General features: G+C 32.6%; 6 protein-coding genes across 7 annotated transcripts in view; 3 read left to right on the forward strand and 3 right to left on the reverse strand.

Annotated features, from left to right (window-relative positions):
* The first annotated feature begins 18,252 nt into the window (after positions 1–18,252).
* LOC125839567 (transcription repressor OFP12-like) lies at positions 18,253–18,946 on the forward strand. Its single transcript, XM_049518555.1, has one exon. It carries the CDS (start codon positions 18,254–18,256, stop codon positions 18,914–18,916), a length of 663 nt encoding a protein of 220 aa, XP_049374512.1. The 5' UTR covers position 18,253; the 3' UTR covers positions 18,917–18,946.
* Positions 18,947–30,687: 11,741 nt separating this feature from the next.
* On the forward strand, positions 30,688–31,333 carry LOC125839551 (preprotein translocase subunit SECE1). Its single transcript, XM_049518539.1, has one exon. It carries the CDS (start codon positions 30,775–30,777, stop codon positions 31,312–31,314), a length of 540 nt encoding a protein of 179 aa, XP_049374496.1. The 5' UTR covers positions 30,688–30,774; the 3' UTR covers positions 31,315–31,333.
* A 469-nt stretch (positions 31,334–31,802) lies between these two features.
* Positions 31,803–36,961, reverse strand: LOC125839503 (cysteine synthase). 2 transcript variants are annotated; one of them, XM_049518478.1, is made up of 11 exons: positions 36,903–36,961; positions 36,230–36,286; positions 36,017–36,126; positions 35,806–35,863; positions 35,353–35,616; positions 35,142–35,279; positions 34,939–34,990; positions 33,566–33,645; positions 33,366–33,425; positions 33,086–33,166; positions 31,803–32,139 (listed from the first exon to the last, which is right to left on the reverse strand). In XM_049518478.1, exons 2-11 carry the CDS (start codon positions 36,269–36,271, stop codon positions 32,047–32,049), a joined length of 978 nt encoding a protein of 325 aa, XP_049374435.1. In that variant the 5' UTR covers positions 36,272–36,286; positions 36,903–36,961; the 3' UTR covers positions 31,803–32,046. The 2 variants fall into 2 exon arrangements, with proteins under 2 accessions (XP_049374435.1, XP_049374434.1); XM_049518477.1 differs by lacking the exon at positions 36,903–36,961 and adding an exon at positions 36,759–36,840.
* Positions 36,962–44,478: 7,517 nt separating this feature from the next.
* Positions 44,479–47,015, forward strand: LOC125839504 (histone-lysine N-methyltransferase, H3 lysine-9 specific SUVH1-like). Its single transcript, XM_049518479.1, has one exon. It carries the CDS (start codon positions 44,768–44,770, stop codon positions 46,781–46,783), a length of 2,016 nt encoding a protein of 671 aa, XP_049374436.1. The 5' UTR covers positions 44,479–44,767; the 3' UTR covers positions 46,784–47,015.
* Positions 47,016–57,189: 10,174 nt separating this feature from the next.
* On the reverse strand, positions 57,190–60,779 carry LOC125839684 (FRIGIDA-like protein 4a). Its single transcript, XM_049518676.1, is given in 4 exon segments — positions 57,190–57,899; positions 58,436–58,611; positions 59,800–60,319; positions 60,321–60,779. Coding segments are annotated over 4 exon segments (1,545 nt in total). The 5' UTR covers positions 60,705–60,779; the 3' UTR covers positions 57,190–57,434.
* Positions 60,780–71,228: 10,449 nt separating this feature from the next.
* The window catches only part of LOC125839506 (uncharacterized), an 8,488-nt gene continuing 7,627 nt past the window's right edge, over positions 71,229–72,089 (reverse strand). Inside the window, exon 3 of the mRNA XM_049518482.1 lies at positions 71,229–71,900. Within this exon, the coding sequence (XP_049374439.1) occupies positions 71,545–71,900 (356 nt within the window). The 3' untranslated portion in view covers positions 71,229–71,544. The remainder of the gene's footprint in view (positions 71,901–72,089) is intronic.

Here is a 72,089-nt window from a genome sequence, read left to right on the forward strand (position 1 = left end):
ACTGGGATGATTTGGACGAAATATCTTCCTTAAAGTTTTTTCTTCATTCCTAGTTTCAGATCAAAGATTTAGGCCTTGCTCATTATTTTCTTGGTTTGGAATTGATCAGAGAAGAACAGGGGTTAATTGTGACTCAAAGAAAATTCACCACTGATCTCCTTTCTGAGTTTGACTGTCTTGACAAGAAACCTGTTGTTTCTCCTTTGGAGCCTTCCACCAAGCTTCGTGCTGATGTTGGCGATATTCTTCTTGATCCACTTGTTTATCGAAGACTTGTCGGCAAGCTCAATTTTTTGACTCATACTCAACTGGATCTTTCTTTTGTCGTGCAACACCTTAGTCAATACATGCAATCTCCTCGCATGCCTCATTATCAGGTTGGTCTTCATTGTCTTCGTCATCTTCTTGGCAACCCTGGTCTTGGTCTTCTCATCAAATCTTCATTCGTGTTTGACCTTCAAGCCTATTGCAATTCTGATTGGGGTTCATGTCTGGAGACTCGTCGCTCTATCAGTGGTTATTTCATCAGTTTTGGAGGTACTCCAATTTCCTGGAAATCAAAGAAACAACCTTTGATTTCCCTTTCATCTGTTAAAGTTGAATATCAATCAATGCGCCGAGTTATTGTCGAAATCACCTAGCTTGTCCGATTGTTATCAGACCTCACTATTTCTCCATCACTTCTAGTCCCTCTCCATTCAGATAGTCAAGTTGCTATTCATATCACTAAAAATACAGTGTTCCATGAGCGAACCAAACACGTGAAACTTGATTGTCATTTCGTCAGGCAATAATTTCTTGCTGGTCTAATCTTTTTGCATTACCTTCCTTCCACGTCTCAACTGGCTGACATCTTCACTAAACCGCTTCACGATTTTCCCATCATCACTTACTTGGCAAGTTGGGGGTTTTTCCACACCCTTCCAACTTGAGGGGGGTGTTGAACATGATTCTTCATCCTCACCTGAGAAGAAGAAATCCAAAGATACATCATCTAATACATAATGTTTTAGGCCCAAGTTTATGGACATTCGTTTTTGAATTAATGATATGGGCCACATTCAGAATTTTCCTCCTTAGCCCATCTTATATTTTCTCTTATCCAGATTTTGTAAATATCTCTAGAGAATAAAAGTTTGTTATTATCACAGCCAATAGGAAAAAAGACAGCTGTGAATTAGTTAGGGTAGAACTTTCTTTTTGTTTCTTTTAGCTTGTATATAGATGGTTTGATGCAATGAGGAATGCAAGAGAAAAATTTCCCATATATTCTGCTCTCCTACAGATATTTGCTAATGTACAGGTTTCAATGCAGTGTAATTGGTCTTGGGTGGAAAAGCGTTGTTTGAGTGCTGTGGAAGATCAGGGAAATTGTCGTAAGTTTGATAAACTTAACACTTGCATTTCCCTTTAATATATTTTGTCCATGATCTTATAGTTTTTGTGTTTGTGTCATTCTTTTGCTCTTAAAAGCGACATGTTGGGCTTTTGTCACAGCGGAAGCCATCATCGCTTTATATTATATCAAGTTCAAGAAGATGAAACTTTTGTCAAAACAACATGTCATTGATGACTTGTTTACTGTAATCATGGAGCCAAAAGATGTCCAATACCATAAAGAGACAGGATGTTTCCCTTGTCATTACAATAAATACTTTCAATATGCAATTGTAGTAGGTGTTTATTCTGATAAGTCATATCCTTATCATGCCAAGAGGGGAGAATGTCCTGAGCTACCTAATGAGGTAACCAGATGATATTAGATTTATTGTTCTCTTTTTTGGTTCAATATATTTTGCAAGATATATACTACTATATAATAGTAATAGAAAAATGTATCTTAATAGATACATATGTTGGTTTGTGTTATATCTTCTAATTGGTGCAGGAAAAAACCAAAATTAAAGCGTATAAAAAGGTTAATGATTTTGGTTTGGATAAAAAAAGAATTGAAGAGCTAATCCAGAAGCAACTCATTTGTGGATCTGTAAAGTTGGCGAAGAATTTTCAGAAGCATAAAGGAAAGGTAAATTATGCTTCCCCTAATCAAGTTATTGTTTCTTATGCTTGTTTAATCCACATTTTTTAATTTTTAATTCATTTATTTTGATAGGAAATTTACTCTGAAGCAAGTAAAAACAATCAATCCAGAGGGCGCCATGCAGTGTTAATTATTGGTTTTGGCATTGAGAACGGCGTCGAGTATTATTTGATAAAAAATAGCTGGGGAGTAAATTAGGGATATTGGGGTTATGCTCGAGTTGAGAGAAGCTTAGTTACCAGCTTGTCTTTTCCAGTGCTTCATGAGTAAATAGTTCTTATTCACAACTTTGAAGTCCAACTATCTAAATAAACTTGTATTTCTTTAATGTTGTTTTTTCTACTGTTATTGTTATTTCTTTAAAACTTTGACTTTGCAATGATGAATTTGTTATCTTTATATATGTGTCATGTGTAAGCATCTCACATAGAGTTACAACATAGTTATTTTTTGAAAATTATGATTCTTAGTATGGTGCTAGGCATTACTTGATAATTTTCCAAACAAGTAAGTAATAGTATATTAATTGAACAATAGCTTGGCACTAGGATGGTGTTATGACAATACAAAGTTCAGGATCCTTATATATAAAAACAAAAAAAAGGAATTCCTTCTGTACAATTCTTCATCCTTGTACTACTCTATGAAATCTATGAAGCTGTTTTTATCTTTTACATCCTGTAGATTACATCAAGAAACTAATAATCATAAGCATCTAGCATCCCTATCCTGCCATAATACCCAACGAACACATGCAACTACCATTTTCCATATCTTACTTGCAGGTTTTGTTTTACCTCTCAGCACTCCACCCGATCAACAAATAGTGACCAAGCTCGCAGAGTAGGAACTTGGAAGAGATTGTTATGACGTTAAGAAATATGGTTTTCAAAAATCGATTCAACTTTAAGATATAAATCATTTTTTCAAATGGAGTCATCACTGAATTTTTTAAAGAAATTAAGAAAGCTTTACTTTAAAGACTTTAACAGAATTAAGCCTAAAAATTTAGAAAAAAAGGTACAAAGTTCTCATTTGCACTTCAAGAAATTTTTTATGGCATTTGAAGCATCCACTAATACACGGTTATTCTAGGACTTGAAGAATATTTGACTATTTTTTTGGAAAAATAGTTTATAAAGTGAATAAGACACTTGGAACTATTTGAAAAGAGATTAGCTTAAAATAATTTTGGGAAGAAAAAAAAGGTTTTTATCAAAAAGTGACTAAAATAAGATAAGTAACTAAGTAAAATCACTTTAAAAACCCAACACAAAAGGTTTCTCGATAAGAAATTTAATTGAATTTAAACCAAACAAATAAAGTTAGAGTCAAATAACAATGTATAACTTACATAAATGACTATAGTTTTAGGGTTATTAGATTGAAATAGCTATAAGTATCATATTTAAAAAAAATAGCTACAGTTCGAGTTAAAAAATAGCTAAATTCCATAAACATTTCGTTTTTTTTAAAATAAAAAATACATTCAAAATTAATTCCCACTAAATGAGGTCAGTTAATGTAACTGACAAGGCTATTTTTCAGCCCTTAAACCCACTAATTTGGCACTTTAAAAAATGTAATTGACATATACCTTATAGGATTCTGATCAGTTTAAAATAGAAAATATGTTCCTTCTTTTTTTTTCATTTCACGCCAAAAGCAAAAATACAATTCCATGGCAACTATCACAGTTTTCATTCGGGAATTTCGGAAAATGGAGCTAAGAGAATTGCTATGTAGAATATAGCATTGACGGGATAGTGTTGAAGGAATATGTTTTGTATTCTGATTTAGTTGATTTGTTTTCGGTACAATTGAACGTCGATCTTACTAAAAAGTGTATGAAAATCAAATACACTGTCGAAGGTAACGACACGGCTATGGAAATATGTAACGAAATAGGTGTGCGCGTGTCGCGTATATGTTCAGTTGAAAAAAATCAACACTCAATTTGGAGTATATCCCTTATGTGTAAGTATTTTCGATATTGATATAGTATATTCTGATTCTGGAGAAACTTCTTTTGAAGGTGATGTGTTGCAACTTGAATACAATCAAGAATGAATTGGTACAAATGATACATTACCAATTGTCCCAACGTTTGGCGATCAACCAGTAGATGCATTTGATGGTGGAAATGATTTAATAATTACGAACAGATCGCAAAAGGAGATAATGATGGATCAGATATACATGGATAAGTCGACATTGAAGGATGTGATGGAAAAGTATTCAATCGAAAAAAGATTTAAATTCTTGGTGGAGAGGTCAAACTCTATAAGGTAAATTGTTGTTAAATTTGTTTCATTTTAAGTGTATTGAGTTATGTTTGCAGATGCAAAGCAGAACTAACAAAACAATATAAATTGAATTCGCAGCTACACTCTTGTATGTCAATCTAAAGAATGCACATGGCTGATGAAATCGTCAAGTATTAACAAGTCGAAGATGTTCAGAATTAGAGTTTTTAACTCTGAACATACATGTCCTTTAAAGGATGTGGTGCATTCAGATTGTCGTGCAACAAGTGGATTGATCGGAGGAATAATCACACCTAAATTGAGAAATCACAAGAGGAAGTACACTCCAAATGATATCAGGGATGATGTTAGATTAGACTTGGGTATTGATATTAACTACATGTTGGCATGGCGAGCAAAAGAGAAGGCATTAGAATCGATAATGGGGCAACCAGCTGCGTCTTATGGGAAGCTACCTGGATACTTGTATACCTTGGATAAGACATACCATGGTTCATATATTCGAATGAAGAAAACACCTGAGAACGAATTTTTGTATGTGTTTATAGCATTGCATGCTTTTATAAAGGGATTTGATCATTGTAGGCCGATTGTTGTTGTAGATGCCAGCCACCTCAAATCAGCATATACTAGAGCATTTGTATCGGCTAGCACTTTGGATAAAGCAGGCATTTTAGATACATAAATACATTATAATTTTATTTATTTGTTATTCACCCTTTTTTATACATTATAATAGGGAATATATTACCTTTTGGCATATGGAGTTATTGATTCAGAAAATGATGCTGCTTGGACATGGTTCTTTGAACAATTCAAAAAAGCTTATGGTGAAAGAGAGAATATGTGTGTGGTATCTGACCGACATAATAGCATAATAAAGGTTGTATCTATTGTATACAACAATATCCAGCATTACGCCTGCATATGGCATTTGTGGGCTAATGTATGCAAGAATTTTCGAAAAGCAAATGAGCAATTAAGTGAAGTATTCTACACTATGGCAAAAGTGTATACTCAAACTGATTTTGATAAGCTAATGAAAATAGTTGAGCAGTTTGATGTAAGGGTGAAGAACTACTTGGAGTTGGTTGGATTTGAGAAGTGGGCAAGGTTGTATGCACCAGTTCCTCGTGGTTGGGTGATGACGTCGAATATTGCAGAGTACATCAATTCGACGTTGGTAGCAGCAAGAGAATTACTAATATTTGACTTTCTTGAACAAGTGCGCTTGATGTTTACTAGATGGAATTGCACAAATCGAAAAAATGCATCATGCACTTTCACACTACTTGGGAAGAAGTTTCAGGAAATGCTTGTGCTTAATGAATCAAAATTTGAGTGTATGACGGTATGTATGTTGAAGAAAGGTTAATAATTTATGAGAAAAATAATATTTGTCATATTCAGTTGATTATGTATTCATTTATTTAAGTATTTAAAGTGTATTTGCTTTCATATGGAGTGTAATTACGTATTGATTCTAGGTTGTCCCGTCAACTGATTACATTTATTCAGTAAGTGATGAAGGAAAGAGTTATATTGTATGCTTGAAAAAGAAGACTTATTGTTGCAACAGGTTTCAAGTTGACGAAATATTGTGCGCACATGCGTGGAGGGTGTTGAACAAAAAACACCATGCTTCCGGATGAATATTGTTCAGACTTTTACAAGCCAAAAACAATATTGAAAACATATGAGTGAATGGAATATACTTGAACACATTGATACCGAAGTTGTGTTGTCACCAAAATACAAGCGACCTCCAGGAAGGCCAAAGAAGCAACGGGAGAAGTCATTTAGCGAGTTTAGCAAAAGGAAGGGTACCAATTCTTGTAGTACATGTGGACAGTGTGGTCATAATAGGCGTTCATGTCGAACTGCAACACAGAATGCATAGGAACTGATACATCCCACAATTGAAGTGTTCTTTTACTTAATTTTTGTTTTGTCGAATAAATGACTTATTTGCCTTTTGAAATATTTGTTTCTTTATTTGCTTGCTTAAATTATAAATTAACTTGAATGTTATCCCAATATTAATCATGATACAAACTTCTCAATCGATAAATATCCAACTATCAAGTTGATACTATTAACATTTATCGATACACATAAACTACTGGTAATATACTTGAGATTATGTTGGTGAATACACATATAAAACATTTACTGAACGTTTATCACTTTTAAGAATGCAAGTATCCAAATGTCCTTAAGTAAGAATTGAAAATAAATGAATATAGTAATACTTGTGTATATGTTGATATGAAAAAGACTCTGGTATACATTTATACTATTGAATATGTTGATAAAAAAAACACACAAACTGAACAAAGGTAGATATCCAAATGTATGTGTTCAGACAGACTGGACATTTATACAAACATACATCGATCTCTTCCTACCATTACATTGAATACAATAACCCAAACAAAAATAGTAAATCAACATGATCATATATATATAGAAGAGTAGATAATGTTTGACAAAAAACTAAAATATTAGTTTTAACCATAAGCATAAAATAGAAGTTAAAAAAGATAACTAGTACAAGATACTAATCAATCCTAACAAGTTGGCTATTATCGATTCTTGCGGGTGGCCTCATCATTCTGGGTGGTGCCTCATTCTCGCTAACAACCCCTTCTTCCATCTTCTTCGCTGCATATTGCCACAATAGTGCGTCGTATCTGATGCGATGTAACTTAGAATCAAGGTATTGAACTGGAATACCTTCACCCTCACTTAGGTACTCGACAAATGCTAGCAAATATATCCCACAATCCCTGAAAGATACATTACTTATTAAATAGGATAATGTTTATTTAAAAAGTAAATTAAGAGACTATTTTTTTATACTTACAAGTCACCTGATCCCTGTTGAGGTATATCCTTCACATACGTCACATCGTATGCAATGTCCTGATCTTGTGTATCATCTGAATTATTGGCAATCTCCATTGACACGTACATTGGCAGAAGCTGAGCAAGCTTTTGAATTTCATCCCTAACATAAGAGTTATGACAAGGATCCGAGCAAAGAGACTGATTTTGTGGATACTTTGAAGAGGTGAAGTTGATTCAGGAGTAATGTTTGTGATTTGAGGATAAAGATTTGATTTGGGATAAGGAATGAAAGCTAAAAAAATGGGAGTAGGAAAGAGGGAAGCGTGAAAAGAGGGAAAAAAAATTTAGGCATGTGAAATTGTATAAAATAATTTTAGGCGTGTGAAATTGTATTTGCTATTTATTAATTAAATTTAACCATAAAATATAAATAAAGTTAACTATAGCTATATTATTTTAATATGAGATGTAGTTTGCTATTTTCTGTAGTTTTTCCAATAACAATTAAACAAAGTAAGAAATGAATATCTAAATTTAAAGAGTGCCCAAGGTCCATTTTTTGGGCCCAAAATCAAGTTCTGTTCGCCCGGACTGATTTTTGGGCCTTTCTGCTGCTATGTTTTGGGCTAAAAAGCCCATTTTTGTCCATATGTCCGTTGTATACAGTCGTTGTATTTGCTGTATATTGAATGTATACAAGTTCATTTTTGACTTCCACCTGTAAATTTGCTTCCTCTTTCCAGATTCAGCTTCCAGAATTCGAACAAGGATAAAGTTGACTCGAAGAAGATGGAATATTTTGTTTCAACCCAACTCAAGATGCAAGGAAAAGAGAGGAGTCCAATGGACTCAATCCGAGGGAGTTAATGCATAAAAAAAGATAAGGATTAATTCCACCTGTAAATTTGCTTCCTCTTTCCAGATTCAGCTTCCAGAATTCAAACAAGGATAAAGTTGACTCGAAGAAGATGGAATGTTTGGTTTCAACCCAACTCAAGATGCAAGGAAAAGAGAGGAGTCCAATGGACTCAATCCGAGGGCGTTCATGCATAAGAAAAGATAAGGATTAATAACTTTACCGATAAATTTAAGTAGAGAAATTGCAACGGCAAATAATCACAAATCAGACAATTGAATTTAAACATGAATCTACTATACTACAAAAGAATTTTCTAACAGAAGCACGCATAACCTTCAAATACAATTATTGCACTAAATTAATGGACTTATAGATTACTCGTAATCACTAGAATGCCATAACAAACAAGACAATGATCCAAACAAAAATAAATTGGACCAACCTAACTAATTCTAGAATCAGACATTACATGCTATTATGATAATGCTAACGGTAAATAAATTAGGACGGATAAATCATGATAGAAATTAATACCCAAACACTTGACCAATTTAGCAGACACACATTATAAGTTGTACATTGTCATGCTTTCCACAACCTCTTAGTGAGACTAACTAGGACTAATTAAGTTTTCCTCTTAGATGGACAATAATCAATACTTCATTGCTACAGATAGTAAGAAAACACTATACATTCTTTCCAGGGGTGAACCCACATGGAGTCCGTTGGGTGCTCAAGCACCCATTAACCTCGTCTCGGAATATATATATTTATGTAGAAATTAAGAGGTATTTGTATAAAATTAACATAGAGCATCCAATGAACAAATAATTGGATTGGTCCATTGGCTCTTGGATGGGTGTTTAAGGCTCTTTTAGTGTTGTTGAGTTTGAGTTCGAATCTCATTGTTAACATGTCTTTTTTATATTTTTGACTTTGCCACTTTCATAACACCCACAACCTTAAAATCTTAAATATGTCAATCCTAAGAGAAATCTCATGTGAACAGGAAATAGACTAAGACATATAAGAAAATTAGTGAAAAATCCTTTCAAACTTTCACCCACAACCTTAAAATTCTAGATCTGCCAATCCTACGAGAAATCTCACGTGAACAATAAATAGACTAGACATATAAGAAAAATAGTGAAAAATTCTTTCAAACTTTCACTCACAACCTTAAAATCCTAGATGTGCCAACATAATTGTCAAATAACAAGATATAGATCATACATCATCGCCAAAGTAATACTTGATCGCCATTGAAGCATAACCCTTGATTTCATCAGCAAACTTAGGTAACCCATCAGATTTTAGAAGGGGGCGGATGGGAGTATACATGGACGACCCAGGGTATTCATCGATCAAAATCAAAACCCTATTAAGATGCATACAAACAAAGATATGAGAACTGCAACAGAGTCAAAAGGTTTATATTTTAAGGCATAATAATTCAACAGTTGAATTATGAGTAATCTGAACAAAGAGAGTAAAATATAATCACAAATTCGATAGTTACTTGTACAACAATATAATGTGTGTTGTTCATGAAGCAGATTTTGTCATATACAAAAGTTATGTATGTGAATTTCCAACACCATAAGATATGCATACACTCTACCTTTAAGTTACTGCATACAATTTTCATGGCAATTGTGATAAAGTGTAATAAAAAGGATGGAATAAGGAAAATGAATGACTTAAGAATGAACATACATCACTCTCGTGTACTTGTTGAAAGTACTTGATAAAGACGTCTTTATTTGGCCAAGTAATCCAATCATAGCCGGAAGATTCTTCATTCCCGTTTTGATCTCCATTCTCAACCTTCAAATCAGATCCATCAGCCTCGACCTCCAGTTTCAATTTCTTTTCCGGTGCCGATTCCTTTTCACTCCTTCCACAATCACACGACATCAACATAGTTGTAGGTGAAACCCTAAATCAGCTGAATTTTGGTTAAAAGTGAACTATGTTGTGTTTCTTCTCGTGCTTGGAGTAAGGAAGGTATTTTGGGGAATTGAGGTTATAGAAAGAGCTGCTCCTGTTTGGGATAGTGGGGGTATTTTGGGAAAATTGGGGTTATATATTTAATTTATGTGGGCCAAACCATAGATTAATTAGGTAATTATATCAAATTAAACTAATTCTTTTGGATGATAAACTAATATATACGTAAGAACTTAAAAGTTTTCTCAGCAATAAACAAATTGTGATATAGAGAGTAAACTTTTTATGTTTGTGTTAGAATTAAGAATTTTGTTAGTGTCAAACGACTGTATAATATTCTAAGTAGTAAACATTGTTAGGGGTGTAATAAGTTTCATGCTATATTAATAGACAATTTTGAGCCAAATTTTTTTTTTCGCAATCTTAAAAAATATTTAGAGCTCCATTAGATCTTAAAGAAATATAAAAGGTTATATTCAAAACACAAAATCCAGGAAAATAATAATAATAAAATTATATGTTATGTATTAATTGATTGAAAGAAAAGAAAAATTATAAAGTAAGAAAACAACTAATTCTCAAAATTTTGAACACTTTGTGTAATAAAAAATCTTGAAAGTCATTTTTTATTTAGAAAATATTAAACTTACATTATGAATGAGTTATTACACATAACTACTTAGACTTTAGAATCATTTTGTCAATTTCTCTATTTAGGATTGCGTTTTGTGATGTTTGGATTGTATTGTGGGTAATGTTTGTTTGATGCAATTAACCAGTCGGACGGTAGTGTCATAAAATGGTCATTGTAGTGCAGTAGTATTACTAATAAACTTGTCTGTCTTTTTTTTTTATGACAAGAGAAAATCCATAACCGCTATCTTTTGAGTGTGCACGTGATAAAACCTCTGCTCCTATGCAATAGCTCACAAATTAAGGAGTGGTAAATCGCTACTAATAAACTTGTCTTATGAAACGAAAAAAGAAAAAAAGATTGATGCATTTTGTACCTATAAACATGGACCCATTACATTTTGATAGAGAGCCATTACAAGTCACAAACATCAAAAATAAATGTTGTGTACAGTAACAATAAAGATGTCAATGGCAGATAAGAATAGAGAGCAAAACTGTTGTATATGAGAGGGGCCAAAAGACACGGTTCCCTGCAAACAAGTTAAACCTTGCATCTGCAAATTGGAATCTCTATTATTTTTGTAATTTGTGCGTTCCACCGTAGCTTGAAAAATTTCTTCCTTCCCCGCATTATCAATTTTAAAGGAAATTTAGTAGGCAAAGTCACGAGGACAACCTGCATTTAGCTTCAAAATCTTTGTAACATTGCGTTCATTCCCCTGTAGTTAATAATAGGTAAAAAAAATCAATATATTGCACAATAGAAAATGGGGAAAAACAAGGTATAGATCATACATCATCGCCAAAGTGTTGTATGGGGTAGATGGGAGCAAACAAGCACTTCCCAGGGTATTCATCGATGTGATGAGAAAGTAATGGAGACCAATGTTCACCTATTCGAGAAATGCAAATGGATATCAACTGTGTGGCAAGCAATGCATCACTGGACTGATTGGTATCATGAAAATCCTGGAATATATATATAGAAGGGAAACACTGGAAGCTATTTCAAAAAGAGATCATGGCTGCTCTATGTGGAGCAATCATTTACCACACTTGGCGTGCCAGGAATTGGAGGTGGTACAAAGGCAAATATGTACAGAAGGAAGAGACAGTTGCACAGATAAAGAAGGAAATCATTGAAAGGTTACAGTTACTTAGTAGTTCAATGAAAACAAAGAAGTGTAGGAATTTTATTCAGCATTTAATATGTAATTAGTTTCTTATGTTTTGGTAGGAGCTAGGCCTGCTCTTTGTTATCAGAGAAAGTTGCTCTTCATTTGTAATTGTTCTTTTTGTTGGTTATGGTAAAATATTTTACGGTTGTTACCAAAAAATAATAATTTACGACTAATGTGGAAACATTTGTTGATTTGCTAGCAACAAAACTTAGCAAAAATTGGTTCAAATGAGGCCTTAGCGCTTTCATTGATATTTGTCCAGTAAAAATGCCCCATAACCACTCGGATTGGTTATCGGTATCAATGTCTCCATAAGTGCAGTAGTATTACTAATAAACTTGTCTTATGAAACGAAAAAAGAACGAGCACTGCATCATAGTCATAAACATGGAGCCATTACATTTAGATAGATCCATTACAAGTCGCAAACAGTTTTTGCAAAAAGACAAGGGTCATTGCAGGCATTTCAGTAACAAATTAAACCTTGCGCCTGCAAATTGGAACTTCTAATGTTCTTTCAATCGTGCGTTCCACCTTAGTTTGAAAAGTTTCTTCCTTCCCCTCATTATCAATTTTAAAGGTAATGTAGTCACGAGGACAACCTGCATATATTTAGCTTCAAAATCTCCGTAACAGTGCGTTCCTTTCCCTGCAGATAATAATAAATAAAAATCAATACATTGCACAATAGAAAATGGGCAAATACCATGGTATAAAAAATCATACATCATTGCCAAAGTATTGCTTGATTGCCAGTGAAGCATAACCCTTGATCCTATCCACAAACTTTGGAAATAGTTCAAATTCCAGAATAGGGTAGATGGGAGCAAACAAGCACGTCCCAGGATATTCATCAAAATCAAAACCCTGTTAAGAACAAATAAAGAGATGAGAACTGCAACAGAGCCAGAAGGTTTATAATTTAGAGCATAATTCAGCATTTGACTTATGACTGATCTAACAAGAAGGGTAAAATATAATGACAAATTCAACAATTGAAAACTTGTACCACAATAGAATGTGTGTTGATAGAGTAGACTCTATCATAAGCAGAAATAATGCATGCACTTTTATATGTGTGTGCAGAGAAGTCGTTAGGTTTAGAGTTTTAATAAGGGAAAAATGCAAAACATACTATGAAAAGCAAGCACAGGAAGCTTCCAACATAGAATAAGAGTATTAACTTCAATTCCATGCCCATCCTACATGTAAAAATCAAGAAAAACTGTCAATGTGTGTCAAGTTCATCCAGACACACTGATGTAAGAACAGCAAAAGAAGGGAGAGAGGGAAAAAAGGTGGTCATGATAAATCAACGACAAAGAGAACGAAAAGAGATCACTAGAACACATACAACCAAGCAATTTTTCTTGCATTTGACAGAGTATACACATTATAAGGTGTGTACACAATGTGATATATGAAAAAAGGATCAATAATCCAGTACCCTACACTATCAATTGATCACTAACTTGTGTTCTAAGCTAAGGCAGGGAACTCAATTGCAATATTCAATACCATCTCCTAGCTAGAAACACATGATCTTAATTCAATTCCAGCAGTAATAGTCCAATTTCGAAAAAGAAAACACAGTACATTACAAATATGTCCCTTCCGCATCCACACGGCAACGACATACTTGTGTACGTACGTGAAACCCTAAACCATATGAATTATGGTTATTCTGTATTTTTTGTCATATTAAAACAATATATTTCATATAAAGAAAGTTAAAAAAGATAATTTGCTTTTTTTATTATTTTTAAAAAATTATGTAAGAAGTATATTTAAGTCCTCTCATACATGTTCTTTTTTTACTACTTTGAACGGCTAATTTAAATTTATTATTTTGATGATAAAAAAAACTCAAATCCTTAATACTTGTGTAAAAAAAAATAAAAAAATTATACTTTAGGTGGGTTTTTCAAAAAATTACCTCGTCAATACATATTAATGAAGGCAAAAATGAGTATGATCCGGTGTATGTAGTAACTTATGGGAAAATAAATGTGTATGGTCAATAGTTTAATCTAATTACTAGGCTTTTCTTAACGATAAGGGAACCCGCAACACTTGCCGTTAAGTGGGCTTAGGGTAACCCACCTTTTGTGTAGATTAGGTCTGCATCGGTCGGTTCGGTTCGATTTTATATATTATCAGTTCGATTTAATTATTGGTTTTCAATTTTTAAATACGTTAAATCAATAACCAAACCAATAAGAGATTTTCTATCGGTTTTCGGTTATCGGTTTTGATCATTAACGGTTCGATTTTCGATTTAACCAATAAGAAAATACTTATAAAATAAATATATGATTTCTCTAATAAATTTGACGCGACAACACAATAATGTAATGAAAAAACTATACAAGTGTAACACAAAGAGAAATTAAGAGGAATAAGGTTCTTACTTTAGATTTTGACGTTTTGTATAATGTGAAGTTGTGAACTAAAAGTCATTTTGAAGTGTGAATTGAAGGCTAGAGCATAAAGATAGTAACTAATAAGGTATTGAGATTAATATATAATATTTATGTACAAGTAAATGTAGTAAATTACTAGTCTTAATGGATTATCAGTTTACCCAATAACCTAATATTAAAAATCAATACCAAACTGATAACCCAATAATTTTTTTATAAAACTGTTAATCTAATAAAATAACAATAAATCAATAACACTTTTCGGTTCAATTCAATTTATCGATCAGTTCGATTTTCGCACACCTAGTATAGACTACGGTAGCTTACAAAAAAAGTAGAAAAGGTACTTAAATCACAAAGCAAATTTCGCGTGACAAGTTCAACCCACAAACCTCTGCTTTCGTAGGCATAGGGTTTTGATGTTGAGACCTAATCTACTACGCCTTAATTTGTGCATATTGTCACGAGCTATTTGTTTACTTGTAAATATACTTGATCAACACCATTCTCTTGCGTGTATTTCTTTTACCACTAAATGCACCTTGTTGACACTCACCAGACTTATTGAGTTTGGTTTATTAAACTCACTTACGAGTCCGTTTCAATTGACTTATTATAAGTGTTTTTAAGAAAATAACCTATGTTCATATGAAACTTGTACCCACCTTAGAAGATTTTTCTCCACGTGCCTTTTTTCTTTTTCATGTATATTTTTGCTATTTTATAACGCTAAAACTCAATACAATAATTAATAAATATAGCATACTTAGTATAATCTTAGTGGATAATACTAATATACACAAATTTCTAACTTGAAATTTTCCTGAACGAATGGAAAAGGAATTCATGTAAATGATGGATACCTTGTTATTTTTCCATTGCATGTTACATATCCTGCGCTTCCTTCGTATTTCAATTTTACGTTATTAATTAGATACTCCCTCTTTTTTGTATTGGTCAGCATCAAAATGGACACTTTTTGAACCCAAACATTAAAATGGACCTCTCTAAAAATACACACCAAAATGGACTCTTCACTTTTTCCCTTTTGATGTTTAGGGTTCAAAAAGTGTCCGTTTTGGTGCCGAACTCTTCACTTTTTCCTTTACATGTTTATTAAGAGATCATAAATAAGGACAAGTTACTGATTTACCCTTTAAATTTATTTTTTTGAGATTTTTACAAATTTGTTTACACTTGTAATTACTTACAGTGGTAAAATGGGTAAAACTTAACTAATTTCATTTTAATTTTGTAAATTGACAACGTATTTTGAGGCAACTATTTATAATAACGTGGACAACTAATCAGGGATAACAAATTTAAATTTATATTAAAAAAAAAGTTTGTATAGATATCTTTTTATTTGGATGACTCGTCGCATCTTGTTGCCATCCCTAAAGACAATGCATGTGATGATGTGAATAACAAAGTAAGCTAAATTTAGTTAGTATATTTATTGAATTTTAGGATGATATACATGTATGCAAGTTATTAGTTAAACCTCAAATCAATAATAATATGGGCTAAAAGCTATACCTAGCTAGGTGCAAGATAACTAGTAACTACAACAACTAAAGCACTAGCACCTAAATAGAATAATGGGGATAAAAGTTAAAGTTGTCCTTGCCCCAGCTGATCATATGGGCCAATCTAGTGGGCTAGCCCGTACATCAAATCTACTCTCAGATACTATGCTTCACTTTATCCTAATGTATTTTTATGAGTACTATAAGTTGTTAGGTGTAATTTGTTTTAAATATATTGTATTTGAGTGTGATTCATATATATTTGGGATATGCTGACTCTCTCACTCGTCTCTCTCTATGTATCAGTATTTCAGAATGTATTTAGTATCAACGATACATATACCTATTCTCAAAGAAACGTATTACTCTCTCGCTTGCCTCTCTTCCTGTGTATCTGTATTTCATAATGTATCTGGTATCAAGGATACAAATATCTAGTATCAAAAATGAAATTTGAAGGAGTGGTGTATCTGACTTGAAATCTAGTGCGAAATTATTAATTAGTGAGACAATATGTAATTATTTCAAATTATAGAATAGATTAGTATATATGATAGAAATGTTTATGTAGTTAGATAGTCTCTCCCCTTTATATTATCCATTTTCCTATTTTTGCTTTAGGAGTTCTTTAAAGTGCGGGTCATTCATTTCACATCTCCTTTTGTTGGTATTCATTTCCATCTAAGATGTACACGTAACGATTCACTATTTTGATAAACTTATGAACCAAAACAACAATTAATACTATATTCCAATCCAAAACAAGTTAGGTCGACTATAATATTTCATTTAAGTTCAATTCATCATCATCGACTCATCGTACGTAAACTTTTGAGAAGAACATGTTTCACAAACAGATTCACAACTATATACCAAAATCCACAATGTTCGAAATATTATGGCCACAAACAATTTCTACCTTAATGTTGCTTTTGAAGGAATGACATGAAATATATCCAGTGGACCTATTGATTGAAACATATCTATAAAATCATGGTGATGAAGTTGGCGTTTAGTAAGTTTGATGCACATTGGAACAAAGTTAAAATGGATAAATATAATAGCTAGGCTTAGAATAGGATTCCCCTTTCAATTTGTGCCTTTTTAAGTTGGCTTGGTTATACCTTTGATTGGAGTGGAATCTCTACAATTTTTTTAGATGTTTTCAGGTTATCGTGTTTAATTTGGATATGAACTTCACTTAAAAGGAAAAAAAATGGTGTATTGCGAGTGGAAATTAAAGGTGTATTCAGATTTTTAGAGTTTGTAGGTCTCTACAATGATGTCACGATAATATAAGCATTACATACATATTTTTTGAGCAAAAGTTATTAGGTTCACGTGAACTCGTAACACATACACTAGGTCCACCTCCGATGAAAATCAATACTTAACTTAACTTGAAATAGTTTTTCAACTCCAAATTTTCTATCTCAAGTTATATAATCGAATAATAGACAAAGTAGAAGAGACAATGATTTGCAAATAACGTCTCAACATTAATGAAATGATAATCTCAAAGGGCTGTACTATGCATAAATGAAAAAGTAGAGAATAATAATGTATACAATAATGAATTGATGAATAGTTACCTTTTTTTAACCCCTTTCTAAGAGTTTCCATTTTGTTTGATCTTTTTATGCAAATCTATCATTTTAGGTACTTTGACATAATTCTAAGAGCTTGTTTGGTTGAAAATAAGTTATTTTAAAATTAATTATTTTAATATTTTTATTTTATCTTCAATATGAATAAAATAACATTACAATTCAGAATAATTAATTTCAAAAAAAAGTTATTGTTCCAATAATAAATAAGATAAATTGATACTAAAAATAATTTTGGAATTAATCATTCTTTATCCCTTTTATCAAACGAGTCCAATGAGTTTTCATCTTATCTTTTTGCTTTTTGCTCTTTTACTTGTTTAAACCCACAATTTTAGAATGAAAGAAATATAACAAAACACTAATAAATTCGTTGTGAATTATTAGTTTCATTCTCGAATTATTGATTGTCTTAAAAAATTCTTTTTCTTCACTAATTGAACTTAAATACACTTCCAATCTCATAACATGAGTGAAATATACCCCTAAATTCTCGTCAAGTTTAGCGGTGTTTTCAATACCTTTCTCGACTTTTTATTAAGATCTTCATACTCCTATAAGAGTTTGAGACTACTTGTTATATCATGTGGCAGATCGATGGTATATCTAAGATTAATTAGTAAAATAAAAGGGTATTTTTAAGACTGTCGATAATTCAAACACGAAACTAATAATTTAGATCAAGTTCTTGCTCAGGGTTTGCCAAGCACCTGATTAAACCCCTCTTGTGGTGAGTAGCAATTAACACACATATATAAGCACTTATATATGCATGTGCTCTTCAATCATTCTATCTTCTTTCTCTGCCATCACCTACCCCCTACACTCTCTCCTCCCCAGCCCACGGCAGCGCCACCACAAACCACCCCCATCGCCACCACCGCCGTCAACATCTGACCAGCAAAACAAAATGCCAAGAATTCTACAAAAAAAATTCTACCATTGCCTGCCTAGTTTCAAATGCTTTCCCACAACTCTCTCTCTTCCTTTTGAAGAAACAGAGGAAGAAAAAACAGAGCAAAAAAAAATCAAAAATTTCAACTCTGTTTTCGACATTCCCAGCTCTGATTCCGCTACCACTTCTAAATCACTCACTAATTCCTCCATCGCAACTACAGAAGAAGAAGATAACAACACTAATTACATTTTCACTTCTTTTGAAGATTCCGATTGCACTAATACTCCAGATTTCTCAAATATCTTCGCTTCTCAACGATTCTTCTTCTCTTCACCCGGTAACTCCAATTCCATAATCGATTTTCCGGTGGAAAATCCCAAAGAAGTTGTCACCGGCGGCGTTGCTGTACAAACGTATTCACCCGACCCGTATGCGGATTTTCGAAGATCAATGCAGGAAATGGTGGAAGCTCATGAGTTGACGAACGGGAAAGCAAATTGGGAATTTTTGCATGAACTTTTGTTATGTTATTTGAATCTTAACCCGAAACATACTCATAAGTATATTATTGGTGCTTATTCGGATCTTGTTGTTTCTCTTATGTCTATCGACGATTCGGAAAAAAAGACGGAAGGTACAGCTAGGCCGTGTGAACAGACAACTATCGTACTGTAAAAAAAGTTTGATGGATTTGATATGTATGTATTTATTAGGGCATGATCATTCTATTTATTAAATTCATCGAGTTGTTCAGAATGATCAAAAGTCGTGGATTTGTATTTTTAAGAGAAGAAGAAGAAATGATGGTATCGGGAGAATAAGCATCAACTAACAACTTTAATCCATGAGGATCGCCCCAATAATGATATGATATCAAAATTCAGCAGTTGATTTAGAGTTTTGAGTTTTGAGTTTATAGATTCTGAATTTTGATAGATGCAGAGCTTATTGGATTCTCAATAAATTATTTATACATATTAAGTGGATTTCTTAACAGAAGAGTACTCTGGATATTGTCCTAAGCTACTAATTACTATAGGATTTTGGTGAAGCTGTAACTGGAACTCTAACTCCGTCCTTGTCCAAAGCTACTATAGGGTTATGTTGAAGCTGTAACTGGAATTCTAGCTCCGTCCCTGTATCAAATCATCGTTGGGTTAACTTTCTTTTCCTTTTTTTCTTTTAACTTTCTAAATATGTTTTTGAAAGTTATATTTAGTTTTGTGTATTTTTCTTGAAAAGTTTTGTCTTTGGTGTGACAAAGTTGGACATGTTTTCTTCTAAGAAGACAAAGTTGGAAAAATCAAAATAAAAATTTATAAGAAACCAAGTAAAGCGTGGTACGTTAATATTATTAGTGCCTCGATGCATGTAATATTTCTAACGTCTTATATTGTAAAAAATAAAAATATTCTAGTAAAAGAATGTTTTTCTCCTCGTTTCAGTGAATGTTTTTTTGAATCATATTGGGAAATGTTATATGGATTCTTGATTATTATTTTTAATTGGCTGTTTGATTAAATTATGTAGAAAAAATATTTATTGTGTTTGGAGAAAGTGAATGGACAAAAGAACAGCTTCTTATGTAAATGTTGTCTTAAAAAACTTACTTTGTGGTCCATATAACTTTTTGGAATTTATTAAGCTTTTTAGTACACAAAGTCACAAGCAATTTCTGGCTTTCATTTGTCATTTAGACAGAGCTAACAAGTACTGCTAGCTACTGGACTTCTAGTTTGCCAGAAAAAATAATATTTTCGATCAGTGTTATATTGTCGTTTTGGGAAATCTTAATAACTCTTTAGTTAGTTATCTGAACTCCCACTTTATTGGTGAGGGTTCGATTGTCCACGTAATCCCCTCCCCATTTCCTATTTTCAGACACCCAATTTTTTTTAAAAAAATAAAAAGTGTTGTTTTGGGGATTTTTAATTTTCTCTAATTAAGAAATAAATTCAAGTATACATATTTCTAAATTAAGAGAGATGCAGAAGAAGATGTCCTCCTTAACTGGTCAAAGGTCTCATTCATAACTATGGGTAAAAAATGGTTAATATTATAAATTGTTATCCCAAAATAAATTAATAATGTTAAACAGACGTATATGGTTAGAATATATAATTTAAATCTTCTATAAAGGAGAAAATAATGATTATGTAGTCTGTAGTTGTTTTCTTAAACCTTATATATTTGTTTTTCGTTTCTTAATTATCGTTTTCTGGTTCATTTGATGAGAAAATGGCAAAAAACGGTTTGTTATCTTTGATAGTAAGTTCAAAACGATCTCTTAAATATCAATTGAGTAGTTTTGATTCTTTAAATTTATTAAAAATGAGTACTTTTGATTTCCGGTGTCTACTAAACTCTGTTATAATATTAAATCGAAATTGTGGGATTATTTTTAACCACAAACACCAGAAATTTTCATCAAAATTTAAAAAAAAAATTGCAACATAAGAAACTAACCATACACAAAAATAAATAGACCAAAATAACAGAAGTAGCACTAGACTCTTGAAATAGACCAAAAAATAACCTAAACTATGAAACTTATACTTCTTAATGTGAATTCCTATTAATTATTCTCTATTTTTCACAATTTTTTTCAAATCTAACAACCAGAGTTTGATAAATATCTGACTGTGTTATCAAAATGCTCACTTTCAATAAATATAAAGGACTAAACTGTGTAAGTGATGTTTAAGTAACCATTTTAAATCTATTATATATACCCAAGACAAGGGGCCATATATTTTTTGTTATTTTCTCTATTTCTGACTGTGTTTTGCTTTTTTTTTGTGTGTGTTTTCTGTCATCTTCAAAGCCTACTATATGATTCAATTTGTTCTCATTTTCTATAAAATAATTTTTTTTTAAAAAGAATTAAGGAGGTAGAGTGGAAGGATATATTATTTTCTTTACCCTTCTAATTTATTTATTTTTTAAGAAAAAAGAATCTTGATAAATTTGCCAAACAAGTCAACCACAAGCAGACAAACTCTAACAAACAATATTATTACTGTTATCATATAGTATCATGGTTTAAATAATTATAAGGCGCCAAAAGATAAATAAATAAGGTGCCAATAAATAAAACAAAATAAAAAAAAGTGCCTGATTTTGGGCATGAAATGAGTATTGCAGCATTACAGAATGAACCACCAACTTTCTATAATATATATGGTATCCTACTAGCTAGGAGCTAATTAATTAATTAATCATAAGTCTTATCATCTTGGAAAATTAATTAAATATTCCTTTTAGCCAAACTTAAGGGTGACAATCCAGGATAATTATTTTAGTTCTGCAAGTAATTAAATAGACAATTATTTTGCTGAAAAAAGTAAGTAAATAGTTGATGTGTTGAGCCAATAAGAAGAATAAAGTAACCATAAATAGAAGGCTTACAATGTATGCCAATAAATGTGATTTAATAAATAGAGGTACAATGGTATTTTCCTTGTTTTAATGAGAGAAAGAAGGATGAATGTAAGACTATAATTTATAGAAAGATCCAATTGAATCACAAGAGAATACTAACTCGTTTTTATTATAACAATTGAACACTTCAACTTACAAAATAATTTTCTAGACATGCCTTTAAAATTTATATGTCATGTTAGCGTCGAGTGTCTACAAGACACAATGAGGACGAGTTAGAGTGTTTACTTGTTAATTGAGACCAAGTTAATGTGTTTTGATGTGCGTACTCTCAAAATTGAAGAGTTTACTTGCCAACTGAAGCTAAATTTGAGTGTCTTATTTATATATTTATGCCAAAATTTAAATATGTGACATTAAACATATCGTAATTATAATAAAACCTTCTCATTAAAGATAAATGAGAATTTTTTTGGAACGTATTTAGAAAAAAGTGTCACATTAACATTTGATACAACTTAAGGTTCTCTCACTCCGCTAACTATATATGTGTACTCTTCACATCAAATTAAATATCGTAACATGATATATATATATACGTGCCATATACTAAAAATAAATAGCTTGTGGATAATGGATAAATAATTTAATGATTTAAAATTTTATAATAGCATATTTTTAAAATATAATATATATTAATGTAGTTTTGTTTGCCCCTAAGACCTTAGTCAGGTACTCCCTCTATCCCTAATTACTTGTCCACTATTGAATTGACACACCTATTAAGAAAATAATTATTGACATAGTGAGTTTACCATTTTACCCCTATTAATTATGAAGTGGGTGGATTAAAAATTTAAGATTTTCAAAAAATTGTATCTTTTTCAAAGTAATTAATTGAGGGTATAATAGGTAAAATTATTTTGTCCTTTCTTGATTTGTCAAAATGAACAAGTAATTAGGAACAACTATAAAAGAAAAAGTGGACAAGTAATTAGGGACAGAGGGAGTATCATTTTTTGCCAGATCATCATCTCTATTAGGCAATATTATCATAGAGTTTTCTATAATTACCTATTAATTATTTAAAACTTTTTTACACCATCAATGCAAGAACTTAAACTCGTAATTAAGAAGTTAAACTAGTTAGATTATGATTTATGAGTTTGGCTACGTCAGAAAGAAGGGTATCCAAGGACGATTAGTAACTATCCCTATCAGTAATGAAAATTATTAATATAAATGAGTTTTAGGTAAGTGACAGCATATAACTACTTTCGAACAACTTTATTAATTAGGCATATTAAACGTGCATTATTTATAAATATTTTGTGGGATTTGAAATGACACGAATTAATTAGTTCTCTAAACAGTTTTTTTTCCGACCTGTTTTGAACGGTGAGCTTAAACAACATATTCAGTGAAATTTCACTTGGTGGGATCTGGGGAGGGTAGAGTGTACGTAGACCTTATCACTATCTCGTGGAGATAGAAAGACTGTTTTTGTATAATTGTTTAAAGTTCATATGTTTATGTTTGTATCAATTCGTTATTTCAAGTTTTATCGTATTTGTATAATTTCAGACTTTATATTACTCAATTATACAAAATCACGTGAATGATACAAACGTAGCCGCGAATTATACAAATCATCGCCCTCTCTCGCTCGCCTCTCTCCTCCCTCTCCCAATCTCGCTTGCCATATATACAAATGCATATATATAATATACAATTATCTCACCGATATACATATACAATTAACCTCTCTCCCACTCTCTACCCTCTCTCGCTCGCCTCTCTCCCACTCTCTACCCTCTCTCGCTCACCTCTCTCCTCCCTCTCCCATTCTCGCTCGCCTCTCTCCTCCCTCTCCCAATCTCGCTTGCCATATATACAAATACATATGTATAATATACAATTTCTAACCGATATACATATACAATTCACCTCTCTCCCACTCTCTACCCTCTCTCACTCGCCTCTCTGCTCTCTCTCAATCTCGCTCGCTTCTCTCCTCCCTATAACATGTAGCTACGAATCATACTTATCAAACTATAGCTATGGAGAGTAATTAGGCTATTTTTGAGTGGGTATATGCGAAAATTCCTCAGTAAAATAATCCTTTTTTAAGTTAACAATAGATTTTATTTTCTTAGGAAGAGAAACCCCCAAGAAAAATGATAATCACTAAAAATGCTGGGGAGATTTCATTTCTATTGTAAAAATAAATATAGGCTGAGAAATGAGAATATAATTAAGAGTGTAAATTGTTAGATAGAGATAGTCACATGTTTTAATAAGATACATTTTCTTCCAGCACTATATCAAAATGATCTTTAATGGTAATTAATTAACGATAATAACTTAATTGTCGCTAAATATATATTTGACATTCTTTATAGATGTTCATAAAGCCTATATCGACATTAAATATAATGGCGATTAACTAATGGTGATAAAGATTTTATCAATACTCTTCTTTAATGTGTATATTTATTGCGGCTAAAAATTATTTTTGTTATAGTGAAGCTTTATTAGTTATAATAAATAATTAGATCCAATGTACCAAATCTCTAGGAAAATGACACTTGATTTTGAGTGCTTTTATTTCTTTGGCTGCTGGAAGTTTTAGGAGAAATAAAGTGTGTTTAATTAATTAATACCATCCTTTTCAAACACCTAATTACACGTGAAAATTCCAGATTATAACATCAAGTCTCCAACGTAAGTATTAAGGAAGAGCTACTAAGTTTGACAAATGAAAATCGAATGAGAGTATATATATATACTGGTGAAATTATCCGCGCTTCATGTGGCTATATGAAATATTATAAGATAATAATATGAAATATGTAATATTTAGGTTAGTATCGAATATATAGATAATATTAATATTTCTCCTCATTTGCGATATCATAGGTTTTTTCATTTTTTTTAAACATATAAAATATAATTTTTTTTGTATATGTATATAGTAGAACAAAATATTCACCGTGGTGAAGTAAATGGAATAAGAGATAATATGTTGAAATAACAATATATTGTATTACGTTGAAAATATTTTATATGTTTTAATTTTCCCTATCTTTTGTAGGAGTACTAATTTTCTATTCAAATTTGATTTCGTTAAAACAAAATTGTTTTTTTTTATTATGTCCTTATTATTATATTTACTTATTATAATTTTTGAAACATTAATTAAATATTTATAAGATTTATGAAAAATGAAACATACAAAAGTTATGAATAATATTTGATATTAAAAGTTACAAGTAGATGAAGAGACATGAGTTATAAATAATTCAAATATATAATTTTATTAGACATTAAATGTATTACTAATTATGCATTGATTTTATTTGTAAAATAAATAAACAAAAATAAGGGGTGAAAATACAAAAAATGAATAGAGAAAATATAAAAATTGGTGACTACATAAAAATTATAAATGCATTTCTAAGCAAAAAGAATGGTGACGAAAACAGATTGTTACATACGCAAAAAATGGCATCATGAATTTTTATTTTTTTTTCAATTACTTTTTTATAATTATAATAAAAATGAAACTCCTAATCATCATAATATTTTTGATTGTTGTTAAAAGGAGATAATTATATTAATTTTGCTTCATAACAAAGAAAAAGTAGAATAATAAAGGATCAAATGATTAGCATTGACAATGTAATACATTTAGCTAAATTATTTATACAAATCAAAATTTAGAAAATTCTAGCAAAAGTAACTAAGTTGCTAATACAATTCAAAGTGAAAAAATAATCTCTAATTATGCTTCATTTTTTTTTCCTTTTATCATCTTCATTTGCAAGTAGATCCGTCATCATGTTTTGATCCATATGTCAAAATCTTCATTATATGCAACCAACTGAATAAAAAAAATATCATATACCAATTAAAAATAATTATGTCAAAAGAAAGAACGAAATTTAAACTATATGTAATATATTTGTATATTATCTTTTCAATAGCACTAACAATACTAAATAATTATTATTTCTTGAAATCTAACAAATATTATAATCAAACTATATTATATCCGAAAAACTAACTATTAGTAAGAGCAAATTGCATACAGACAAACATTGTTAAGAATTACAGAGATTTTTTTTAATCATATTTGCTTGATGACTGATAATACAAACATTAAAAAATATTAAGAAAGCATGTCTAAGTACATAAAAATAAAAAGAAAGACTTGAGAATGACTTTGTATGTGAATCTTCATGAAAATAAATATGAATATATAGACAAAATAGAGGAAATGAAAAAAAAAGGACTCGAGAATGATATATTTATTAACTTCATGTACTTTTTTTTTGTTACATGTTAGTTTCATTCACAAACCAAATACGAATTTATATAGACAAAAATAGAGGAAATAAAAAATAAAAATTTGCAATCAAATATTTCTTACCTGCATCTACTTCTTTTTTGTTACAAACCACACCAATATGATGAAAAGAGAAAGGATAATTGTGACTGTGAATCTTCACAAAACTAATATAAATTTATAGGCAAAATAAAGGAATACCATAAGACATCATAAACTTACAAATTTAAGTTTGGAGGTTATGAACATAAAAATTATGAGAGTTATGAATATTATTAAAAGTAAAAATTAAAGAGGGGCAAGTCATGGGTAATAACTCCTCGTGAATAAATTTAAAAATAAAGATAAAAATACTTAAAATGTAAAAAAAAATTATTATCATTTCATGATTTGAAGTGATAAAAAAATAGAAAAAAGAATGTGGAGAGTTTTTTGTTGTAAATGTTCCAACATTAATAAAATATTTATTTGTATAAATTAAGTAATATATTTTTACAATGCAATAATTAATTTGAGTTTAAAAAAAAGTCAAAAAAAGATAAATTATGTTTCTCCTTTTATTATAAGTGAGACAAATAAATATAAAAAGAATATGAAGAGTTTTTGTTATAAATGTTCCTCCATCAATAAAATATTTATTTGTAATAAATTTAAGTAATTTATTTTTATAATAAAATAATTAATTTATTTTTAAAAAAAGCCAAAAAAAGAAGAAAAAAGCTAAATGCAAATGGAAGCCATAAAGAGGTGTCACATCACCTTGTCTATAGTCCTCCTTTAAATATATATACATTTATATATATATTGATTGGGCTCTTTAAATATATCAAATATGCGTGTTGAATCCTTTAAAAGTAGTATATTTTGGAGGAATCAAAATGAATGCGATAATATTTTTAGAGAGTTCAAACAACATAGCTATAACATTTTTTTTATTATCGGAAGACAAATATAATGATGAGTTCATCTGAACTTAGTAACTTGGGCTTAATTTTTATATGTATGTTAAGAATTAACTTAATAAGTATAAATAATAAATTTTAAACTAACAAATTAAATATTGACTTTCAAACTCAGACACATAATATTTAAATTTTGAATTCATCTATATATATTATTTACATATTTATGTATATATGTATTGAGTAAACCATCAAAATATATACATCAAATGAGCTTATATTACATATCTTCACATTAAACTTAAAATCTTTTTGGTGATTGATATACATTGTTTTATTAGAGAGACAGATAAGACATTCCTGGATATCGAAATTTAAATATTTATTATAAGTAGAATTTTTTCTGTAGAATTACGTTTTTTTAAATTTTTTTTTTTGTCAATTCTCTTATTTGTTTCTATTGTGTACAGATCTGTTTGAGATTCATGTCGGGTCATTTGCACGTTTGTCTCATTATTTGATTAATCTTTAATTTTTATTTTCAAGGTAAATAATATTTTACGAGGCATGCAAATACAAGGGGAAAAAGGATAAATATATCTCCGAACTATCGTAAATGGTATGCAAATACCCTCCGTCATATTTTTGGGACATTGGTGCCCTTGTTGTCCAAAAACTAGAGCATATATGCCCTTCACTCTAACGGAAGACTAAATAGGGACACGTGGCACAATCTTATCCGTTGATAAATGTCGGATTGGTGGATAAGATTATGATACGTGTGTGTCTGTTAGTATAAAGGGTATATATGCTCTAGTTTTTGGACCGCAGGGGCATCAATGTCCCAAAAGCATGACGGATGGTATTTGCATACCATTTACGATAGTTCGAAGGTATATTTATCCCTTTTCCCTTTATATTTTTATATTAAAATATTTCGTAAGTTATGATCTCACTTTCAAAGAATTGGACATTTGCACAAATTATATGCTATATTTTGGAGTGATCTTTAATTTTTATTCCTTAAAATTATGTTCTTTAACTTTTGCGCTTAAGCACTATAAGTAACAAAGACATGACCGAAAATATCCTTGATATTGAAAAAAAAAATAGAAGAAAAACAATCACACGGCAAACAAAATTCTGAAGGCATTCTTACGAACTTATGTCGATAGACACTAAGTTCTCTAAACTTATATCGGATAAGCTCTAAACTTTTATCTTGCGAATGACATAACACAACTTATGTCGAATAAGGCAAAAGTTAAAATTGGCCAATTAGGTTATAATTACGAATACTTTGGCCATAATTTTTTATTAAATGAGAAATAGGGATATATAAAAGTAAAAATCACTAATTTGATTGACGAAAATTGAAGACCATCCTATAAAAATTCATACAAAACTTTGTTTTTTAAATATAAAAATTAAAAATCAAACAATTTGAAGCGGTAAAATTAAATTATTCATGTCAATCAGAAATACTATTAAGGGATCTCCATTTTTTCCATTATAAGAGAAGAAAACAGTGTGATGGAACAATAATAGTGAGTTTCAGATTTGACATCAAATAATTGGATTGGAAGTGGCCATGCCATGCAAATTAAAGAAGATTATTTATTTGCATATTGAGGTGTCATTTCAATCAAATCTAAGTCCTATTTTTATCCTTTTTCACATATGCCTTTCGAATATTTTTACAGTGAATATACACATATATATACTACAAGTTTAAAGTAAATAAAAAGTTCTAAATTTAAATATCTATAACAGAAAGGTGGATGTGATATATTATTCAAACTTGTTTGTAGCCTGCAGGCAGCAGAAGTACTATTCCTCCATTATTATTATTTTGGAAAAATTATGTCACACATTTAAGGCTCTATATTTACTCGAAATAGTGGTAATTTAAAAAATTAGCTCATAAAATCATAATCAACTCATTACGTTCAAGTTTGAGTTGATTATGAATCCTCTCATTTATTAGCTTAGCTTATTTTAGTCCATCAAAGTTGTTTGACGATTATTTTGGAACTGTAAGATAATCTAACGAGACACTCACTTTCACATGGATTGATATTTATGTTAAACAAAATACATATACATAAATATGGTGTTAGAAAAATATTTATTTTTTTCTTTGGTATCTTGAAAGGAAATTAATTACTCCATCTCTTGGATTAAAAAGAGCTCTCCTTTACATTTAATAAGGAAGTACTACTTGTAAAGATCTTAGACACTAGAATAAAAACAATTTTTAGCGATAATAAACACATATTAATAAAGAGTAAAGATCATTTTTGATGTAGTGAGAGTGGCTCGCACACATGAGAAGAAATCTTGAAAGTGAAAGAGGTGGATTTTCCCTGAGCAAGAGAAATATGTGTATATATATTGATAATCATGTTGTCTGAGTCAATTTATGCACACCTCAATTAATTTAGCTGAATATCTGTTACCTCTCATCAGCAACAAGTATCAGGTAACTCTACTTACCAAAACTAGGACAACTGGAAAGAAATCATCTTGTGTTTGTCTCTGTTGAAATTTAAATTTAAGACCAACTTATTTTCACTTACTTCATTGACCACTAGGTCACACTCTTTTTACTGTGAGTGAGAGTTATATATATGTGAGACCTAATCCAATTTTGATGTAATATTTTGAATATCTCACCAATACTCCAATATAATATATATTTTCTTGACTATAACAGTTACCATTGAAAGAACCAACCACTCGTGACAAAATAATACTGTAGGTCAAGTCAATCTATGATATATTAGGTTTTAGTTGAAGTCGTCTAGTCACAAGAAATTTATCTCACAAATTAAAATGATCTCCTTGAATAACTTCACCTGTGATTGGATTACACAAGAGATCTTAAAAATGGTATTTGATTCTCTAATATATATTTTTAGATTACTTAGCAAATAAAAGAAGTGTTTGACAAAGGAAAATAAAATTTAGGAAAAACTAGAGGCAAATATTGTTTAGATATCTGGTTTACAAAATATGTATACAATGTATATGTGTATAATTTATACTGAATATATAGTTAAAGTGTATTGATAAGGTATACTTCGGCCATGTTAATAAACTAGATCGCCGAAGAGTACACTTGCATAAGTTACCCTACAATTTGTTGATATTGTTAGTTTTCAACTCAACTTAGCAATTTGTAAAGGCCCATATAGCTATAATCATTTGGAGAAGACTTGTGTACAAGCCCAAGTCTAGATAAATCCTTCAAAAAACAAAAACTATTTGAAGATATAAATGGTGGACGACAAAGGAAAAAAGGAGCAACTAAAATATTTTGATGGGATGAATACAATTTCTTAATCTTTAATTAAATGTCTAAAGTTTGAACTTTGAAATGAAAAAATTCTTACAGAATAGTGCTTTCATCTTTTAATGTCAACATATTTTTCTTTTCACTTGGCTAGTTGATGTATATTTCACCTAATTTATTTCATGTAATTATGATAAAATACATCAATGTAGTGTAAATGCAAGAAACTTTAACCTCTCAAGCTAGTCAATAAATAACATAAAATTAATCAATTTAAATCTTTTTAACAAATACTTATTATTGGATGTAATTTGTCAATGTTAGAGTAGAACTCTCTACTGAGAAAGGTAAAAAGTTCCGCCAACCAACTGATATATTAAGATCTTCCTTCGCATTTTCCCTTATTCCCGGCCCCAATTTTAAAAAAAAAAGAAGCTGTAATTTGCAAGAAAATAAAGTGGGACCCAACATCCTACTTGTCCACTTTTAAAAAAGTCACACAAGAGTGTAAGTTGTATAACACACAAAATAATACATTTTCATTACTCATCCTTTACAAATTTTTTCTCAACATTCACTAATTAGCAAAGCTCATAGCTCTGCAACAATGGCGCATCCACTTTCCATCTCACAATCCCCACTTCCACTTCCTTCTTCCGCTTCGAAATTCCTCCCCCACAGCACCACCTTCTCAATCAAACCCACGCCCATTTTGCCCCATCTCAAAAGACCCACAATTTTCACTTCAATTTCCAAAAAACCCAATTCCTTCACTATCCGAAGAGCCGCTCAAGAATCGAACTCCAATAGCTCCTCCTCGGAAACCGAGCAAAACCCACCACCGGAAACTGAAACAGAAGCCGGAGATCAAGGCGCCGGCGGGGATGAGGTGTTGTCGGATGTGGGGTCGGAGCTAAAGAAGCTGATGAAGGAGAGAGAACAGAAAGAGCCGGATTTTTGGAGTGGTGTGGCGGAGGAGATAAGGGAAATTGAATGGCCAGCTTTTGGTAAGGTGTTGAGTACTACTGGGGTTGTAATTGGGGTCATTGCTGGGTCCAGTGTCGTTTTGCTAACTGTTAATGCCGTTTTGGCTGAACTTTCCGATCGAGTTTTCGCCGGAAAAGGTGTACAAGATTTCTTTGGTTGATTGATTATGAAGATAAGGGCCTTTTTTTTTTCTTGTACTAATTTTCAACAATTTTTCCCTTTTGTTTTTACAAATCTGAATTGAGAATGCTGGAATATATGAAAATCTGAAAGTGAAATTTTTAGAACTCGGTTGATACGAAGGATAAGGGATAACTTATAGTAATAAAAATTCATGTTTAAAGTAGAAGGTTGGTAGTTAGTTGAACGTTGTGATAGTTTGATGCACCGTATCTATGTCCATTCATACCAGTTATAGTAGCATTATCCTCGTAGTTTCTTGTCGTACAACTTATACTACTATTTATGCTTTGGTTATCACATTAATAGCCTCCTTTAATATGATTTTTTTTTTTTGGCTATTCTTATTGTTTCTACGCAGACCTTACTTATACCTTTGTGGTATGGGATGAATATGTTGTTTCGATAGACCCTCGACTTATTGTCAACGTAAAACCTAAGTAAAAATATGCAACAAGAAGCAAAACCTTCATGAACAAGAAGCAACACCTCTTTAAATTTCAAATGTTGTAGAAACAGTAGAATTACAAAAGCACTAAAATATACTTGAATGGTTTCTTTACTTTAAAGAACATAGCCAATAAAGGAAAGAAAAGGCCTTATTTTCTAGCAGTTTCAGCAAAATAGAAAGGGAAAGGTTCAGACAAGAACATTCTGCTTTCATCGGAAGCCCACTTCACGACTATGATGTGGTAATCGAAGGACAAAAAGTTCAAGGCTCCACAGTCATGTTCTCTGCTTCTCGTCTGACAGTTTCGAAGAGTACAGAGGAAAGATATCGCTCTCCAAAGCTTGGGAAAATAACCTGCATACCAGATTAAGTTAGCGACTAAGTAGAAGCAAAACAAAGCTCACTGAGGTTGGAAATGTTATTTCATCATGTAAATGACTAAGATTGGTGAAAACATTCTCCACGTTGAGACAATACATCAACTCGATACATGTATAGTTAAAGCACGGAATGATTATTATTATGTGCCCAAAACTTTCAAACTAAACATGCTACTAAAACAATAAAACACTAGTGGCAGGAAGCACAAGATGGATCAATAAAGTCGTACATTGAACAAGTTCCAAAATTAGTTGAAAATCAATGTCACACAATCAAAATGAGTGAGGTAACGCTTGTCTTAGGAACATCAATTAAACTACTCATTTTTGTGTACGCTCATTTTACAAGTAAGCGGACAACAATAGAGGAGTTAATCAGCAGTAGCAGTAGGCACAAAAATCTTGAGCTTTATAGCACTATGACAATCGAATTATTGCATCTTTCAGGTCCCAAGCGCTGCCAATGAAGTAACTTACCCCAACTGTTGTCAAATTTCAGACCTTCCACACTTACATATCAAGCGTTTAAACCCACACAACCAAAAAAAAACAAATGTAGCTGCGGAACAAAAGAAACACACAACTGCATAGAGGTGAATTGTTTTCACCATATTGGGTCATCTAATGTTAATGCAGAAAACAAACTTTTTGACAAATATGCAGAAAACAAGATATTTGGGACGACAAATTTTAAATGAAGCACTTCCTACCTAAATAAGATGAACAGGTTAAAAAACATTTCACGATGACAATCACTTAGATGCCTACAAATAACTAAATTCCACGAGGCCACCAAGATACTGATGCATCTTTTATTTTTTTGTTGTCCCATACGACACTACAGTTTTCACATAACATAGCTTACCAGCTTTGGCTTATCATGATTTATCTAGCCTTTATAAAAAGTGATAGATACTTACAACAATGAGCTTCCCAGCATTTTCAGGGCGCTTAGCAACTTTAATTGCCGCCGCCGCAGCAGCACCAGATGAAATTCCCACCTGTAAAATGCATATTTTCATGATCCAAACATGTAGGACACTAGGAGTGTGAAAAACTGGAGCATTACTATTGCGATATTAATAGTTCTTGCACACCGTTTTTTTCTTTATTTTTCCCATGGGAGTTTTTTTTTCTTTTTTCTTTTTTGTGAAAGCTGCAAGGGGGAAGGGGGAGCACAGTTAAAACAATCAAACTTACTAGCAGTCCTTCCTTCAATGCCAGAAGCTTAGCCATTTCTATGGATTCTTCACTTGAAACCTGATTTTATCATTACGAATAAATTCTGTCACATGCCTACCAAGCTCAAGATCAGTAAGATAGAACAAAAACTGAGATTCACTTTTTCACATTGTTCAATAACTTTGTAGAACAGATTTTCTCGAAAGTAAATATCTTACCTGAACTACATCATCAATAAGGTTAACTTCCAAAACACCAGGAATGAAACCAGCACCAATCCCCTGAATCTTATGTGGACCTAATGCATCAAAGGCAAGTTGTAAGTCAAACTGAATAATATAACAATGACATCTTAAATTGTTTACAGAGCAGAACTTTCAACATGGTCATAATGACTTCTTTGTTACAGTTTGTATATTGCTCATGCACTAAAAGTGCTGGGAAAATGTTTAAACTGCAGATTAGCATTTCTTTGTAGATAGGCTTTTACGGTTTTGCATGCTAAAATATTACTCCAGTAAAACAACAGCGACACTGAAATATAGCTAAAATAGATTGTTAAAAAACAAGCACAGCAATCTTCTTCTTCTCTTTTTTTTACCTTCTTTTGCTTTTCCAAACTAACTTTAGCATAATTTAGAGAACCCCCATTTTCAGTATACTGTTGATTGTAATCTTCAGTTCACTTAAGTTTAACGGTTAAGTTAAAAGGTAAAAAGGAAGTCCTGAAACATTTACCATATAGCTCTTTTTCTATTGGTTTTGCAATAGGCAAAGTAAGGGCTAATAAGCTTCCTAGGACTAGGAAAAGGTTATGGTCCAAACCAGCAGTTGGACTGTGGACGAGACTTGATTATTGACCTCCATCAACATAATGCTGTCGCAGCTCTCCAGAAACGTATTAACAAATAAAAGCTGATTCCATGCCAATATATCATGCAAGCAAAGTGACTACTAAGACGCCAAGACATGCTAATCAGCGACCAAGAAGGCCAAATATATCCTAAACCTTTAACAAGTAATGTTTTCGGAGAGGTAAAGGAACACCAAGATCAACCAATACATGCATGAAATTCCTATATATTACTGAGATGGATCACGGGAATTCCGCCTTCCAGGCGCTGCCTACTCTTCTGAATTAATTTTACAAATCCCACCTACTCATTTACTTTGAGATATCATTTAAAACTCAAAATTTCAGCTATATCAGCCTTTAGGTTTTGCGTGAAATGTAGCATTAGTTACACAAATAGATACTGTTACAATACTAAATGACCTTAGGTTCTACAAGAAAACACTAATAATACTGGAGCCAGTTAGTAGCACATGTACTGCTGCTCATTCAGCTCAATTAGTTACACCACCGTAACTTCTGCTGGTTTTATACCACTTTATAAGAATGTTAGTTAGATGTGGCTCAAGGTGTTGAAAACCAGAAATAATGTTAACTGCAGTAAATTAAGATAGTAGACCCAATAACTGATAAAGAAAGATCATTTATTATAAGATTCTCCCTACTTAGTTCTCTGAAATCTGCACCAAGTAGAAAAAGGGAAAAACCACAACGGTTGAGAAAGAAGAAAAAGCTCACCAGGCTTTCCACCAGAAAGGATAGCACTTTCAACTGGTTCCACGCCATACAGCTATCATCCAATTGTAAAAAGGAAAAAAGGAACCATTTTTACAAGTCATGACATTGAAAATTCAGCATATAGACAGAAGTCAATTACTAATCAAAACTGAATCAAATGTTTTGTACTACAAGTCATTAGCCCAATTCTTAAAGAATCTTACCTTAACGTTGGGGTTCTGCTCTCTCAAATACTTGCCTGAACCAGTTATCGTGCCTCCTGTTCCAATTCCAGAGACTAGAGCATCCACTTTCCCATTTGAGCCTTTCCAGATCTCAGGACCAGTGGTCTCATAGTGTATCTACATTATGGTTATATTTGAGTTAGCCATATCTGCATCAGAGAAAGTAAACTTGGCTTGGGAAGAAGAGTACCTTTGGGTTAGCAGGGTTTTCAAATTGCTGAAGAATATAGGAGTTGGGTGTTTTGGCCTTTATCTCTTCAGCCTTTGAAATAGCACCCTTCATCCCTTTTGCTGGATCGGTAAGCACCAACTCAGCACCGAAAGCACGCAGAATAATTCTTCTCTCAAGACTCATTGAAGAAGGCATAGTAATGATGAGTTTGTAGCCTTTAGCAGCAGCCATGAATGCCAATCCTACACCGGTGTTTCCACTCGTAGGTTCGATGAGGACACTCTTCACAAAGAATGAAAATACTAAGTCAGATTCGATTTGCTAAACAAGTTAGTGATCAAATCTTCGATACAAATGGCTTCATTCCTCCTTGGAGACAATCATCACGTCCACCAAATTGCAAAACCACTTCAATACACAAACCAAGAAACAAGCATTGCAAACTTATTTCTGGAAATAAGGGTAACTAACCTCGCCAGGTTTGATGAGACCCTTCTCCTCAGCATCTGTAATCATACTATAACCGATCCTGAGAGTAGTAATAACAACAGATAAGTAAAGCACAGTCATCCTTAATAAAAACATAGCTCCAAAACATTCAAGGAGCCAAGTGATTATTGTAAAACATGAAATGTAACACATAATTCTTGTGAAGGTATCCACAATCAAAATGAAGTTTTACCTATCCTTAACACTAGAGCATGGCTCCATGCTTTCCAGCTTGGCAGCAACACGTGCAACACACCCATCCACAACATTATTCAGGTAAACCAAAGGAGTGTTACCAATCAACTGTGGGTCAAAACCACAAATTAATACAATCTACGCAGTATACAAAATTCAGAAGAAAAGCAATACCCCGAAAGGAACCAGATACAACAGGTAGTCAACTTACTTCAGTTACATCCTTGGCAATTCCAATCTTTTCCCCCGCCATATTATCAGGTTAATTCTGCAATGATTTATAGCAAAACTAAGTGAAACCTTATATAATCAAAAGCACATTTCATCAAATCAGCTACTCATTTAACCATTCCACTCCACACCGGTAGTTTCGTTCCTTACAATATATAACCAGCTTTCAATATTCAGAAAGGGAAAAAAAACACTGAAATAAACATCAGTTTCTTCTTAATTCTTTTCCTTTTCCAACTTCCACCAATTACAACCATTTGCCAGCTAAATTAGGGGGAAAACACCAAAAAGCTCAAAACTTTGCATACAAACAAATTCAAAGAAGAACATGAGCATCTTTTATCTTATCCCTAATAATTAAAGATCCCATTTTTATTCAATCAACACCAAGAATCCATCATCCCCAGTTCATACAATCTCAAAAAAACAAAACCCCATTTCTCAGAATCACTTTTTATCCCATAATTTTTTTAAAAAAAATCGAAATTTTCCATCTCACTCTCTAATACCTTTACAAGTAAAACCCACAAATCTAGAGTAAAAATCTGATCAGATTGAAGAAAAAAAACAGTAATCTTGGCAAATGAACAGAGAACCAATTATCCATAAAAGGCAATCAAGAACAAAAACTATTAAGGGCAGAGAAAAATTACCTACGATTTGACAAAAGACAAGAAATGAAATCTACTGTGACTGTGTTAGGGAGAGTAATGAATAGCCTTATATATAGATAGTGATCTGTAAATTTTCCTATCAATAATTTACTAAAATTTGTCATTGTTTGACTTGCCTTATCGTGCAAATTTGGGAATCTTACTTTTTTGTTCTTGTTTCAAACTTTGTTGTTACCTTTTTGTTATTTTCAAACTTTTAGGGGTCTGTTTTGAAAGTCAAATAAAAATTAATTATAAAAACTTGAAGTTAATAATATTTGATAAATGCATATCTTTATAAATAATAGTATTAAATTAAATATTTAAGATATATATTATTTTTTAGAATATATCAATAAATAAATAAAATATTTGTAACTAATAAATAATCGTGGCACAATGAATTCATATTTAGATGGTGTTTGGCTTAAGGTGTTGATTAAATTGGTTTATAGGCAATTTTTAATTTATTTACGTATTTGATAAATATTAAAGTGTTGATAAGTGAAGTATTTATATGTTAAAATCAATCAAAAGCTCTAAATTGGTGGTTCCTAATTTATACTAGATTTCTTTAGCTTACAGTATACATTTCGTTTGATCAAATATTATATTTTTTATTCTTAATATTTTTCTAATTCACATCGTTTGCTTCAGTGTATATTTGTTATTCCTCGTTTTGTTTATACAAATACTTTGAATTTATACTTTTTAATTAATTTTTTTAAATTTTTTTAGTTATTCTAATAAAATAACACTTTTTATATCAAATACATCAATTTCAGCACTTTCACCCATATGTTTACTTTTAAAAATAATTTCAACATTTAATTTTTTTAAAAAATATTTATTCACTACTTACATTCAGCTAACTAAACAGATTCTTAGTGCCAACATTTATTCACGTAAGCATTGGAGATAAATTGAAACATATATACTTTTTATAGATAAAGTTAAAAAATCATATTTAGAATGTGACGTGTCCTTTCTGATTTGTTTCAATCTAAAGTGACCATTTTTCAAAAAAGATTTTCCTTTAGAATAAATAAGATTTTATCTTAAAACTCAAATTATATCAAGAGAATAATTGGATAATAATATATTTTTCTGGTATTGTATATGCATAATTAATTAATTATAATGTACATTCAACATTCCTTCGAGACCACTTCAGTAGTTAAAATACCATAATTCAAATTCAAATTGCATTTAACATCATGTTAAATTAGGTCTTAGGCCTAACTCACACCCTAAAAGCTAGCTCAAAAGGAGGAGGACTACCCAAGCCTTATAAGGAGTCCACCCATCTCATTAACCACCTATATGAGACTTTTGTCATTCTTTAACACCCCACCTCACGCCCAGTGCTTAGCATTTGGTGCGTGGGCAATTTTTTATTTTGGGGGCCCCAACATCGGGTGAGACAGGCTCTGCTCTGATACCATGTTAAATTAGGTCTTAGGTCTAACTCACACCCTAAAAGTTAGCTCAAAGGGAGGAGGATTACCCAAGCCTTATAAGGAGTCCATCCATCTCATTAACCACCAATGTGAGACTTTTGTCATTCAACTTCTTTTTTTATTCAGTATTTGATATTCGTATTGAGATTCGATTAATATGAATTTTCGTATTGCAGAATTTATTCTTGAGGGTGGCGCTCTCAACAAGATTTTTCTCATTCACACGAATCCTAGTCCTCTAATATATAAAGAATGAATGAATCTCAATTATTCCATTACAATCGGTATGGATAGTAACATTAGTTTTGATTCAACAAGCTTTAGTATTAAACTTTGTAAAAGGAAAAAAAAACATAATTATTGAATAAATTACTATATAAGAAGAGGGAATAAATATTCACCACAAATCAACATGTGTTCCAATAAGAAGAGGGAATAACCAATATATTTATAAAAAGAAATGACATATAAAATAAAATGGAGAGAGTATTGGTTTTTCAAAATGGAAAAGGACAAAAGACATATAAAATTAAAAGACATATAAAAAAAAGTTAGTTTAACTCGGATTAAATTAATTACCTGTGTAATTATATATTATTTTCTTAAATTTATTTTGTAGCTTATTAGCCGGCGGTTCACGACTCAAAAAGTTTCTGACCGTGTCATGGGGAAAAGGTTTTTTTTTTTCTTATATGTATATGGTTATAGCTTGGGTTTTGATTGACTTCCTCACTGAAAATTAGGGTCAAACTCCAGGAACCATGGCAACGTGGATTAAAAATATTCTGTGCTAATAGTTCCTCTACTAAAACAGGAGAGCATCTACCTCTACACAATTACATATAGTATTCTTGAGGGCAAATTTTAAAGGGGCGATGTAATAGTTGAGATTTCGGCCCTTTCTTATATAGATATTGTATCGTGAAAATAAATTATTTTTTGATAAAATCAAAAATGATATTGTGATAAAATACTCATGTCAATCATTATTTTTGAAGAAGGTTCAAATTCTAAATTTGGACAAGTAAAAGTAAAAGACGGAAATAGTAATTAATTAGTGGCATGAGTTTTTGGACCTATACAATCTTTAAAAGCAAGTTGTTCATAATCATTAATCAAGAAATTCAGCTGAGGTAGAATTGACTTTTGGACAGGTCTCAACTCTTACCCAGAAATGAACTGAAGTTGCTTAAGAAAAACACCTTCTTTTGCTTGTTTCTAAAATCTGTTGAGGTGTTCCTTGTTTTCTGTTACTTAATTAGTTTGATAAAAAATAAGGCATGAAATTAATAAGTTAATTAGTTTGATAAAAAATAAAATAAAATAAGGCATGAAATTATTGGATACTTTTATATATTCTATAATAAATATGATCGGCCGGTTATGAATTATGATTGCACCTGACTAGCTTAGAAAGAAAATTGATTAAATTTAGAAACGAATATATATATCCCTACAACAAATTATTCATCATTTCTTGGTAATTAGTATATTAGTTTATTACCACTATTTATTATTATTTTTATAATATAAAGTTTCAGTCTAATTGGCCCTTGAAGGTTCTGAAGGGTCAAATTACCACTATTTACTTTAATTGCTGGTCTATGGTGAACGAGCAAGACCGGCAGAGAGCAAGTCAACTAATAAAACATCAAAAAATATCAAAATTGTTTGGAAATCCTAGTCCTTTGAATTCTCATCCTAATATGTTGTATTTCATCAGTCAATTTATATGACATATTTTTTAAGTTTATTTTTTTAAAAATTATATTTTTATAATTAGTAAGAACTTAAATATACATATTTCTTTTTTATAAAATTTAAAACTTTTAATTTTAAAAAAAATTGTATATCTTATGTCATATAAATTAAGCCGGATGCAATAATGTCAAGGTCTTGTTAGTATTGATGACTGGGAATGTCTCCAAAAATGCAAGAATATAGAAACAAAAGAAAGAACAAGTCCATTAACAAGCAATCATTTGAAGAAAAAAATCACTAGTCCTATTCTTTTTATATTGCAATATGAGTAAAAACATTGAATTCATTTGACATCATAAAATAGGTTTTTGCGTAGATTGAACTTCCATCCTAATTTTATTTTTTTTACCTCTCAGAAAGTAATGTAGAGACTTTTCTGAAACAAACTCAATTCTAATACAAACACTATTATATATAATTATTGTTGAATACAAATTACTACTAGAATACTCACGACAAAGTAATAATATATTAACTAAGAAGAGATTAACATAGAAGAAGATAACTAGAAAGGGATGAAATACAAAACAAAGAAAGGAGATGAGAGGATCAGAAAACCAAAGCTTCTACATAATAATTTGCATAACTGTTCTTCTAACTCCTAGTCCTTTTTAAAAAAGTGTAATTGGGCTTGGATCTCAAATAAAACTCTTTAACAGCCTGTAGGTCCTTATGGGTCAGTTTGGTTCACAACACTTTCTTAACACCAACTTAAGCATATACTTTTTCGTTTTTTATTTATTCATAGTATCTCATTTGCACTCATATTATTCATTGAGTACATATATCTCTGTACATGTGGCGGACACAAGATTTTCATAAAGGAGTGTCAATGGTTATAGTAAAAAAAAAATATAATGGGCTAGAGGGCTTGAACACATGACATCATGGAGTGTTTGCAAGCCCCTAACCAATAGATTAAACCTTCAACTTGATTCAAGAGGTGTCAATTATGTATATATATTTATTAAACTAAAATTTGATCACTATATACAACGTAATTTTCCGACGAAAGGGTGTCGCTCGACACCCCTTGACCAAGGGTAGATTCGCCACTGCAGTGATGTGTATACTATATGTATTGAATGGTTTTATCAAAGTTATATTGTTGAAGAATGGCAAAAGTCTCACATTGGTGGTTAATGAGATAGGTGGACTCCTTATAATGCTTGGGCAGTCCTCCACCCTTTAAGCTAGCTTTTGGGTGTGTGTTAGGCTCAAGACATAATTTCACATGGTATCAAAGCAAAACCCGTCTCACCCAATGTTGGGCCTCCGAAATAAAAAATTGTCAACGCACCAGATGCTAAACACTTAGCGTAAGATGGGTGTTGAAGAATGACAAAAGTTCACATTGATGGTTAATGAGATAAGTGGACTTTCCTCCCTTTAAGCTAACTTTTGTGGTTGAGTTAGGTCAAGTGACAACTGACATATCTTTACCGATAGATGAAAAGAATCACTAAAGTTTTCATTTTTATTGAAATTTGATTTCTAGTTTTCCATTAACTTCATTTAGGTTCATTGTCCATCAGACCACATTCTAGATTCAGAAAAGAAATTAATTATTTTTTTTAAATTGCGGACAGTCTCGCTATTTTCCTATTTACCTCTCTTACTTGCTCATTCATAATTATTATTACAAGAAATCGTCTTTATTTTTTAAAGAAGCTTATACAGTACTCCATATATTAGTATACGTATTGAAATTCAACTAATAAGTCTGTATATATATTCTAAATTGTCTAAACATTCTATCCCACAAGTATACCTCATACTATGATAAAGTTAACTAATCAACAATTTGGTAGAGTGGTAAGTATTTCGTCATCCTTAATCAGAGGTTTTGAGTTCGAGTCTTCTGGGTACGGAGTTGTCTTTGCCTTTGTTAGAGAGCACTTTATCCCCCCCCCCCCCCTCAATATGAGATTTTCTGATGCGAATTCAAATTTAATAGGGCTCAAATGTGAGTATCGAACCTCGAGTAAGAAACAAGGAAAGAAAGAAAAAGCTTCCTAACCCATAGATTAGTTTGGATGTATATATGCAAAACCCAAAAATCCGACCAACCAACCAACCTTAACTTTAAGCCCAATAACAAAATTCGTTCAGAGCTGGGAGTCCAATCCATCACTATTGGGTTCCTGCTTTGCGAGTCCGCACGAGAATAATTTTGGGGAAAATGCAGATAAACATATGATATATGTATTTACTATACATAATTATAATTTAAAAGAATTACGACTCGTAATTATAATTAGGATTTATAGCAACCTTCTCTCTCTTCCTCTCCTATCTCTCTCCTTGCCCTCTCTCTCTCTCTGCAATACCCATACAATGATAGCACTCAATGATACAAATACAAAATGGTAACACAAATATACATGGTAACACACAAATACAATATACAAGGAAATAGATGAATACAATTAATACAATTTATTACGAATTATAACAACAATACAATTATCAATCAGATATACAAATTGATGGTATATCTCTCATATCTCGCTCGCATCTCTCCCCTTTCACATTCTTGCTCGCCTTAGCTACGGATCATAATTAGAGAAACATTAGCTAAGGAGCTTGATTATGTCTTTTAGTGTTAGTTACTTCTTAAATTTCCTCAATAATTTTTCAATTTATCCGGAAGTTGAGTTTAGAAAACACTTTTGAGAATAAAATTATGAAATTCAACTTAAAAGTTGAATTTTTTTTTTAAAAAGGGGAAAAAGGTGAGGAGAAATTTGGCCATATTCCATTGTGAAAATTGAAAATAATAACAATTTAGTCCGAAGTAAAAAGTAACACTAAGAAATTGGTCAAATAAAATGAAAAAGAAAATCTGAAGAATGGTTAAAATTCTCATGGTTATATGGATCCTATTTATCCATGTACTCAGACCTAAATACCAATTAATCCCCCGGTTTTTATTTACTTATCCATTTTTGACTTAACACATCTATTATGAAAATAATGATTGATATAGTGAGTTTACCATTTTATTTCTATTAATTGATAGAATTTCAAAATCACTAATTAAAGTACCTTTTTCAAAAAATTAACTCTCTAAATAAATTAAGGATATAATAGTTAAAAAATAATCTTTTCTTGTCAAAAATAATAAGTAAAAAATCAAAATTAGACAAATAAAAAAGGACGGGGAGTATTTTGAACATGAGAGGACAGTGGTTTGTACAAACTTTAATACACAGAGTATGACACACATGCTTGCACTAACTTTTTATTTTTCAAAGTCTATGTGATCCTACAACTCACTTGGACAAAGTATACATTGTCAGTTGGGAAGTGTCTATGTCCTTTTCATTTATTATCTCACATTCCAAGTCTATGTAATCTAATACTCCCTCCGTCCCTATTTACTTGTCCATATTTCCTTTTTTAGTTGTCCCTATTTAGTTGTCCATTTTGACAAATCAAGAAAGGACAACAAATTTTTTCCTATTATACCCTTATTTACACTTCTTGAAAATTGTAAAAGTGTATGTTGTTTCCCTCCAATTTATTTCACTTTAATTCAAATAAGTGGTTGTAATTTTAAAGTGAAAAGTTGTCATAAGGGTAAAATTGTAACTTCATTGTGCTAATCATTGTTGCCTTAATCTGTGTGCCATTTCTAAAGTGGACAATTAAAAAGGGACGGAGGGAGTAACTCACTTTCATCCCCCAATCCTCCTCCCTCTCATACCAAGTACAAGTAAAAAAAGTCAATGTTATTTTTTACAAGGTCATGGAAGATGAAAAAGGAGAAAATATTTACATTTAATTGTTTATGGTTTAAATGTGTTGATTGTTAAATTTTTTATTTTTTTAAATGAATTAATTTTTAATTTTTATTCTTAGAAATCAAATTTATGCATAGTAGGACATAAGTATTTTAAAGGCACATGATATATAACTTATCCTTCCTCTATTCTAAGCTATGTAACACATTTTTATTTATTCCGCTTTCGAAAGAATGTCACATTTCTATTGTTGAAATCAATTCAATTTTAAATTTTTTATTTTTGTCACTAGTAGGTAGGTACAAAAATCAATGAATATTTTAGACCACTATTTTAAAAGTTTTCTTTTATATATTTTATGCCAAGTTAAATAATGATACATAAATTAAAATAAAACAATTAAGAAACTATATATCATTTATGATGGACAAAAGTGCAAATGAAAAGTATCTTTTGATTTTCTTATTTCTTCCCGAATGTATACTTTTTGCTAAGCCCTAAAAAGCCCTATACAGTATTTTTTACCCCAATGCTAATTTTCATTTCTGTCTTTTTTTGACTTTCTAAATCTCACACTTCTCTCGAATTTCTCAGGTATTTCTCAGTTTCTTCAATTTTTTATGCATCTATGTTTTTCAGTGAACTTTGTTTTTTTTTTAGCTCAAATACTATATAAATTTGAATCTTAAACTTCATTTCTTAGGATCAGCTGCTTTAATTAGGTGTTTTTGCATGTGAAATTCATCAAGTGTTTTTGCTGATTTTTGATTTGTTTTAATGGGTTTTGAGTTTTAACTCTGAAATTGTTGCTTGTGTTGGTAGGTCAATGATTGAAAAGGGAATTTCATAAGCAGTTTGAAGTTGATTGATTTTGTTTGGTGGTTGAATTTGATTAATAATGGAACAAGGTTTTGGTTCTGATCCAAGTGGGTCTACCATTGATAAAACTAGGGTTTTAGATGTGAAGCCTTTGAGATGTCTTTCCCCTGTATTTCCATCCGCAAGTGAAATGTCATCTATTATGACTCCACAACCCTCACCTTTTGTGTGTATTACTCCCACTGGTCCGTTCCCGGCTGGGGTTACTCCAATTTTCCCTTTTTTAACTCCGGATGAGTCGGGAAGGATGGGTGAGAGTAGTCAACAAACTCCAAATCAGGTGCCGAATCAGGGGACTTTTGGTTTTGGGCAACCTATATCTCCAATTCCTGTTAATTCATTTGGAAATCCAACTGCAAATGGAAATAGTGGACATGTTAATAATGCAGGAGACACCGGTAGTGGAAAGAAAAAGGGAGGACCGAAAAAGCCTCGAAAAGTTCCCCCGGAGAATGTTGTGGAAGTGGATGTTGAACCTTTGTTAAATCAATTGCTAATGTCTTTTAAACTTGTTGAGTTGGATCAGGCTAAGAAAGCGGATGGTGACAAGGAGGTAGTGAGGAGGATACTACTAGTTTTTGACTTGTTCAGAAGAAGGATGACTCAAATTGACGAACCGAGGTATGGTGCAGGTTCTGGTAGAAGGCCAGACTTAAAAGCTTCTAAGATGATGATGACAAAGGGAATGCGTACAAACCAAACAAAGAGGATTGGAAATGTACCTGGGATTGAAGTTGGTGACATTTTCTTCTTCAGGATGGAATTATGCGTAGTGGGCTTGCATGCACCAACTATGTCTGGGATTGATTATATGAGTGTCAAACTAACAAAGGATGAAGAACCTCTTGCAGTCAGCATAGTGTCTTCTGGAGGATATGACGATGATGGAGGTGACGGAGATCTGTTAATTTACACTGGCCAAGGCGGAGTCCAGAGGAAGGATGGGCAAATGTTTGATCAGAAACTTGAGAAGGGAAATCTTGCTTTGGAAAAGAGTGTGCATCGTGCCAATGATGTAAGAGTAATTAGGGGTGTTAAGGATGTTGCAAATCCAACTGGGAAGATCTATATTTTTGACGGACTTTATAAGATTCAGGGATCATGGGAAGAGAAAAACAAGTCGGGCTGCAATGTTTTCAAGTACAAACTTCTGAGAGTACCTGGGCAGCCTGAAGCATTTAAAGTATGGAAGTCAATTCAGCAATGGAGGGATGGTGTGGTGTCACGTGTTGGAGTCATCTTACCAGACCTGACATCTGGTGCTGAGAGTCAGGCAGTTTGTCTTGTAAATGATGTAGATGATGAGAAAGGACCGGCCTATTTCACATATATTCCTAGTCTGAAGTACTCAAAACCTTTCTTAACGCCTAGACCCTCTCTGGGTTGTCAGTGCCTCGGGGGCTGCCAGCCAGATGACACCAATTGCCCTTGTATTCAGAGGAATCAAGGCCTTTTGCCTTATAGTTCACTTGGGGTTCTCATGACTTACAAAAACTTGATACATGAGTGTGGTTCAGCTTGTTCGTGCCCTCCTAATTGCCGAAATCGCATGTCTCAAGGAGGTCCTAAAGTTCGTATGGAGGTCTTTAAAACAAAAAATAAAGGTTGGGGACTCAGGTCTTGGGATCCTATACGAGGAGGCTGTTTTATTTGTGAATATGCTGGAGAGGTCAGTGACCTTGGTTATGACAGGGATGACAATTATATTTTTGATGCAACCCGTATATATGAGCCACTAGAACCCGTGCATGATTATAGTGATGAATCTCGAAAAGTCCCTTTTCCCCTTGTAATAAGTGCCAAAAATGGTGGAAATATTGGTCGATTTATGAATCATAGTTGTTCACCTAATGTATACTGGCAGCTTGTTGTTCGAGAAAGTAACAATGAAGCATATTATCATATTGCTTTTTTTGCCATTAGACATATTCCTCCCCTACAAGAGTTGACCTTTGATTATGGTATGGACAAAGCAGATCATAGGAGAAAGAAGTGTTTATGTGGCTCATTCAAATGTAGAGGTTACTTTTACTAGTGTTCAAGTTGCCATGACGCAAAGAGAGTTAGTTGCTTAGGCACAAATCTGCTGGATCAGGTTATGTTTCCTTTGTTCAACAGTCAAAATTCTCATTGTAACAAATCATTTTTCCTTTTCAATGCATGGTTGGTTAGTTATTATCAAGTGAACTTTGTTATTTAAAGTAATGTTAATGTACTTTATGTAAGTCAGTGAATATTTAAAGTTATGTGAACATTTTAAATAATTTGTTGAATATTTTGTAGTAGTTACCAATAATGATTAGGTTGTCAAAGTATCTTGCCATGTTTTATAGAGTTTGACCTCAAAATCAAACTGTGTCGCACAAAATTGTTCATATGTCATTATATTCTTTGATACATGAGTGGATTACAATAGTTGTTAAAATGTGATTTTAATTGGATTTCTGGCTTAAATTTGAACTGTTAGATGAATTTTTGAGTTTTGAAACTTGGATGAAAGATGTGTGCATATTAATTTTTCATGTGCAAGTTTCCCTGCATGTGGAAGGCAAATGAATTTGGAGGAAAAGACAAGACATGATTTTTGTCTTGATGAAGTGTAGAATGGAGTTGCCTTATACATGGACTTCTGAGAGGATACCCTGTTTAAGCAGCAGGCAAGGCGCCAAGACCCTTTGTTGACAAGTCTGGTCTGATCACAATTCTAGCTACCATCACTTGTAGTAGTAGATACCATAGTGACTTGGCTTTGGGGTGGTTCTACATGGACATGGACAAGGCAACCTTATATCAGTTTTCTGTCTTAATCACGTAATCCACTTTATTTTAGTAGCCTCTGGTCTTAAGTAGAGGACCCTTTAATTGACGATGTATTCTGTTGTCAGTGAGTGGTGCCCCACAATGCCCCTTTCCTAAATCTCTAGGGTAAAAAGTTGTGAAACTTACTGTTTCACAGAAAATCCTTGACCTGATCAATTCTTGATAAATTTTATGTTTTCAAAGATAGGTGGAGAAACTGATGATATATAGTTCCCTTTGTTAGAGATTCTGTTAAGATTACTGAGAGATGTTAATTTATCATACTAGGTGTCCTTAGGATGAAACATCTTCACTGCAATCCTTAACGTATCAGTTCAAGTTTTTAATAAAGAAGACAAAACATGTGGGAAAGATGGCATGATTTGCAAAGTTAGTAATTCTGTTAGTTTCTGTTTGCATCCATTCTATCACTTGTTCTGGACATTTTAAATTTGTGTTTTTGCAAAAATAATTTCCTTCCTCCCTTCTGCATGATTGGTTTTGCTGAAGGTTTCCTATTCCTTAACATCAGCTAAATATCTTAACAAGTTGCTTTCCTACTTTCAGGTAACTTGATATTTTAAAGCCAAAAGCTAAGTGTACCATAGCCGGGTTAGAAACTATAGTCTCTAGTAAATTTATTATTGGATGGTAAGTTGTCATTAGTGTGCTGGCTATTGTTGCTCTAGAGGTGTGTTGGGAGATAGATCACGGGGAATGGAGCTTGTCCTTCAGAGCATTCCTGTTCCTCTTCTTGCATGAACTCTGCATAATTTACGAGGTGTTTCATGCGAGAACTCTTTAACCTTCTTCTTCTTCACGGGAGTCGTGCCCCAAACAGATAATAAACAGTCTAGCACAGATTTTGGCATTCCTATTTTATTCAGGGAGGCAAAAATATATTCCAGCTCTTGCTACTTTACAATAAAATAGTAGGTGGGTTTTGATTCTTCAGCAACTTCACACACAAAAGACATTTGTTAAGCTATGCTTTTCCTCCACCTTGTCCAAACAATATTTTTTTAAAATGCCTTGTTTGCCCCAGGGCTTTGGTCGGTAACTGGTAAGAGCGCAACACGTGATCTGCAGGTTAGACGGATGTCACAGGTTTGAATCCAGCCGTGGACTGATCATTATGGTTTTGAGGTGAGTCATTAGAGTTTAACTGATCGAGTCAAGCTGATGTTAAGATGATACAAGTATCAGGAATCCTTCTGTACAAAACAAAAAAAGAAGGATTTCAGGATAGACCTAAACTTGTAAGGATTCAATTCTAACATACTCTCTTCATCCTGTAAATTACACCAAAAGCCATAAACATCTGCATTTAAGCTGCTGTAACCTAGTTGTCTTTCCTTCAAAACATCCGACATTTCTTAACTGTGGATGGTTATCTTGATTCTTGAACCAGATTAAAGGGAAGAGCCCACATTTGATCAGTCACTTGACACTGCAAAAAAAAAAGATGACTGGTTCACTCCACCTCACTATTACGCATGAAGCACCTGCTGCATATCATAACTCCTCTTTTCTGTAGGTTATCATGTGTGAGTCATGCATCACAAGCCAACAACCACATAAAACAGTTAACTTTGTAAGGTGTTTTAGACTTCCATAGTTGTTTCCATGGCTAACTGGTAGAGCATGTCGTCTGCATAGAGAAGATCGAGATTTCAATTCCATTATTCCTTAACGTGCCTGACCAGAAGCCTTTGAACCGTCCTAAATACAGATTTACAAAGCATTGAACTTAGGCCCATTCATTTCAATCTGTTGGGGCTTATTATTGTGATAACCTCATTTATTTGTTGTTTTCATGTTCTATCATCATCCCAGTTTACGTATTTTACTTAATCCTATGGTTTTAAGAAGTATAATTCTAGTGGTGTAGTCACAGATATCGAAGCAAGGGAGGGCATGATCCCAGTTTACGTCTTTTCAATATGCTTTTGTTAACTTGCATTATACACAGTTGTAGCTTAGTGTAATGTAGTTCATTAGTTTCTCGGATTAGCTTTAGCTGTATGGAGCTTATTGCAGTGAGTAAATTAAAGCCTTGGAAGGAAGCTACTACTACTTCATTGATTGGTTACCTAAGCTATAGCTCAACCCCGTTTATCCTGTGTGACGATCAATATGAAACTCTTTTCTTTTTGGTGGAGTAGCAGCTTCTACTTTCACAATGTTGTATTATCACTATGAGCTAAACTGGTTGAACCAGATTGTTGTGTTCAGTCCTTTAAACTTGTCAAAACATTTCATTTAGACACTCTAATTAAGTCATGTTTCAATTCAACATTCCAACTCCTAATAAAGTGTTTCAATCATTAACTTTAGATTGAAATTTTGATTTTTTTTTTTGTCTGTTATTGTTTTTATTTCTTTAATTTTATGCATTTGCTTTAATTGTGTTTACAATGGAAAAGAAATCCCTATATTTATAGGACAATAGACTTGGCCTCCAAGTTCATAAAAGAAAAAACTACAACAAAATTAAATTTGTTAGTCATAAATTGGTTTTATTGGAACCAAACGATTTCATAAGTGTGCCTAATTGGGACGGAACTCACAAATAAGAAGATTATGCAACTTTGGACCTATCATTCTCGTCTTTTACTTTATTTTCTTTTTTTACATTAAGCAAGATTTGTTAGAAAAAAAAGAAAAGAATAATATATATTTATTTAAAATATTTTATATTTAATATATGAATAAATTATATTCATCATTATGCGTGATTAAAATGACGAGTCTTGGAAAGTCCTTTTCCCTTGTAATAAGTGTTATCAATAATAAAAATATTACTCATTTTATGAACGGTAGTTGTTCACCTATTGTATGACATATAACAATAAAACATATAATTCTTTCTATGTTGTGAGAAATATATATGAAAAATATTATTGAATTGTGTATCTAAATAGTTACATTGAGACCCTATTTATAGACACTACATTGGAATCCTTTTCCAACTAGGATTCCTATTCTTATTCCTATTCCTATTTCTATTCTAAGTAGGAAATACTTATTTCTATTCTAACACTCCACCTCAAGCTGGTGCATACAAATCATATGTACCTAGCTTGTTACAGATGTAATTAATACGAGGACATGTGAGGGACTTGGTGAAGATATCTGCAAGCTGATCATTTGACTTCACAAATTTCGTAACAATATCTCCCAAGAGTATCTTTTCTCTGACAAAGTGACAGTCAAGCTCAATGTGCTTAGTCCTTTCATGAAACACTGAATTTGATGCGATATGAAGAGCCGCTTGATTATCACACACAAGTTCCATCTGATCAACTTTGCCAAATTTTAGTTCTCCCAGCAACTGTTTGATCCAAACTAGCTCACAAGTTGTTGTCGCCATTGCTCGATATTCAGATTCTGCACTAGATCGAGCAACCACATTCTGTTTCTTACTCTTCCACGACACCAAATTACCTCCTACTAAAACACAATATTCGGATGTCGAACGTCTGTCAGAGGGTGATCCTGCCCAATCAGCGTTTGTATATCCAATGATATGCTCATGGCCTTGATCCTCAAAGAGTAGTCCTTTACCGGGAGCTGACTTTATATATCACAGAATACGAACAACTGTTTCCCAATGACTATCACAAGGGGAAGTGATAAACTGACTTACAACACTCACAGGAAAAGAGATGCCAGGTCTAGTTACTGTGAGATAATTCAACTTTCCAACAAGCCGTCTATACCTTTCAGGATTACTAAGTGGCTCCCCCTGTCCTGGAAGGAGTTTAACATTCGGATCCATAGGAGTGTCAACAGGTCTACATCCCATCATTCCTGTCTCCTCAAGAATGTCTAAGGCATACTTGCGTTGAGAAATAACAATACCTGATCTAGACTGAGCAACCTCAATACCTAGAAAATACTTCAATCTGCCAAGGTCTTTAGTTTAGAAGTGCTTAAAGAGATGTTGCTTCAAATCGGTGATACCATCTTGATCATTACCGGTGATAACAATATCATCAACGTAAACAACCAAATAGATACATCGACTTGGTACAGAATGCTGATAAAACACAGAGTGATCAGTTCCACTACGAGTCATGCCAAACTCCTGAATTACTGTGCTGAACTTCCCGAACCAAGCTCGATGAGACTGTTTTAGACCATAGAGTGACCTGCGCAATCGACATACAAGGCTACTAGACTCCCCCTGAGCAACAAAACCAGGTGGTTGCTCCATATAGACTTCTTCCTCAAGATCACTATGCATAAAAGAATTCTTAGTGTCCAACTGATGAATAGGCCAATGACGAACGACATGCATAGATAGAAAAAGACGAACAGATGCAATTTTAGCCACATGAGCGAAAGTGTCACTATAATCTAGCCCAAATATCTGAGTATACCCTTTGGCAACAAGGCGAGCCTTAAGTCGATCAACCTGACCGTCTGGACCAATTTTGACTGCATAAACCCAACGACAACCAACAGTAGATTTACCTGCAGGAAGGGAGACAAGCTCTCAAGTACCACTCTTATTATGTAAAGCAGACATCTCATCAACCATAGCCTACTTCCATCCAGAATGAGAAAGTGTTTCACCTGTAGTCTTAGGAATGGAAATAGAGGACAAAGACGACACAAATGCATAATGGGGTGATGATAGACGATGATAACTTAAGAAGGTATAATGTGGGTTAGTATTTCGAGTGGATCGTATACCTTTTTGAAGTGCAAGCGGTTGGCTAGGAGGAGGCAAGTCCGCAATAGGAGCAGGGTCCGGCGCATGACATGAATCATCTGGGACTAGGGTTGGACGTGGACGGCGATGATAAGTTAGTAGTGGTGGCACTAAAACTGGAGATGCAGAAGTAACCATAGATTCCTCAAAGGTTGGCACATGTAAAACCTAAGGTATGGGTAAGACCATAGAGACATCAGGATGATCAGAAGATGTATAGTAAGGCTGAGACTCAAAAAATGTAACATCAACGGACATAAGGTATCGATGAAGATCATGTGAATAACAACGATACCCTTTTTGGACTCGAGAGTAACCAAGAAAGACACATTTGAGGGCACGAGGAGCTAATTTATCTTTTCCTGGGGCTAAGTTATGAACAAAACATGTGCTCCCAAAGACACGAGGAGGGATATGATAGAGATGTGACTGAGGAAACAGTATGGAATGGGGAACCTGATTCTGAATAGAAGAAGAGGGTATTCTATTTATCAAATAACAAGACGTAAGAACTGCATCTCGCCAAAAACGCAGTGGAACATTGGATTCAAGGAGAAGAGTACGAGCGGTCTCAATAAGATGCCGATTTTTTCTTTCAGCTACACCGTTTTGTTGAGGGGTGTATGGACAAGTAGTCTGGTGAATAATGCCTTGGTGAGTCATAAACTCCTGAAATTGAAAGGATAAGTATTCTAAGGCATTATCACTACAAAAAGTACGAATAGAAACACCAAACTGATTTTGTATTTCAGCAAAGAAACTTTTGAAAATAAAAAATAACTCAGAACGATTTTTCATTAAGAAAACAGTACATTTTGAATAATCATCAATGAAACTAACAAAATAACGAAATCCTAAGGTGGAATTGACTCTACTAGGACCCCAAATATCAGAATGAACTAATGAAAAAATAGACTCTGAACGACCCTCAGTACTACGAGAAAACGTAGCACGAGTGTGTTTCCCAAGTTGACACGACTCACAATCTAATGTGGATAAACTAGACAAACTAGACACCATCTTTTGCAGTTTGGATAGACTCGGATGTCCCAAACGTTTGTGAATTAGATCTGGGGAATCTGTAATGGAGCATGCTGCTAAGGAATTTGAAGAGGTAAGATAGTAAAGGCCTTGTGATTCATGTCCTATTCCAATCATCTGTCCCGTACTGCGGTCCTGCATGAGAAAAGAATCATCGAAAAAAGTTATGCTACAATGTAGGGCTTTCGTCAAACGACTAACAGATGCTAGATTAAAAGGAGAACCAGGGACATAAAGAACAGAGTCTAGGGTGACAGAAGATAGGGGTTTGGCTTTTCCAACCCCTTTTGGTTTTGTTTGGATCCCATTGGCTAAAGTAATATCTGGAAGAGATTGTGAATAAACAATATCAGATAAAAGTGATTTATTACCAGAGATATGATCAGAAGCCCCAGAGTCCATGACCCATGTTCCAAGAGTACTAGATTGCGACACATAAACAAAAGAATTACCCGCAACAGAGACATCAGGTTGTGCAATCGAAACTACTTGTAGAGACGTTTCCTTTTTTGCACGATACTGAAGAAACTCATCATATTTTTTCTGAGCAATATGAGCATTATTGGATGGTTGATTAGGTTGAGCACCATATGCTACTGGTGGAGATGTCTGTTTACTTGCGCGATTTCGAAGGAACTCATTATATTCCTTTAGAACAATAGGATCATAACTGGGTGGTGGACCATGCAAAATATAACATATATCACGAGTGTGTCCAGACTTATGACAATGACTACACTTGGATCGAGGTTTCCCAAAACGCCCTCCCCTCGCCGATTCTCCATAGATTGATATGTACGCTTTTCAAAGGTTTGAGATGCGAGAATAGATGAGTCAACAGTGGGTGATGAAACTACCTTGTGACTGGGAGGTGCCGCAAGACGAAGGAGACGAGAGAATAATTCATCGATTGTAGGAACTGTAGGGCTAGCTAAAATCTGATCACGTATAGAATCATGATCAGGAGGAAGTCCAGCAAGAGTAAGAACTAGAAACAATGTTTGTCTATGTTCTTGCTGTTTTTCCACATTCGTAGTAACTGGTATCAATGTGTCAAATTCCTCCATGACTGCCTGTACCTGTCCCAAGTAAGTAGACATATCGAATTCTTGTTTCTTTAAGTTGGTCAATTGAGATATCACATCATAGAATCGAGATATGTCATTAGTGTATAAAGCACGAGCCTTTTCCCAAACTGTATAACACGTTTGGAATGGGCGAAACAAGGGCATCAACTTGGAATCAATAGAACGCCATAGGAGACTACATAATTGAGCATCTACTTTCTCCCATTGTGTTTTGGCTTTTGCATCTTCCTCACTAGTCTTTGCCTTTACATCTACCTCATAAGCCTTGTTCGTTAAGTGATCTTGGACACCTTGACCCTTGCACCATAGCTCAACCGAGGAAGCCCAAAATAAATAGTTTGAACTTCCCAATAAAAGTTCTGAAGTGATTATAGGGCTAGAACTTCCAATCCCCATATTTTTGGAACCAAAAACATCACACCCAAAAGACATTATGCTAAATTTGTCTTGGAAACAATGAAAAAAAACTTGATTATTGAGATCTGATTGTCGGAAAATTCAAATCTCGAAGAAAAGTCACCAGAAACTGCCTGGAAATAGCCGAAACCCTAATTTCGGCGATCAGATCTGGTCAAAAACAGTATGGGCCTGGTCGGAATGGCTGGACGACCCCAACTGTCAAAAAAAATCTCAAAAAATATGATCAGAAAATCCCTTACTCGCCGGCGCGTGAGACAGATCTCGCCGGAAACTACCACCTCCGATCAGCGCGTGGGGTGATGTTTTCCGGTGGTTTTGGCTGGGGTTTGGTCGCGGGGGCTTTCCGAGCCTCGTGGTGGTGTTGGTTTTCGCACAACACCCACAGAAAAAAAAAGAATAACAAAATCAGACCCAACAGTCATCGAAAATTGACATAGACATACAGTGACTTGTTTGTTCTCACCAATGCTCTGATACCATGTGAGAAATATATATGAAAAATATTATTGAATTGTGTGTCTGAATAGTTACATTGAGACCATATTTATAGACACTACATTGGAATCCTTTTCCAACTAGGATTCCTATTCTTATTCCTATTCCTATTCCTATTTCTATTCTAAGTAGGAAATACTTATTTCTATTCTAACCGTAAATATTTGAAAGCATCCACTTGGGAGTCGCAAGTACGATCATCCAGATGTATCTTGAAATGAGGAATCATCCAGAAGAGAAGATGTATGAGGAGGTAGCTATAATGTCGACATCCGCAGGAGAGGCGCTATCTAATTCTTCTACCACGACAGGCAAAACTCACTGTATTACTCAACTTGTTCACTTTGGCATCCAAAACATCCAATCTTTTTATTTATCTTTTCCGCCCCACTAGACACCTCTTTACATAATTTAATAGCGTCTGAAATTTTTTCACTCAAATGCATGTTATGATACGTATCAACCACATGCCTTGGTGGTTGTCTACTGTGAAGTTTTTACCATACATAGTTCCTACAATGAAGTCTGCCCAGGTTACATTGGCCGCATACATACAATGTTTTAAGTCAATACAACATGATAATAGTGACTTTAAGTGTATAGATCATTGAGGTATTTCTTTTACCGCACCAAGAGTACTCAAAACCTCATAACTTTATATCATTATATAATTAGTTGTTCATATGTGTTTATAGTTTATAGGTATGAATGCAATGAGTTAATATCTTATTAAATAACTTGGGAAAGATACTTTGAAGATGATAAATGTATACATTTGTTGCAATACAATACATTAGTTTTGGTTCTCAAAATTTTTGTTGGTAGATAATGAGCTTTGAGTAGTTTGATTTGAAGTTCTAAAATATAAAACTAAGTTCCTACTTTCATTTAACTCATAACATAAATTGAATATTTCTTTTAATTACAATTTTGATGGTGACGATTGTATAAGAAAATAATTAACTGTAATACATTGAGAGAGGAATAGTATTTTTCTTGTAATTATAAGAAGACTTTGATTAAAGAATTAAAGTTGGAAAAAATAAACTGTAACTTGAAATATTGAAATAAAAACTTGATAATATAGAAAGAAGATTTAATGAATTCTTATATACTATATACAAGAAAATTACAATTTTTTTATATTAAAACATTAAAATGGTATTCTACCCTATATAATATATAGTTAGATCTTAAAGGAAAGAACCGGAAGAAGAAAAAAACCCGTATAAAATGTTGGTTGAAAATTATCAGATCTTCCTTTAGACATTGTTTAAAGATTGACAATGCATAATTATGAAAGCTTATAAGTTTCATGTATAAACTTTGTAGGTGGACAGTAAGAGCACAACATGTTATGTTGGAGTTAGATGCACATGTACCCATGATATGAGAGTTAAAATATGTTGTGAGTTAGACGCACATACACGTGAGTCAAAACATGTTGTAAATTAGACGCACGTACACGTGATATGAGAGTCAAATCAAGCCATGGACTGATCATGAACTGTTTTTCAAGATCAATTTTGATTAAGATGATATTTTCCTTTCACATGGAGGCTCGAAATAAACCCAAGATAATCAAACATATTTCCCATGTTTCAAACTTGACAAGCATACGGACCAAAGAAGCAAGATCATTATCACAGAAAATTATTATCAACGAGTTCATAAGAAATGATCCCGTTCTTCTCATCCAAGATAGATTTTGAAGATTCAAAAATAAGATTCAGCAGTAGGACTGGAGGAGGCAATAACAAACCAATCTATCCAACAGAGAAACTATAACACTTCTAAACACATTTTGTTCTCAGATATTATCGTCGGACAGCAATGAACAAATTCACCAGTCATTCCCGTGAGCCAAGCACCAAATAGTCATTGTTAAGCATATTGATTACTTTTCACAACCACCTAGTACTACACATTCAATTAACATCAGAAATACAACCTGCTGTGCAGTATTGCAGAGCAAGACAGCAGGATAAAAGTCAGAATTAGGAATTAACACACACATAAAGCTACCATTAAAGGTTAGTGATTACTGATTACAAGCCATATAAAGAAAGAAATTTAGATTGGGTCATCATATCAGTTGTCACCAGTTTAGATTCATGTTATGTCTATCGGTAGTAAGCTTGCTGGTAAGCTGGGGCCATTCCATTGCAGTAGCCTCCATATGGAGAGTAGTTCACTGGGGTGCCTGGATAGGGGGCAGGTTCTGGAGAGTAAGGGTAAGGTGGGCTCCTGCTACCGTAGATGGCTGGTGGTGAGGCATATGCTGGAACTGCTTGAGGGTATTGGGTGTGTGGTGGAGACCTAACAAACGCTGGAGCTACAGGGAAAGATGAAACATAGGCATTTGTTGAACGGCCTGCCTTAGCAGGAGGCATAGGACCACCATTATTGGCTCTCGTTCTTTTGTTTGCTGGTACAGCAGCCGGCCTCTTCTTCTCATTCTTGGGCTTCTCCAATTGCTCAAGCTGCTTCTTAAGGTTGTCTGGTGGAAATTCAGCTTCAAGCTTGTATTCTTCAATGCACTTGAGAACAGAGCGAATTGCTGATTGCTCTTTCTTAGCAGCAAAATGCTGTAAAACATGAAAAAGCAACAAATGAGTAAATTCGAATAAACAAACATCCATAAATAACCCCCATGTTTCTGTTGTCATTGTAATCTTAAATGCACTGGAAAGACATACACCACAAATCATTAAAAGTTTCACAAGAACCTTTGAGCTTAGAGCTCAATGGCATCAAATGTATAGCATATCAGGACAGACATGCTGTGAGGGGAGCTAAGATTTCTTCCATTATTACATCAACAAGTTAGGCAACACTTCACGAACTATGTCTAGACCCTCTAGTTTCTACAAAAGAACAAACAGAAGTATGCAGAACTTGGCAAAGCTGAACACCTAATATAAAGGAGTATAGTTACTATGACTGAACCTGATGGCGTTATTGGCAGGGAGAGAATAGCAGAAAGAGACAGAGACGGAGGCAAACATAGTCAACTACCACTATTGTCAAACAAGATAACTGGGACAATCTGGAAAACAGATTTAAACAAGATACAAGATAGCTAGATGAGATATATAACAGGAGAAAAAGAATTATATCATACCGCAGCTCGACCAAAATTATTCGGATCTTCCAGGATTGCAGCAGCAGCCTTTTTCGCATCTTTCAGAAAAGCTTTCAGAAGAGGAACAGGAGGGAACTTATCTGCAAGTCCAACTTCATAAGTGAAATGTACGGCATCAACTTGCTGTCCCCGGCTGATCAGTTCTTCAATCATTTCTGCAGACAAAAATAACAGTATGATTACATACCAAGAATCATTTCTTGGAGTAACACAAAAAAAATGAAATTGTAAGCATATATAAGGTGCAGTGACAATCCTCAAACCTATTACCTCACCACATACCTACAGCCAAACAAACCCCATTAAGATGATATATAAATATGAAAGCATCTAGATCGGGAAAAAGAGGGATGCTCTGGAGATCCCAAAGTAGCAGGTTTCATGTGCATAAGCACAAATTACTTGCCCTCAAAAACTACCTTAGATCCTGCTGTCAACAAGTACTCATTGTGTTCCTTTCAACAGTTCAATACAAAAATGGAGGACTACAGAATAATATTTGATGCATCATACTTTACAAATTCATCACTTTATAGACATAGCACTTCCACATAAGAAGCAAAGGGAATGCATGTTTTTATAACCAATCAAGATCGGAGGAGAAAAAGCTGGACCTCGGTGCACATGCTTTAGATGTTTATTTTGAAAATACAGAATTCAAACTCAACCACAAACAAAGCATTTGAAGTCACCAGGCAAATTTTCCACAACAAGGAGACAGCCAACTAGGACGGAACAACTAAATACCACATGGGACTCTCATCAGTAGTGAAGATAAGATCTATCTCATAGAACTCCTAGTCTACTCCACTACACAAGTAAGAATGATCTCAAATTACAACAGTTTAGCTGAACATCATAACATAAAATGGCAGGCTGAAAAAAATACTAGCATATATTAATAGACTATTCAAGAGACTAGCTAGGAGACGCTTCAGAAGCTGCTCCACCATTCAAACAACTACTACAAAAATCCCCTTGCAAAGACCCACTTCTCTGGTCTGATAATAGCCCTTATAAAGTAAGATTTCCTAATACCAACAGTAGATCTCAGTAAATAGCCTAATTTGGCTTTGAGAAAACATCCCATAAGGAATCCCAGCTCAAGAAATGGAAAAACAAGGGCAAAATGACAATATTGCACCACATGGTCACTCAATCAAATCTGCTAAGCTAAATTTCCTAATTAACAAGACCTTATCAACTCAGAACAGAAGACAACTAAATTCCAAGTCACTTTGCTTAATTTAGACCCATTTCACCATGGAAGACAAATTGCTCCTATTTTTCAAGCCAAAGCAACAACATAAACAACATGGTATAACATAAACACAAAAGATTACCAGGCATTTTATCACCAAGTCCAAGTGAGATAGCCAGTTTAGGCATCTGTTTCCTCCAAGCAGACCCAACAACAAGCTTCCTATACAAATCAAAGTCCTCATTCTTCACAACTCCAAAAGTCACCAAATGCTGCAAGAAAGTATGCACATCTGGTGTCTTCACATTCTCAATCCCACCTCTTTCATCCAAACTCCTCTTCCAAATCTCCGCAATCTCATTAGCCTTATCCTTCACACTTGGAGTCACCAATTTCCTCTCATTCCCCAAAACAGGATCCATCATCACCGGAATCAACGATTCCAACATCAAAACACAAGCCCATCCCAAATCATTGTTCCTTTCATTCCTCTCTTCCCTCTTATCCTCCGGAAACACCTCTGATATCGATTCCAACACAAACCTAGGCGGATCCACACATTCCCCCAACGCTTTCGGGATTTCAACCCTAAGCGAATCCAAATCCTTCTTCTTCGCCGTCAGAAAGTTCCAGAAACTTCTAGAATCCATCTTAACACAAAAAACTCTTCAATTTTAACAACAATCCAGTAGAATCATCCACTTCTGGTTGCTCCACACCCTCATCAAAAGCCAAAATAGCAGCTTTTTTGTTCTCAACAACTTTCTGCAAAGCAATTGAAAGTGAAACATTCATTGAAGTCTCACGCTGTTCCAGAACTTCAAGAGATGCTTTGGTTTCGGAATCCAAAGTTTGGATTTTAGCTTTCAAAGCTTCCGACTTTTTGAGGATATCTTGTTCAAGTGAAGTGAAATGATCGGAAAGTTCCTTCCAGAGAAGAGTACAACTTGTCATTAGAGAAGTTTGTCGCTGGAACTCATCGAAACTCGGCTGCTGCTGCGGCGGCTCCACGGAGTCGAGTTCGCCGGGATCGGCGAGTGAACCCATAGTTGAATTATTGGGAATAGGAAACCCTAGAAAATTTGAAAAGGGGGGAATTGGGGAAGGGGACAAAGTGTTTTTGGGGGGGTTTGGTGGGTGATGATAAAGTTAAGGTTAAGAGGGGAATAGTAGAAGATGATGACGTGGACGAAATGTTTGTTGGCACGTGTGTTTCTGTCTGCCGTGAGTGAGGATTTAGGAAGTTTCTATATTTCAACTAGAGGGAAAAATACAAATAATTCATTTAAATATAGAGTCGTTATTAGAGAGCATTTATATTTATGATATCAAATTTTCAATATGAATATCAAACATTAAATGTTAAAAAAATAATTAATTTAATATTGAAAATAATTTATAAGGAAGGTTAGTTAATGCATAGTTCAAATTTTGGTGGACAATGAATTGATCCTTTATTTGTTTTTTTTTTTTACTTAAATATCATTTTTAAGTTTTATCTACTCTCTGATAATAATAAAAACACTAATAAATTTAAAATTTTCACTAAAGAGTTTGAAAAATAAAAAATATAGTGTTTTAGATTCAAACTTCAAAATTTCAAGGTGGATTTTACATTTCAATCACTAAGTCAGATTTTAATCTAATATTCAAGAGGTTCAAAATATATATATTTATATATATATTTTTTGAAATATACCTTATATATGATTGTAATTTTTTACCGAATAGGTTTCAGTGAATCCGTTGCTACCCTCTAGATCTGTCGTGGATAAGAATATATGCTTTTATAACTAGATCAAAAGTCCCAAGGATTAAAAAGTTAAAACATTTAAAACTATGATTTTAATGATAAAAAATTTATGAGTTAAGACTTTACATTTCATTAGTGGAAAGAAGTTTGTAAATTAAATAATTGAAAAAATATCAACAAATAATTTTTCTTAAAATTAAATAATTCCTTATTTATTTATTTTTGAAATTACTCGCATGCTCTTGAGGAATGTAGGTGGAGTGTTGTTTAAGTTAAGGATTATGATTCATGTGGTTTTGTTTTGTTATTTGGTTATTTGTCTGTTTCATTGAGATTTAACAATTGATTATATAAGTATGTTTTTGTTTATATTATGTTTTTTCTTTATCTCAATCAACGATTAAGACAAATGTCAGTATATTTACGTGTCAACCATAAGTCAAATTATCGAGATTATGAATTCTAATTTCAACGTTTATTTATCAAAAATCTAACACCTTGTTTGTTACGAGACGAAAAAAGAAAAGATTTATGGAATTCGATAACATTGTGATAAATATTCAAAACTTAGTTTTGTAAATTTAACTTTATTATAATTTATAAACTCTCACATTAACAGATATCAAACATGAAAAAATGATGAAAAAGATATCGATATAAAATATATGATTCAAGGTTGATAAATTGATACTAATTTTACTTTTTCTCTAATGTCCTTTTTAGCTATGTAAATTTGATTAAAGAATAAGTGTTGCTATAAGAAATCAAAAAGATATTTATTTTTTCAAATCAATTATTTTTCCAATGAATGATTTATACAAATTTGTTTTAAGAATCTTAATTACTATTTTACACATGCTGAAAAAAGATAAATGAAAATTAGTTAAAATCCTTATAATTAATGCTATGAATTTTATTTTATTTTCGCATTAAACTTTGTATGATATTTAAAATGAATCGAAAAAAAGTACGACATTATTAAATCTCTCTTATAATTTACTAAGAACCTTTTGAATATAGTATTTTTTTTCTTTTTGAAAAAATATAATTGAAAACATTTTGATATTATACATTAAGTTGTTTTTTCAAGTAAAATTTCTTTTTCATTTATAAAACTTTAATTTTTTATCAGGTGAAATGCATATTTAAAAATAACTTTTCAATATATCATATTCTTAACTTTAACTTTACAAACTATTTTTCCTAAGGTTCAATTAAATTAATGTCTAAATGCTTGCTTAAACATGACCTGACATAAGATATTCATTTTAAAATCTGATTTATTTAAAATTACATAAAAACTATCATATTTTTTTTTATATATATAAAAGATACTCTATTAAAACGATTCAATTTTTATAATTTGAATCTAAAATCTCTAATAAATAATAACCCCTCCACCACCACACTCTTGAGCAATCAAATATATTCACCACTCTCTTGAGAAATAGTTACTAAAAGAAGAAGGAGATGAAATGAAATGACTAGTAGAGACCAATCACATAATACCATACACAAAAATGCAAAAAATGTTACAGGAGGCCGAAGTAATATCGGGTCGAAATCAAGTAGGATCGAGAATTAATTTGAATCTTTTTCGATAGAAAATAATATTATTTATAGAGTTAAAAATAAGATAGTATTAAATTTCTTTTCAATTATTCATTTTTTTAGTATTTGAAATTTTTAATTGCGTCATTACATAAGATTAGTGTTCTTTTATGTAGGGAGTTTGGAGGTTAAAACAAGCATGTCTTCATCAATGTGATTGCTTCAGCAAGGACATTTTTGAAAAAACTTAAGCTTTTGTTTGGATTCTATTTAATATTCTTAAGTCGTAGATTTATTACTTTAAGTGTCATTAATATTGTGTAAATTTTATAATTATTTTGAGTAAACAATCAACGGTCGATGAAGAAAAATACTTCAATTATGAACCATAAGGAGACTCTTCATATTAACTTTGTGAGAGAGAAAAATGAGATGATTTACTATCACATAAATATATATTGAAGTATAATTAATTGAGATCAATTTAATATTATTTAATTAACATCATTTAAAAAATAAAATCTATAAATAAATATTAAATCCGTGCCTAGCATGATCACTTTTTCATAACTAGTAGTAATATGTAGCTAGATAGGATAAGAGAGAGTATGATTGTGTCTGGTGACGAAAATTGAAGAGACCTGTTTGGATAATGGATGAAGGAAGAAGAAGGAATTTTCCAAGATACCGAATAGTGATTTCTAATCGCATAAATATTACTTCTTTCGTCCTATTTTATGTATCACTTTTCGAATTTTAAAATTTAAATAAATTTATTTTTAACTGTAAATTTTTCATAAATTTTTAAATATTTTGAATTTATTAATTATTGTATCTTACAATACTTTTTACGTAGTTTACAAATATATAAATTTCATTTCAAAAAAATTAAAGATTTCATCGGCAATTTCCCGATCAAACTTAAACTGTTTGACTCTCGAAAAATAAAAATGTCATGTAAATTGATAAAGAGAGTAACTTATTTTATACTGTAAAAGTAAAAAAACAAAGTTATTCTTTCTTCAATTTTATATAGAGTTAAACTAATTCATATAAATTAAGACGAATAAAGTATTAATTAATGTGAGCATGTGAGGAATGAGAATGACGTGAGGAGAGACCTGTTTGGATAAAGATTTTTCCCAAAAACCAAAGAATGAGGAAAAAAAGCAAAAGAAAAAAAAGAAAAGAAAAAGCTGAGAAAGTGGAGGGTGGGGTCCAATTAAATGTGAACCTCCTCACATGGGTTCAGTCAGATAAAGTAAAGTTATTTGCCGGCCTTCAAGCACTACAAACACTACTCTACTCTTATCCTCTTTCACTGAGGCTAGCTATTTTCCTTGTTTTCCATAGTTTTTTTTTTTCATTCGAGATTAGGTATTTATATTAGAATTTGATTATTTTTAATATTCTACTATATCATAAAAAGGAGTTTAGGCCAAATTATAATATATAATATTTAAAATTGGGACTTTTCCCAATCTTCAATATTATATATATATATTGATAATTATTGTAATTTTTAATGCTTTTTAAGTCATTTGTAAATGATATATGTTGTTTCCTTGATTGAGATTTTTCCATTTGTGACACACACACACACATATATTGATAATTATTGTAATTTTTAATGTTTTTTAAGTCATTTGTAAATGATATATGTTGCTTCTTGATTGAGACTTTTCCATTATATATGTCACAAATAGAAAAGTCTCAATCAAGGAAACAACATATATCATTTACAAATCACTTAAAAAGCATTAAAAATTATAATAATTATCAATTTAAAATATTTAAAAGTTATATAATAAAATAGGTTGACTCTCAGAATTGTATCAGACTCACATATATTGGGACATAAAAAATAACACATATCATTTTAAAATTACCAAAAAAGTATTATAAATAATAATAATCAACAACTTAAAATATAGATATTTTAAAAGGGTTAATTTTGTAATTTTATCCATATCACATAAATTAGGACAATGTGACCAGTAATGTACGTTATTTCAAAGTTACATAAAAATATTATAAATCACAAAATTAATAACTTAAATTTTTTTTAAAAACATATGAAAATTTGGATGACTCTCCAAATTTCATTTGTGTCACATAAATTGAGACAACAAAAATAACATATATTGGGTCCATTTTAATTTATTTGTCTTATTTTTTTTATATTTAAAAATTGCGTAAAAATACTATAAATCATGATAATTGACAACATAAAATATGTTTTGAAAAAAATACAAAAAATTCCATTGATTCTTGAAGTGAATCTATCGTAAAAATACTATAAATCATGGTAATTGACAACATAAAATATTTCAAAAATGTTATATGTGGGTAGTCTTATTATGCTTTAAATAACGTCAAAGAAAATACAGATTTGTGATAAAAAAACTTATTCCTTTATCCACGCAAACAATCGCTTCAAAAACTCGATTTATAGCCCCAAAACATATCATTTATATTATTGGACCCGTGCATAGCACGGGCAACATTATCTAGTATATAGTATAAGATTCTATTTAGCGGAAAAAGTTTTGTATCAAAGATTCTTTCAAACACAAAATCATTAAACAGTCTCATCTGTTGCACTGTATCAGTTGATGTTCTACCGTTTCTTTTTGTTACGACCTAACCCATCGGATCGTGATGGCACCCACTCTAATACCTAAGTAGGAGAACCCTCATATCCCAATAGTTAAACATGAGGAAAATTTAAAGAAAACAGAGATAAATATAATAATATGATTTTTAAAAATAATATCCTTAGACACAGTTTTAGTTAAAACTTGTAAAGGAATTTAACAACTCCCAAGGATCTAGTCTAAATTGATACAAGAGCTACTAAGAGTACAACTGGACAAAATAAATAAAAGAGACAGCTCCCACCATGTCAAAAGACATCATCAACCTGTATCCAGACTATGTCAAAAGACATAGCAAGAGTAGTATCAGTACAAACACACGTACTGGTAGGCATCATCGGTCAACCTGACGCCCACCGCATAATATAAGAGAACAACTAGTAAGGTCATGCAATAAAACACTCGTTTCTCCACCTTCACTCTCTCTTGAAATATCTCTAATATACACTAGTACTCCGACTACTAACATTCTTCTCAATCAACCTACTTAGCAGGTACTTGATCATAGCCTAATTGTTCTGACACATTAGCAAATCTCCAATTACACCTACCATCATTCTAACTAACTACTCACTTCGTACCCTTACTTCCTCGTCACATTACTCAACCATGGTCACATAGTACACTACCTCAAACTTCCTTACCTGTAAGCCCAAACTTTTTTCCCAAGGTGAAGTCCACCTATGCATATTTCATCGCATACACTACCTCTATTTCCCGTCATTACGACACACGAACAATTCTTACTATCCATCTCTCACCCCTTGAACACTTTACCCTTCCACTATACCCAACAAGTTCGCTTAACACACAGAACAATCAAATATAAGCCAATACAACAATATACCATCTAAGTGCAACATATATAATTCAATACAACATTAAGATCATGCAAATACCGAACATATACAATATTGAATATCACATGTTCAACAATATACATTTATGCAGATCATTGGTCCTCTCATGGAACCCAAACCTAAACCCAAACAGTTAGCATATCGAAACGCAGTATCCGATCCAAGGTTTATGCCGGAACATGGCAACCGATCCCATAATTATTCCAGAATGTGGCAATAGATCCAAGTTAGTTATGCCGGAACGTAGCAACCGATCCAAGTTAGTTATGCCGGAACGTGGCAACCGATCCAAGTTAGTTATGTCGGAACGTGGCAACCGATCTGTTCATCACACCACAATCACAATCACAAGTATATTCTCAAGATCATACAATGAAGTCATGATTCATGGCATCCCTCATTTCTCTATCTCATATTCAACAAGTGTGATCAATAATGCAACATTCATATACATGCAAGTATCATAATGAAGCAAGATCATACATCACACAATCCTATAATCACTACCATCTTCTACAATGGATTTACCCATCACACACATCATGCAAACCCTAATTCGACTATACTCAGCCCTAAGTCATCGTCTAAGGCTTCTTTCTAGGGTTTGAATCATAAATCATTCGGTGCACGAAGGCCTATACATAAACTCTACAATCGATTTACATATATTACGCAGTGAGCACAAATTTAAACTACCCAATTCATAAAAACCTAGCCTACCTAGATGCCAAGCAATTGAACAAAGTTATTGACTTCGATTCCTGTTTTTCGGGCTTCGTGACGGTGATTTTGGCCAAGAATCTGCAAGTATCACCATCCTCACGCTAGAAATCTCTCTCTCCCTTCTTCCCAAGCTTCCAACAGCTTTATGGGATTTTCTAAGGTGTTTTACGACTAAATTAGGTATTTTAAGAAGAAGGAGAAAAATAAGATTTCGCGTTATTTAAGTTCTGTCACGCCTATCCCGCTCTGGCGCCAACTTAACCCGCCTTGGCGCCGCCGCCCTAGCAGCATCTGGCCCGCTATGGAGGAACAATGGCCCAGATTTTTGTTTCTCCTAAATAACGACGGTTGTCGTTACACTTTTAATAGCGAATTGGAACACAGAGGCGGAGCTAAGCGAATCCAATAGCTTTTTCGTAGATCCTGAATTTATATTAGAAAAATAAATAAATATATATGTATATTTAATTTATGAACCTCCTAATAAGGTAAGGAAGCGGCTGTGAAAATGCTTACATTATTTTAATCCTGGCTCCACCTTATATTTGGACAACGACAGTTATATCTTTATTTTTAAAGAGAAGTATTGAAAACCTTCTGAACTTGACACAAATTATTAGTTTCATTCCGAACTATTGACAGTCTTAAAGACACCTCTCTACTTGACTAGTTAAGCTTAAATACATCTTTGGTCTACCACATGACATGATAAATTGTCTTAAAATCTTGTACAAATATGAGACTCTTAATAAAAAATTGAGAAAAATGTTGAAAACACTCTTAAACTTGACGAGAATTTAGTGGTGTATTTTCATCCATGTTGCAAGATGTACGGTTTATTTAAGTCCAGTTATTCAAGTTAAAAAGTGTTTTTAAGATTGTCAATAGTTTAAGAACGGAATTAATAACTCACGCCAAATTTAGAGATATTTTCAATACTTCTCTCTTATTTATACGAAAGGATATAAATGTTGTTTATAGTTGTACCTTTGGTGGTTGTATTTGTACTGTTCATTCCACTCGGATTCTAACTTCTGCCCAACTAATTGTTTGTCTACCAATTTATTGCAAAACGTAAAGATAAGGTATTTAAAATATAAACAATCACTTCACGCATAAATGAGTGCTACTATTCCCATTTTTAATTTATTTATATAGGAAACAAAAAAGGGATAAAAAATGTTTATGGTTTGTTTTTTTGTGTGATAAATTACGCAAGACTTTGCTTTCTCAATATATATAAATTTGATAAAACTTGTGTTTATAAAAATTAAATAAATATACAATTTAAGTAAAATGCAAAATTAATTTAATTTGGTATCAATAAAATATGACAATTGAAGGTGATCATGATGATATATTGATGGTGGTTCTAGGTGCCAATCAAGATTGTGGTAAGTGATGGTGGTGGTTCTGGATCGTAGTTAATTGTGATGCATAATGATTGACAATAGTAATTAATGGTGATTCTTGATCGTAATAGTTATTGATGACAATTAATAATTGTGAAAGACGATAATAATAGTTAATAATGATAGTGAATGATGACGACGGTCGGTGATATATATTGGTAAGTGATTGTGGTGGTTTTGTTAGTAATTAGAGGTTGTAATCGTAGTTGATTAGTACTATTGATTACTGAAAAAATAATTAATAATTTAGGATATAACTATTTATGTATAGTCATTTCATATTCTAGCTTACATAAAATAACTACAATTATGTGAAATTACAAAATAATAATTAAACTCCATATTTAATATCGTGAATTTTAAAGAAGAATTTAATTCAATTATCCCATCACACTCTATGTACTTTAATTCAATGTTATAGAGTATCAACGTGGAGTGGAATGATATGAAATAAACAGAAGATAACAGAATGGAACAGGCATGCGCACTGCCTGCTGTCCTCGTCTTTTTCACTGTTGTTAGTTTCCGCTCGATGTTTGATATCTATATTAAAACTCGATTTGATTATATTTAGATTCATGTATTATAAGATATTTTTTTTTGCTTAGAGAGACATTTGTTACTCAATTCCTTTTCATTTTTAAAGACATGAACTTGAGACCTCTGATTAAAAACAAAGGAATCTTAATTATTACGTCGATATTGTCCTCTTGGTCTACTTTACCTTTAGGATAACTCAATAAATAGTAAAAAGTTGATGGAATCTTAGGATGAAATGAGACCATATATTACTAATATTTTAATTTCAATATGTGGGTATTATTATTATGAGTGCATGTGATTAGCCTTAATTAATTATGCACTTTGCCTCGACTCTTTGTTGTTGTTTAATAATTCTCATGGACAATAATGATATCCACTGCTCATCTACATTTAGCTGCCTAACCTATTTGTCAAATTTCAAAAAGCAATGTTTTTCTACTATTTTCTATAATAGTATTGATTATATCAAATTAAGCATATTTTGGCTAATTTTACAAAGCATATATTATTTCCTATCAACACAAATAAAAAAGAAAAAATTATCTAAAATTTTACTTCTTTTAAAATTTTAATCGATGACATCATGATTCTCAAACTAGCTTGCCTTTATACTATTAGGGGGTTGTGTGGTATTGACATTTTATGTGTGGCTTATAAGTTAATAGGGTTTCTTAAAGGGTAACTTATCAAAATTCCACTAATTTAGATACTAATTACATAAATATACGATAGTTTACAACATTACAAATCTTATCAAATTTAAGTACATCTAAATATGTTCAGATACATGTATCTCAAAATACATAATCTAAATATATTATATCCAAATGAATCCGCATGTTTTTAAAATACATAGACAAATCTTGCACACCTCCTTTCCATCTCGCTCGCCACTCTCTTAGCTCGCTCGCATTTCTTATATCCCAGATACACGCGAATCACACCAAGTGAATCTAATGTGGTTCGCATGTATCACGAATACATAAACAAATCTCATTCACCTCCCTCCTGTTCCGACTCACCTCTCTCCCTATTTCAATGTATCTAGTAACAAAAAACTTGTATCTAAGTGTAACTAACTTGAATCTGATATGAAATTATTAATTAGTGAAATAAAATATAATTATTTCAAACTATATAAAAAATTAATATATAATATTTGTGTAATCAAGTAGTTTCTCCGTCTTGCGTAACAACATAGATGAGGTATCCTTTAGCTAACAAGTATAATTCCAATGAAAAAAAGATAAATGCAAGATCAATCTTAATTTCAAATTCAATCAGAGGTTACATATTACTATTATTTGAGACAACACCAAAATGCAAATTCAATTTTCCCATAGTGATTAGTTAAGTATATTCCATATAGCTTTTCTAAAAATCAAATAAAAATAAACAAAATAAATATAACTCTGCCAAAAAACACCCACAGAGGATTGATTCCTTCTTGACCACTAAAGTTTAGAGAGAGAGATAAGGCACTTGAGACCTACTTTTGACTGAAAAATATTCCCCTCTCGAGACAAAATCCAAGGAGGAAAACAAAAACAAAAACTTCAAAGTGACATCACATCTTAGTAACATTACATTTTACAGAAATTCAAGCAACATCAATGAAATAGACTTGCACAAACTAGAATAATTAAAAAGGTGTTAGATTTAACTCAAGACAGTAATAATTCATAACCATATGTATCTTGAACAAGTGATATTGCTTGAATTATAGAACTTGCATTACATCAAATAAGGTTGATGTTGTATCGATGGGCGATCGTTTCTTGATACATGTGAATGAGACTTATTTGGGCCTCTTCAAACCGGGCTTATCTTTCACATTATAACATTCAAATATAAAGAAAATGATTTTATAAGGCAGAGCAAGATAGTTCTGCTTAACCTGAAGAGAAGCATGATACTTTTGTCTAAACTTGCACCAAAACTTGATGCTTCTGATTTCAATTCTAGTGAGACTAGTAGTGCTTAAGAAATTAACCTGCAAAAAATGAATTCCTCGTTTTCAGGTCGAAATTTTGAGGCATAGTTTTGTACTAATATCTGCAGGGGAACCATCCTAAATTAAACCTTGAAACAAATTTTTGAACCATGATCATTGGTACACCCAGCCTCAAATCGAGGAAGGACGAGAGCAAACAGCAAGTCCATTGGACTTCAAAACCGCTAATCTTGTGCCAGAAATGTTTCACTACAAGAGAAGGGGAAAAAGGCATGCATGGCATTAATAACTTGGTCCTACCGTTATACCAGAGAGCCCCAGCTCTCCAATTCCTAAGGGCAATACAAGTAACACGAAACCACAATATCTAGAGCAGGGAATTGAGTAATACTCTCAACTGAAGCACATCTTAACACAAATCTATTGACCTCGTTCTATTTAGATGGCATGTAATCCAATCGGCTAGCAATGGCTATCTTTTTTCGGAAGTCGAAATCAACCTTCTCTAAGTCGTTAACAGTGCCCAGGTAACCATACATGACCCTCTTCTTCTCTCCAGTCCTATGATCAAACTTGCAAAGGTCAGGATTGTTCTCATCATCCTTGCCTAGAGTCAAGGGCTGCAGTCGAGCCCAACCATTTCTCCCATGGTTATCTTTCTCAAAATATTCAGCTAACCGCATGGCTTCCATCAAACCTGATTGGTCGCTTGCAAACTTAACCAGGGTAACACCTAGATGACCATCTCTGCTATACAAGGCCTTTGCCTTGCCACCGTGAAATCCAATACCTGAAAGTAAAATTGGCAATTGCAGTAAAGAAACATCAAGAGATGCAGAGATAGAGCTAAGAACAAGCCTGGAGAAAGGATGACACTGGTGCCTTATAACCAGTTCCACATACATAAATTGGCAGCAATACACTATCTAAAGTAAAATAGGAAAATGAAGCATAGGAGGTGTCAAGAAAGATATAATCC

Source organism: Solanum verrucosum, unplaced genomic scaffold (assembly GCF_900185275.1).
Source record: "Solanum verrucosum unplaced genomic scaffold, falcon-dt-bn FXZP01000306.1, whole genome shotgun sequence".
Classification (NCBI taxonomy): Eukaryota; Viridiplantae; Streptophyta; class Magnoliopsida; order Solanales; family Solanaceae; genus Solanum; species Solanum verrucosum.

Excerpts from the sequence above, each read along its gene's own strand:
- LOC125839551 (XM_049518539.1), top strand. The coding sequence starts at position 30,775 with ATGGCGCATCCACTTTCCATCTCACAATCCCCACTTCCACTTCCTTCT.
- LOC125839504 (XM_049518479.1), top strand. The coding sequence starts at position 44,768 with ATGGAACAAGGTTTTGGTTCTGATCCAAGTGGGTCTACCATTGATAAA.
- LOC125839503 (XM_049518478.1), bottom strand. The coding sequence starts at position 36,271 with ATGGCGGGGGAAAAGATTGGAATTGCCAAGGATGTAACTGAA. Across the intron at positions 33,167-33,365 it reads CATTGAAGGAAGGACTGCTA|GTGGGAATTTCATCTGGTGC; the intron begins GTAAGTTTGATT and ends TGCATTTTACAG. Across the intron at positions 32,140-33,085 it reads ATGCTGGGAAGCTCATTGTT|GTTATTTTCCCAAGCTTTGG; the intron begins GTAAGTATCTAT and ends TCTGGTATGCAG.
- LOC125839567 (XM_049518555.1), top strand. The coding sequence starts at position 18,254 with ATGCCAAGAATTCTACAAAAAAAATTCTACCATTGCCTGCCTAGTTTC.